At 43.6% G+C, this 55475-nt stretch overlaps 2 protein-coding genes, 1 long non-coding RNA gene and 2 other non-coding genes across 10 annotated transcripts; 3 read left to right on the top strand and 2 right to left on the bottom strand.

Moving 5' to 3' along the window:
• Positions 1-19704: 19704 nt before the first annotated feature.
• Positions 19705-39174, bottom strand: LOC120717816 (sphingosine kinase 1-like). Of its 2 annotated transcripts, none has more exons than XM_040006071.1 (5): positions 38503-39174; positions 30773-30922; positions 26378-26472; positions 25800-25915; positions 19705-24833 (listed from the first exon to the last, which is right to left on the bottom strand). In XM_040006071.1, the coding sequence occupies exons 1-5, from the start codon at positions 38927-38929 to the stop codon at positions 23933-23935; spliced, it is 1689 nt and encodes a 562-aa protein (XP_039862005.1). In that variant the 5' UTR covers positions 38930-39174; the 3' UTR covers positions 19705-23932. The 2 variants fall into 2 exon arrangements, with proteins under 2 accessions (XP_039862005.1, XP_039862006.1); XM_040006072.1 differs by having other exon boundaries at positions 36860-38614.
• Positions 39175-39975: 801 nt separating this feature from the next.
• Positions 39976-41621, top strand: LOC120717815. Its single transcript, XR_005692278.1, has 5 exons — positions 39976-40105; positions 40397-40464; positions 40642-40702; positions 40889-40955; positions 41158-41621. It is a non-coding gene; the product is annotated as an uncharacterized LOC120717815 (long non-coding RNA).
• LOC120717962 lies at positions 40744-40815 on the top strand. The gene has a single exon (XR_005692311.1). It is a non-coding gene; the product is annotated as a small nucleolar RNA SNORD49 (small nucleolar RNA).
• On the top strand, positions 40987-41056 carry LOC120717961. The gene has a single exon (XR_005692310.1). It is a non-coding gene; the product is annotated as a small nucleolar RNA R38 (small nucleolar RNA).
• Positions 41256-53548, bottom strand: LOC120717813 (fas-binding factor 1 homolog). Of its 5 annotated transcripts, XM_040006066.1 has the most exons (32): positions 53448-53541; positions 52972-53020; positions 52787-52817; positions 51755-51799; positions 51614-51659; positions 51462-51504; positions 51317-51367; positions 51104-51236; positions 50893-50973; positions 50713-50760; positions 49326-49451; positions 49102-49231; positions 48739-48893; positions 48553-48646; positions 48023-48466; positions 47865-47930; positions 47709-47779; positions 46952-47001; positions 46392-46439; positions 46169-46297; positions 45961-46061; positions 45644-45850; positions 45227-45334; positions 44939-45078; positions 44632-44750; positions 43837-43959; positions 43560-43736; positions 43304-43480; positions 43070-43207; positions 42900-42999; positions 42698-42813; positions 41256-41444 (listed from the first exon to the last, which is right to left on the bottom strand). In XM_040006066.1, the coding sequence occupies exons 2-32, from the start codon at positions 52972-52974 to the stop codon at positions 41364-41366; spliced, it is 3381 nt and encodes a 1126-aa protein (XP_039862000.1). In that variant the 5' UTR covers positions 52975-53020; positions 53448-53541; the 3' UTR covers positions 41256-41363. The 5 variants fall into 5 exon arrangements, with proteins under 5 accessions (XP_039862000.1, XP_039862003.1, XP_039862002.1 ...); XM_040006069.1 differs by lacking the exon at positions 52972-53020 and having other exon boundaries at positions 51614-51654; positions 53448-53548; XM_040006068.1 differs by having other exon boundaries at positions 51614-51654; positions 52972-53547.
• Between the last annotated feature and the right edge of the window lie 1927 nt (positions 53549-55475).

The following is a 55475-nucleotide window of genomic DNA, read 5'->3' as shown; positions in this document are numbered from 1 at the left end:
TGGTGCCACAGTGTTGTGGTTTGAAGCAGACTGTGGTTGTGGACCAGCAGTGTGGTTGTGGTGAGCAACTCTTTGTCGTTGTGGACGCAGCATTTGTTGTTGGTTGGTGCCACCGTGTTGTGGTTTGCGCAGTTGTTGTTGTGGTTGTGTTCTGCCGTGGTTAGTGGGTTGGAGCAGCTTTGGTTGTGGTTGGAGTAGCAGTTGTGGTTTGTGGTGCACCGTGTTGTTCTGTTGAGCAGTTGTTGTTGGGTTGGTGCTGCAGGGTGTTGGTTGGAGCAGCTGCTGGTTGTGGTTGGAGCAGCTTTGGTGTGGTTGGAGCAAAAGCCGTTGTTTTGTTGGTTGCCACGTTGTTGTGGTTGGACAGCTGTGGTTTGTGGTTGGAGCACGCTTTGTTTGTCGTCGGTTGGAAGTAAGTTGTTGTGTTGTTTGGCCACAGTGGTTGTTTTTGAGCAATGTTGTTGTGATTGGGTCAGCTGTTGTCGTTGTTAGCGTAGCAGTGTTGTGTGTTGGAGCAGCAGTGTTGTTGTTTTGCGCAGTTGTTGTTGTGTTGAGCCGCAGTGTTGTTGCGTCCTGCAAACTATGGTAGTTTTGGTGCTGCATGTGGTTGGAGCACCTGTGTGTTGTTGCGTAGCAGGCAGTAGTTGTTGTGGTTGTGCCACTCCGTTTGTTGTCGTTGCGCGCAGCTGTGGTTGTGGTTGGAGCCGCTGTGGTTGTGGTTGGTGCAACCAGTGGTTTGTGGTGGCAGCAGATGTGTGTGGTTGTGGATTGGTTTCGCTTGTTGTTGTGATGGACAGTGTTGTTTGGTTGGAGCAGATGTTTTGTTGTGGTTGGAGCAGCTGTTGTCGTGGTTGGAGCAGCAGTTGTGGTTTTGTTGGTGCCACCGTTGTTGTGGTTGGAGTAGCTGTTGTTGTGGTTGGAGCAGCTGTGGTTGTGGTTGGAGCAGCTGTTGTCGTGGTTGGAGTAGCAGTTGTGGTTGTTGGTGCCACAGTGGTTGTGGTTTGAGCAGATGTTGTTGTGATTGGTGCAGCTGTTGTCGTTGTTAGAGTAGCAGTTGTTGTGGTTGGAGCTGCAGTTGTTGTTGTTTGAGCAGTTGTTGTTGTTGTTGTGGAGCAGCAGTTGTTGTTGGTCCTGCAACTGTGGTTGTTGTTGGTGCTGCAGTGGTTGGAGCAGCTGTTGTTGTTGGAGCAGCAGTTGTTGTTGTTGGTGCCACCGTTGTTGTCGTTGGAGCAGCTGTGGTTGTGGTCGGAGCAGTTGTGGTTGTTGGTGCCACCGTTGTTGTGGTTGGAGTAGCTGTCGTTGTGGTTGTAGCAGCTGTGGTTGTGGTTGGAGCAGCTGTTGTGGTTGTTGGTGCCACCGTTGTTGTGGTTGGAACAGTTGTTGTTGTGGTTTGTGCTGCAGTGGTTGTGGTTGGAGCAGTTGTGGTTGTGGTTGGAGCAGCTGTTGTCGTGGTTGGAGCAGCTGTGGTTGTGGTTGGTGCAACAGTGGTTGTGGTTGGAGCAGATGTTGTTGTGGTTTGTGAGCTGTTGTGTGGGTTGGAGTAGCTGTCGTTGTGGTTGGAGCAGATGTGGTTGTTGTTGGAGCAGCTGTTGTGGTTGTTGGTGCCACCGTTGTTGTGGTTGGAACAGTTGTTGTCATTGTTGGAGCAGCAGTTTTTGTTGTTGGTGCCACAGTGGTTGTGGTTTTGAGCAGATGTGGTTGGAGCAGCTGTGGTTGTGGTTGGAGCAGCTTTGGTCGTGGTTGGAGCAGCAGTTGTTGTTGGTGCCACCGTTGTTGTGGTTGGAACAGCTGTGGTTGTGGTTTGTGCCGCTGTTGTCGTGGGTGGAGTAGCAGTTGTGGTTGTTAGTGCCAAAGTGCTTGTGGTTGGAGCAGATGTTGTTGTGATTGGTGCAGCTGTGGTTGTGGTTGGTGCAACAGTGGTTGTGGTTGGAGCAGATGTTGTTGTTGGTTGTGCAGCTGTTGTTGTGTGGTTTGGAGCAGCTGTTGTTGTGGTTGGAGCGTCTGTGTTGGCGTTTGGAGCAGCTCGTTGTCGTGGTTGGAGCAGCAGTTGTGGTGTGGTTGCCACAGTTTGTTGTGGTTGATTAGCTGTTGTTGTGGTTGGAGCAGCTTGGTTGTTGTGTTGGAGAGGTTGTGGTTGTTTGGGTGCACCTTGTGTGGTTGGAACAGTTTGGTTGTGGTTTGTGATGCAGTGGTTTGGTTGGAAAAGCAGTTTGTGGTTGTGGTTGGAGCAGCTGTTGTCGTGGTTGGAGTAGCAGTTGTGGTTGTTGGTGCCACAGTGGTTGTGGTTTGAGCAGATGTTGTTGTGATTGGTGGCAGCTGTTGTCGTTGTTAGAGTAGCAGTTGTTGTGGTTGGAGCAGCAGTTGTTGTTGTTTGAGCAGTTGTTGTTGTTGTTGGAGCAGCAGTTGTTGTTGGTCCTGCAACTGTGGTTGTTGGTTTGGTGCTGCAGTGGTTGGAGCAGCTGTTGTTGTTGGAGCAGCAGTTGTTGTTGTTGGTGCCACCGTTGTTGTCGTTGGAGCAGCTGTGGTTGTGGTCGGAGCAGCTGTGGTTGTGGTTGGTGCAACAGTGGTTGTGGTTGGAGCAGCTGTTGTTGTGGTTGGAGCAGCTGTTGTCGTGGTTGGAGCAGTTGTTGTTGTGGTTGGAGCAGCTGTTGTTGTGGTTGGAGCAGCTGTTGTTGTGGTTTGAGCAGATGTTGTTGTGGTTGGAGCAGCTGTTGTCGTGGTTGGAGCAGCAGTTGTGGTTGTTGGTGCCACCGTTGTTGTGGTTGGAGTAGCTGTTGTTGTGGTTGGAGCAGCTGTGGTTGTTGTGGTTGGAGCAGCAGTTGTGGTTGTTGGTGCCACCGTTGTTGTGGTTGGAGTAGCTGTCGTTGTGGTTGGAGCAGCTGTGGTTGTGGTTGGAGCAGCTGTTGTGGTTGTTGGTGCCACCGTTGTTGTGGTTGGAACAGTTGTTGTTGTGGTTTGTGCTGCAGTGGTTGTGGTTGGAGCAGTTGTGGTTGTGGTTGGAGCAGCTGTTGTCGTGGTTGGAGTAGCAGTTGTGGTTGTTGGTGCCACAGTGGTTGTGGTTTGAGCAGATGTTGTTGTGATTGGTGCAGCTGTTGTCGTTGTTAGAGTAGCAGTTGTTGTGGTTGGAGCAGCTGTTGTTGTTGTTTGAGCAGGTGTTGTTGTTGTTGGAGCAGCAGTTGTTGTTGGTCCTGCAACTGTGGTTGTTGTTGGTGCTGCAGTGGTTGGAGCAGCTGTTGTTGTTGGAGCAGCAGTTGTTGTTGTTGGTGCCACCGTTGTTGTCGTTGGAGCAGCTGTGGTTGTGGTTGGAGCAGCTGTGGTTGTGGTTGGTGCAACAGTGGTTGTGGTTGGAGCAGATGTTGTTGTGGTTGGAGCAGCTGTTGTCGTGGTTGGAGCAGCAGTTGTGGTTGTTGGTGCCACCGTTGTTGTGGTTGGAGTAGCTGTTGTTGTGGTTGGAGCAGCTGTGGTTGTTGTGGTTGGAGCAGCAGTTGTGGTTGTTGGTGCCACCGTTGTTGTGGTTGGAGTAGCTGTCGTTGTGGTTGGAGCAGCTGTGGTTGTGGTTGGAGCAGCTGTTGTGGTTGTTGGTGCCACCGTTGTTTGTGGTTGGAACAGTTGTTGTTGTGGTTTGTGCTGCAGTGGTTGTGGTTGGAGCAGTTGTGGTTGTGGTTGGAGCAGCTGTTGTCGTGGTTGGAGTAGCAGTTGTGGTTGTTGGTGCCACAGTGGTTGTGGTTGGAGCAGATGTTGTTGTGATTGGTGCAGCTGTTGTCGTTGTTAGAGTAGCAGTTGTTGTGGTTGGAGCAGCAGTTGTTGTTGTTTGAGCAGTTGTTGTTGTTGTTGGAGCAGCAGTTGTTGTTGGTCCTGCAACTGTGGTTGTTGTTGGTGCTGCAGTGGTTGGAGCAGCTGTTGTTGTTGGAGCAGCAGTTGTTGTTGTTGGTGCCACCGTTGTTGTCGTTGGAGCAGCTGTGGTTGTGGTTGGAGCAGCTGTGGTTGTGGTTGGTGCAACAGTGGTTGTGGTTGGAGCAGCTGTTGTTGTGGTTGGAGCAGCTGTTGTTGTGGTTGGAGCAGCTGTTGTTGTGGTTGGAGCAGCTGTTGTTGTGGTTGGAGCAGCTGTTGTTGTGGTTGGAGCAGCTGTTGTTGTGGTTGGAGCAGCAGTTGTGGTTGTTGGTGCCACAGTGGTTGTGGTTTGAGCAGATGTTGTTGTTGATTGGTGCAGCTGTTGTTGTTGTGGTTGGAGTAGCTGTTGTCGTGGTTGGAGCAGCAGTTGTGGTTGTTGGTGCCACCGTTGTTGTGGTTGGAGCCGCAGTTGTGGTGTGTTGTGCCCCGTTGTTGTGGTTGGCAGTAGTCTGCGTTGTGGTTTGGAGAAGCTGTGGTTTGTGGTTGCGAGTCTGTTGTGGTTGTTGCTTGCACCGTTGTTGTGGTTGGAACAGTTGTTGTGTGGTTTTGTGCTGATAGTGGTTGTGGTTGGCGCATTGGGTTTGTGTTGGAGCGCTTTGTTCGTTGTTGGAGTGCAGTTGTTGGTTGTTGGTGCCACAGTGGTGTGGTTTGAGCAGATGTTGTGTGATTTGTGCAGCTGTTGTCGTTGTTAGAGTAGCAGTTGTTGTGGTTGGAGCAGCAGTTGGTTGTTGTTTGAGCAGGTTGTTGTTGTTGTTGGAGCAGCACGTGTTGTTGGTCTGCCACTTGTTGTTGTTGTTGCTGCGTGGTTGGCAGCAGCTTGTTGTTGTTGGCAAGCAGTTGTCGTGTTGGTGCACCGTGTTGTCGTTGGAGCAGCTGTGGTTGTGGTCGGGCGCGTGGTTTGTTGGTGCAACAGTGGTTGTGGTTGGAGCAGATGTTGTTGTTGGTTGTGCAGCTATTGTTGTGGTTGGAGCAGCTGTTGTTGTGGTTGGAGCAGATGTTGTTGTGGTTGGAGCAGCTGTTGTCGTGGTTGGAGCAGCAGTTGTGGTTGTTGGTGCCACCGTGTTGTGGTTGGAGTAGCTGTTGTTTGTGGTTGGAGCAGCTGTGGTTGTAGCAGCAGTTGTGGTTGTTGGTGCCACCGTTGTTGTGGTTGGAGTAGCTGTTGTTGTGGTTGGAGCAGCTGTGGGTTGTGGTTGGAGCAGCTGTTGTTGTTGTTGGAGCAGCTGTTGTTGTGGTTGGAGCAGCTGTTGTCGTGGTTGGAGCAGCAGTTGTGGTTGTTGGTGCCACCGTTGTTGTTGTGGTTGGAAGCCAGATGTTGTTGTGATGGTGCAGCTGTTGTCGTTGTTAGAGTAGCTGTTGTTGTGGTTGGAGCAGCAGTTGTTGTGGTTGGAGCAGCTGTGGTTGTTGTGGTTGGAGCAGCAGTTGTGGTTGTTGGTGCCACCGTTGTTGTGGTTGGAGCAGCTGTTGTTGTGGTTGGAGCAGATGTTGTTGTGGTTGGAGCAGCTGTTGTCGTGGTTGGGGCAGCAGTTGTGGTTGTTGTTGCCACCGTTGTTGTGGTTGGAGTAGCTGTTGTTGTGGTTGGAGCAGCTGTGGTTGTTGTGGTTGGAGCAGCAGTTGTGGTTGTTGGTGCCACCGTTGTTGTGGTTGGAGTAGCTTGTGGTTGTGGTTGGAGCAGCTGTGGTTGTGGTTGGAGCAGCTGTTGTGGTTGTTGGTGCCACCGTTGTTGTGGTTGGAACAGTTGTTGTTGTGGTTTGTGCTGCAGTGGTTGTGGTTGGAGCAGCTGTGGTTGTGGTTGGAGCAGCTGTTGTCGTGGTTGGAGTAGCAGTTGTGGTTGTTGGTGCCACAGTGGTTGTGGTTTGAGCAGATGTTGTTGTGATTGGTGCAGCTGTTGTCGTTGTTAGAGTAGCAGTTGTTGTGGTTGGAGCAGCTGTTGTTGTTGTTTGAGCAGTTGTTGTTGTTGTTGTTGGAGCAGCAGTTGTTGTTGGTCCTGCAACTGTGGTTGTTGTTGGTGCTGCAGTGGTTGGAGCAGCTGTTGTTGTTGGAGCAGCAGTTGTTGTTGTTGGTGCCACCGTTGTTGTCGTTGGAGCAGCTGTGGTTGTGGTTGGAGCAGCTGTGGTTGTGGTTGGTGCAACAGTGGTTGTGGTTGGAGCAGATGTTGTTGTTGGTTGTGCAGCTGTTGTTGTGGTTGGAGCAGCTGTTGTTGTGGTTGGAGCAGCTGTTGTTGTGGTTGGAGCAGCTGTGGTCGTGGTTGGAGCAGCAGTTGTTGTTGTTGGTGCCACCGTTGTTGTGGTTGGAGCAGCTGTGGTTGTGGTTGGAGCAGCTGTTGTCGTGGTTGGAGTAGCAGTTGTGGTTGTTGGTGCCACAGTGGTTGTGGTTGGAGCAGATGTTGTTGTGATTGGTGCAGCTGTTGTCGTTGTTAGAGTAGCAGTTGTTGTGGTTGGAGCAGCAGTTGTTGTTGTTTGAGCAGTTGTTGTTGTTGTTGTTGGAGCAGCAGTTGTTGTTGGTCCTGCAACTGTGGTTGTTGTTGGTGCTGCAGTGGTTGGAGCAGCTGTTGTTGTTGGAGCAGCAGTTGTTGTTGTTGGTGCCACCGTTGTTGTGGTTGGAGCAGCTGTGGTTGTGGTTGGAGCAGCTGTTGTCGTGGTTGGAGCAGCAGTTGTTGTTGTTGGTGCCACCGTTGTTGTGGTTGGAGCAGCTGTGGTTGTGGTTGGAGCAGCTGTTGTCGTGGTTGGAGTAGCAGTTGTGGTTGTTGGTGCCACAGTGGTTGTGGTTGGAGCAGATGTTGTTGTGGTTGGTGCAGCTGTTGTTGTTGTTAGAGTAGCAGTTGTTGTGGTTGGAGCAGCAGTTGTTGTTGTTTGAGCAGTTGTTGTTGTTGTTGTTGGAACAGCAGTTGTTGGTCCTGCAACTGTGGTTGTTGTTGGTGCTGCAGTGGTCGGAGCAGCTGTTGTTGTTGGAGCAGCAGTTGTTGTTGTTGGTGCCACCGTTGTTGTGGTTGGAGCAGCTGTGGTTGTGGTTGGAGCAGCTGTTGTCGTGGTTGGAGGAGCAGTTGTGGTTGTTGGTGCCACAGTGGTTGTGGTTGGAGCAGATGTTGTTGTGATTGGTGCAGCTGTTGTCGTTGTTAGAGTAGCAGTTGTTGTGGTTGGAGCAGCAGTTGTTGTTGTTGGAGCAGTTGTTGTTGTTGTTGTTGGAACAGCAGTTGTTGTTGGTCCTGCAACTGTGGTTGTTGTTGGTGCTGCAGTGGTTGGAGCAGCTGTTGTTGTTGGAGCAGCAGTTGTTGTTGTTGGTGCCACCGTTGTTGTCGTTGGAGCAGCTGTGGTTGTGGTTGGAGCAGCTGTGGTTGTGGTTGGTGCAACAGTGGTTGTGGTTGGAGCAGCTGTTGTTGTGGTTGGAGCAGCTGTTGTTGTGGTTGGAGCAGCTGTTGTTGTGGTTGGAGCAGCTGTTGTTGTGGTTGGAGCAGCTGTTGTCGTGGTTGGAGCAGCAGTTGTGGTTGTTGGTGCCACCGTTGTTGTGGTTGGAGCAGCTGTTGTTGTGGTTGGTGCAGCTGTTGTCGTTGTTAGAGTAGCAGTTGTTGTGGTTGGAGCAGCTGTTGTTGTGGTTGGAGCAGCTGTGGTTGTTGTGGTTGGAGCAGCAGTTGTGGTTGTTGGTGCCACCGTTGTTGTGGTTGGAGTAGCTGTCGTTGTGGTTGGAGCAGCTGTGGTTGTGGTTGGAGCAGCTGTTGTGGTTGTTGGTGCCACCGTTGTTGTGGTTGGAACAGTTGTTGTTGTGGTTTGTGCTGCAGTGGTTGTGGTTGGAGCAGTTGTGGTTGTGGTTGGAGCAGCTGTTGTCGTGGTTGGAGTAGCAGTTGTGGTTGTTGGTGCCACAGTGGTTGTGGTTGGAGCAGATGTTGTTGTGATTGGTGCAGCTGTTGTCGTTGTTAGAGTAGCAGTTGTTGTGGTTGGAGCAGCAGTTGTTGTTGTTTGAGCAGTTGTTGTTGTTGTTGGAGCAGCAGTTGTTGTTGGTCCTGCAACTGTGGTTGTTGTTGGTGCTGCAGTGGTTGGAGCAGCTGTTGTTGTTGGAGCAGCAGTTGTTGTTGTTGGTGCCACCGTTGTTGTCGTTGGAGCAGCTGTGGTTGTGGTTGGAGCAGCTGTGGTTGTGGTTGGTGCAACAGTGGTTGTGGTTGGAGCAGATGTTGTTGTTGGTTGTGCAGCTGTTGTTGTGGTTGGAGCAGCTGTTGTTGTGGTTGGAGCAGCTGTTGTTGTGGTTGGAGCAGCTGTTGTCGTGGTTGGAGCAGCAGTTGTGGTTGTTGGTGCCACCGTTGTTGTGGTTGGAGTAGCTGTTGTTGTGGTTGGAGCAGCTGTGGTTGTAGCAGCAGTTGTGGTTGTTGGTGCCACCGTTGTTGTGGTTGGAGCAGCTGTGGTTGTGGTTGGAGCAGCTGTGGTTGTGGTTGGAGCAGCTGTTGTTGTGGTTGGAGCAGCTGTTGTTGTGGTTGGAGCAGCTGTTGTTGTGGTTGGAGCAGCAGTTGTGGTTGTTGGTGCCACCGTTGTTGTGGTTGGAGCAGATGTTGTTGTGGTTGGTGCAGCTGTTGTCGTTGTTAGAGTAGCAGTTGTTGTGGTTGGAGCAGCTGTTGTTGTGGTTGGAGCAGCTGTGGTTGTTGTGGTTGGAGCAGCAGTTGTGGTTGTTGGTGCCACCGTTGTTGTGGTTGGAGCAGCTGTGGTTGTGGTTGGAGCAGCTGTGGTTGTGGTTGGAGCAGCTGTTGTGGTTGTTGGTGCCACCGTTGTTGTGGTTGGAACAGTTGTTGTTGTGGTTTGTGCTGCAGTGGTTGTGGTTGGAGCAGTTGTGGTTGTGGTTGGAGCAGCTGTTGTCGTGGTTGGAGTAGCAGTTGTGGTTGTTGGTGCCACAGTGGTTGTGGTTTGAGCAGATGTTGTTGTGATTGGTGCAGCTGTTGTCGTTGTTAGAGTAGCAGTTGTTGTGGTTGGAGCAGCTGTTGTTGTTGTTTGAGCAGTTGTTGTTGTTGTTGGAGCAGCAGTTGTTGTTGGTCCTGCAACTGTGGTTGTTGTTGGTGCTGCAGTGGTTGGAGCAGCTGTTGTTGTTGGAGCAGCAGTTGTTGTTGTTGGTGCCACCGTTGTTGTCGTTGGAGCAGCTGTGGTTGTGGTTGGAGCAGCTGTGGTTGTGGTTGGTGCAACAGTGGTTGTGGTTGGAGCAGATGTTGTTGTTGGTTGTGCAGCTGTTGTTGTGGTTGGAGCAGCTGTTGTTGTGGTTGGAGCAGATGTTGTTGTGGTTGGAGCAGCTGTTGTCGTGGTTGGAGCAGCAGTTGTGGTTGTTGGTGCCACCGTTGTTGTGGTTGGAGTAGCTGTTGTTGTGGTTGGAGCAGCTGTGGTTGGAGCAGCAGTTGTGGTTGTTGGTGCCACCGTTGTTGTGGTTGGAGTAGCTGTCGTTGTGGTTGGAGCAGCTGTGGTTGTGGTTGGAGCAGCTGTTGTGGTTGTTGGTGCCACCGTTGTTGTGGTTGGAGCAGTTGTTGTTGTGGTTTGTGCTGCAGTGGTTGTGGTTGGAGCAGCTGTGGTTGTGGTTGGAGCAGCTGTGGTTGTGGTTGGAGCAGCTGTTGTCGTGGTTGGAGCAGCTGTGGTTGTGGTTGGTGCAACAGTGGTTGTGGTTGGAGCAGATGTTGTTGTGGGTTGTGCAGCTGTTGTTGTGGTTGGAGTAGCTGTCGTTGTGGTTGGAGCAGATGTGGTTGTGGTTGGAGCAGCTGTTGTGGTTGTTGGTGCCACCGTTGTTGTGGTTGGAACAGTTGTGGTTGTGGTTTGTTCTGCAGTGGTTGTGGTTGGAGCAGCTGTTGTCGTTATTTGAGCAGCAGTTGTTGTTGTTGGTGCCACAGTGGTTGTGGTTTGAGCAGATGTGGTTGGAGCAGCTGTGGTTGTGGTTGGAGCAGCTGTTGTTGTGGTTGGAGCAGCAGTTGTTGTTGGTGCCACCGTTGTTGTGGTTGGAACAGCTGTGGTTGTGGTTTGTGCCGCTGTTGTCGTGGGTGGAGTAGCAGTTGTGGTTGTTAGTGCCACAGTGGTTGTGGTTGGAGCAGATGTTGTTGTGATTGGTGCAGCTGTTGTCGTTGTTAGAGTAGTAGTTGTTGTGGTTGGAGCAGCTGTTGTTGTTGTTTGAGCAGTTGTTGTTGGCCCTGCAACTGTGGTTGTTGTTGGTGCAGCAGTGGTTGGAGCAGCTGTTGTTGTTGGAGCAGCAGTTGTTGTTGTTGGTGCCACCGTTGTTTTCGTTGGAGCAGCTGTGGTTGTGGTTGGTGCAACAGTGGTTGTGGTTGGAGCAGATGTTGTTGTTGGTTGTGCAGCTGTTGTTGTGGTTGGAGCAGCTGTTGTTGTTGGAGCAGCAGTTGTTGTTGTTGGTGCCACCGTTGTTGTGGTTGGAGCAGCTGTGGTTGTGGTTGGAGCAGCTGTGGTTGTGGTTGGTGCAACAGTGGTTGTGGTTGGAGCAGATGTTTGTTGTTGGTTGTGCAGCTGTGGTTGTGGTTGGAGCAGCTGTTGTCGTTTGGTTGGAGCAGTTGTTGTTGTGGTTGGTGCTGCAGTGGTTGTGGTTGGAGCAGCTGTGGTTGTGGTTGGAGCAGCTTTGGTCGTGGTTGGAGCAGCAGTTGTTGTTGGTGCCACCGTTGTTGTGGTTGGAACAGCTGTGGTTGTGGTTTGTGCCGCGGTTGTCGTGGTTGGAGTAGCAGTTGTGGTTGTTAGTGCCACAGTGGTTGTGGTTGGAGCAGATGTTGTTGTGATTGGTGCAGCTGTTGTCGTTGTTAGAGTAGCAGTTGTTGTGGTTGGAGCAGCTGTTGTTGTGGTTGGTGCCACAGTGGTTGTGGTTGGAGCAGCTGTTGTTGTGGTTGTTGCCACAGTGGTTGTGGTTGGAGAAGCTGTTGTTGTTGGTTGCACATCTGTTGTCGTTGTTGGAGTAGCTGTTGTTGTGGTTGGAGCAGCTGTTGTGGTTGTTGGTTCCACCGTTGCTGTCGTTGGAGCTGCTGTGGTTGGAGGAGCTGTGGTTGTGGTTGGAGCAGCTGTTGTCGTTGTTGGAGCAGCAGTTGTGGTTGTTGGTGCCACCGTTGTTGTGGTTGGAGCAGCTGTTGTTGTGGTTGGTGCTGCAGTGATTGTGGTTGGAGCAGCTGTGGTTGTGGTTGGAGCAGTTGTTGTCGTGGTTGGAGCAGCAGTTGTTGTTGTTGTTGCCACCGTTGTTGTGGTTGGAGCAGCTGTGGTTGTGGTTGGAGCAGCTGTTGTCGTTGTTGGAGCAGCTGTTGTTGTTGTTGGTGCCACCGTGGTTGTGGTTTGAGCAGATGTGGTTGGAGCAGCTGTGGTTGTGGTTGGAGTAGCTGTTGTTGTGGTTGGAGCAGCAGTTGTTGTTGTTGGTGCCACCGTTGTTGTGGTTGGAGCAGCTGTGGTTGTGGTTGGAGCAGCTGTTGTCGTGGTTGGAGCAGCAGTTGTGGTTGTTGGTGCCACCGTTGTTGTGGTTTGAGCAGTTGTTGTTGTGGTTGGTGCTGCAGTGGTTGTGGTTGGAGCAGCTGTGGTTGTGGTTGGAGCAGCTGTTGTCGTTGCTGGAGCAGCAGTTGTTGTTGTTGGTGCCACCGTTGTTGTGGTTGGAGCAGTTGTTGTTGTGGTTGGTGCTGCAGTGGTTGTGGTTGGAGCAGCTGTGGTTGTGGTTGGAGCAGCTGTTGTCGTGGTTGGAGCAGCAGTTGTGGTTGTTGTTGCCACTGTTGTTGTGGTTGGAGCAGCTGTGGTTGTGGTTGGAGCAGCTGTTGTTGTGGTTGGAGCAGCTGTTGTTGTGGTTGGAGCAGCAGTTGTTGTTGTTGGTGCCACCGTTTCTGTGGTTGGAGCAGCTGTGGTTGTGGTTGGAGCAGCTGTTGTCGTTGTTGGAGCAGCAGTTGTTGTTGTTGGTGCAACCGTTTCTGAGGTTGGAGCAGCATTGGTTGTGGTTGGAGCAGCTGTTGTTGTGGTTGGAGCAGTTGTTGTTGTTGGTTGCACAGCTGTTGTTGTGGTTGGAGCAGCTGTTGTTGTGGTTGGAGCAGCTGTTGTTGTGGTTGGAGCAGCTGTTGTTGTTGCTGGAGCAGCTTTTGTCGTGTTTGGTGCACCTGTTGTCGTTGTTGGAGTAGCAGTTTTTGTGGTTAGAGCAGCAGTTGTTGTTGTTGGTTCCACCATTGCTGCCGTTGGAGCAGCTGTGGTTGGAGCACCAGAAACCTCGAGGCACAGGCCGAGGGGGCGGTGTGGCAGCAATTTTCCACACCAGCTTATTAATCAACCAAAGACCCAGGCAGACTTTAAATTATTTGAAAGCCTGATGCTTAGCCTTGTCCACTCCAGCTGTAAAACTCAAAAAACAGTCTTATTCGTTATCATCTATCGTCCACCTGGGCCTTACACAGAGTTTCTGTCTGATTTCTCAGAGTTTTTATCTAATTTAGTTCTGAGCTCAGATAAAATAATTATTGTGGGTGATTTTAACATCCATGTAGATGCTACAAATGACAGCCTCAACACAGCATTTAATCTGTTATTAGACTCAATTGGTTTCTATCAAAATATAAATGAACACACCCACCACTTTAATCACACTCAAGATCTTGTTTTAACATATGGCATAGAAACTGAACATTTAACAGTGTTTCCTGAAAACCCTCTCCTGTCTGATCATTTCCTGATAACATTTAAATGTACAATAATTGATTACACAACAATGGGGAGTAGATTTCATCACAGTAGATGTCTTTCTGAAAGCGCTGTAACTAAATTTAAGAATATCATCCACCCACTGTTATCATCTTCAATGCCCTGTACCAACACAGAGAAGAGCAGCTACCTGGCTGCTACTCCAACAGAGGTCGATTATCTTGTTAATAATTTTGCCTCCTCACTTTGTATGACTCTGGATACTGTGGCTCCTGTGAAAAATAAGGCCTCAAATCAGAAGTAATTGACTCCCTCGTATAATTGTCAAACACATAGCCTAAAGCAGATAACGCATAAGCTGGAGAGGAAATGGCGTGTCACAAATTTAGAAGACCATCATTTAGCCTGGAGAAATAGTTGGCTGCTTTATAAGAAAGCCCTCCGTAAAGCTAGAACATCTTACTGATCATCACTGGTTGAAGAAAATAAGAATAAGAAAATAAGAACAACCCTCTTTTCAGCACTGTAGCCAGGCTGACAAAAAGTCAGAGCACTGTTGATGTTACAGGCCCCACTATGGTGGGCGCGCAGCCAGATTACGATCCTGTAAAACAGGAGACAAAGTGAACACAGGAGACACGCTGCCGTTCGCCTGGTTAATCTTAGCAGAATGGAAAGCTTACGGCAACTATGCACCCGACTCAGTTTCCAAAGCACGCTGCTGCCCCCTACTGTCCAAAGTGTTATACACTCTCCTGCAACAGGGAATTTACATGACGTTGTGGATTTAAATTACGCCAGTAAACCAGCGAAATAAAACATGCATAATAATCTCCATATATCACGGCACTTAACAATTGTGACCACATATCTGTGTGGATCACATTGAGCCAACCATTTATTTAACGTAATGACATGAAATTATTCACAAATAAAATTTTAACCATTAGAGAAAAAATTACTCATAATCATCTCACAGATTTAGCATTATCTACAGCTTTCTTCAGCACCATTGATATTCATTTAGACTCTTTTTCTCCAATTGATCTTTCTGAGTTAACTTCAGTTATTACTTCCTCCAAACCATCAATGTGTCTTTTACACCCCATTCCTACAAGACTCCTCAAAGAAGTCCTATGGTTAATTAATGCTTCAATGTTAAATATGATCAACCTGTCTCTAATAACCAGCTATGAACCGCAGGCCTTCAAGCTGGCAGTAGTTAAACTGATACTTAATACAGAGTCCATTGTGAGTGTGCGACCAGTATAATAGCAATCCTTTAAATAAATAGTTATATTAACACACTGCTGAAACAGAGGATATAAATAAAGGTTGATAAACTCTCAGTAAACTATACAATTTCTCAACTCTAACATACAGTTTAGGTCAAGTTTCACCTGCTTTGACTTTTGACAACAATAAATTTGATTATTTTAGCCGCAAATTTGATGGGTATTTTTCCTAAATTGAGGCAAAATACAAAAAAAACCCGTACAGATTTGACCTGTATGTATTGAGACGGACAGCGTGGGTCAAATCAAGGGAAAATAGTTTGTTTTTGGCAATTTTGAAACTGCACATATCCTGTCTATGTGTATTTTTTATGGGACAGCAGTCGCAGAGATCAAGGCAGGAGTTTGAGTCTATGTTCCCACTATAGTCTCCCAGGTTCCCACAGAGACAGACACTCGCTGGTCTTTGAAGGATTGTGGGAGGAATTTTCAAAGAGTTTAACACTAAAAGGACATAAAAGTGATCATGTATGGTGCAGATAAGGAAGAGAGGTCACACAGAAGTCAGAGGGTGCCTTAACATTAACAGTGCATAGAATGAAGTGCTGTATGAACTTGGACTTAGTGGGACTTGTAGTTAAATACACTTTGAGTGATCAGTAATCCTAGAAAAGTGCTGTATAAATGTGAGCAGATTACATGCCTATCTGTTACTGCATCAAACAAAACCAAATCCATTTACTCTGAGCTGGGATTAAAAGAGAGATCAAAGAGGAATTGGAGGATTCATAAGATTACAATCTGCCAATCTGCAAGGTTTTTTTAAATGACCATACTAGTTTCCAATAAGCAGGTTTTATGCTTTAAATGTTAATTAATGTTCATTTAATATTGATGAATATAAATGGCAGATATGAGTAGTTTCTTTTATTTAGTTGCATAAGGTGTTATCATGAATAACAGCAGTTGCAGAAAGTTATTGGCATTGTCACTTTCAACAGAATATCATTAAATGATTACTGTTGATATTTTTGCATGTCTTAAGATAAGCAGGACATGATAGTTTTGCTAGTTATTTTTCATCACCAGCTCTCTTCCACAGTGTGTCTTTTGTTTCGGCCAGTGGCCGCCCCTCCCTGAGCCTGGTTTTGTTGGAGGTTTCTTCCTGTTAAAAGGGAGTTTTTCCTTCCCACAGTCGCCAAGTGTTTGCTGAGAATGTTTTGTCTGATTATTGGAGTTTTCTCTGTATCACTGTAGGGTCTTTACCTTGAAATATAAAGCACCCTGAGCCCTTTTAGCCCTTCCCCAGCTCTAATTTGCGGCTACGCGTCTTCTCTGTCCTCTAGCCTGAGACTCAGAAGTTCATCTTGGTGCATCACAATGAAGGCCATCTCAAATCTTATAATGCATTTAGAGGACAAAGGAGAGGAGCTGTGGTTGAAGATGCACAGGTGTACCCTTTACAGAACATTTTTCCTTCAAGTATAACGTAGACATGGCTCACAACCAAGGCGGAGCAGGACTCTTCAAAACACTCATCGATTTCATTCATATGCTGTTTCAGTTGAGATGATCAGCAGCTTTCTGCCCTTCACTGTGTGTGTGTTTGATTAAAAAAGTATGACATCTTGTGACTTTGCATCATGTGTTTAAATGTAATTCAAAGTAGCCCAATATGTAAGGCGAGTCATCAACACTATTACATCTGACATAAAATGCAGCTGTGACACAGTTGTGCTCCCGGCTGTGTTGGATTGACATCGCTTTAAAATGAGGCTCCGTGCTGAGGATGTCTCACTTGTTTAAATGTTTTCCTCTCTCCTTGTGTCTGTTCCTCGCCACCTCTGCTGACATCCTTGGCAGGAGGTACACATGAGAAGAGGAATTAGAGATGTGAGAAGAGGGATTCACTACTCTTATGCAACAGAATTTGGAGTGCAAACATCTGCATTTTATAAAAGGATGTAGGAGATAAATCCCGTCATAGTGCAAATTCAAAGAAATGGAGGGTGACTTTTTTGCTGCAAAGAGAAGTGTCGAGGAAACAATACTCCCCATTAGTTCGGAGTCACCCTCCATTTCTTTGAATTTTCTCCCAATGAGCCACATATATAAACATAAAAATCAAGGAAATTAGTGTGGGTTTTTTTATTATTATTCTCTTGTAACAATACTTCTTGGTGATACAAATTTTACTGTTTGAAAGCCTGTTTATTTCCCCTTAAGTAGTGCCACATTTATACGGAAAATGCATTTGTGAGAGTCAGTTCCACACATGAAAAACTTGCCAAATCTTCTCTGCCAGTGCCAGCGTAGAGAGAACATTGGTTGGTTTTTGAGAAGCCGTATTTTAAACAATGAAAAGACAGAGAAAAATCTGAGGTATGCCAAATTACACAAGGACTGGGCTGAAAATCAGCAGCAACATGTCTTATTCAATTCAATTTAATTTTATCTATATAGCGCCAAGGAGTTGTAGTGAGTGACCTAATAATAATAATTAATTACAATAGTTTAGTTTAAAAGTAATAAATGCAGGAACTAGCTTTTCAGCATCAGTGAAAGACAATATGTTTCTAACTTTAGTGATAATGCAAAAATAAATGAAAGCTGTCCTACATAATTGCTCAATGTGCACGCTGGCAGACGCTAAAGGTTTAGGGCTATGTTTCAGACAGTTGTATTGGGGATACTGTCAAAATTAGTAAGTTATGAGCACAGAAAAGTAGCAGAAAAAATAATATTGCTTGAAAAGTGCCTGAATAGCAAAGGTGTCGAGGTTGGAAGCGTGACAGGCAGGAGTTGGGCCCAAAATGCAGGACTCAGAAGAGGAGAGGTAAAGTTAAAAGCAGCCTTAATGCTGACCTGAAATAAAGGATAATGCAGCTTAAAACCTGCAACTAGGAGGATGACAGCAATGAGGGAGTACAGAGAAAAACAGAGAAAGAGACTAAGAAAATATACACACAAGTTAATGAGGGAAGAGGCAACAGGTGGAAATGCAGGTGAGAGAAATTATAGATGACAAGCCAGGAAGTAATACTTTACAAAACACAAGAGACTAAAGACCACCAAAGTAAAACAGGAAGTAACAAACGGCAGGCTCACAACACACAAATCTGACAGAGACAAAAGATAAACAGGCACAAACACAACACCAAAGAAACTCATACCAACCATGAGGAAATTATAGACATGCAAACACTAAGAAATAACAGAGCTAAATATAACCAATTTTGGATACAAAAAACAAAGTTAATCAAAAATACAAAACCACAGAATGTGGCGGGATGCGGTCTGTGGCTCAGCTGCAGAGGAGGGGTGGTGCAGTGGGTTGCGGGTCAGTGTCAGGGGAGGCTGGCGGTGATTGTCTAATCTTGGCTCCTTTTATTTTAGTAGCGTGCCGGGACCCGGGGAAATATTCCTGAAGTCTTCTTAAAGACATGACATGAAAACTGCCTAAGAGAGTTCAAATTAAAGAATAAAGGTGGTACAAATTCTGTTTTGCCTCATACACTGTATTTTTATGTATATTTGTACATTTCAATAAATCACTGCATCTATTTCCCCATTGTCTTTGCCAAATATAAAGAAATGATGGATGTACTATTTTAGAGTGCTATACAAATCTTTGTAAATTATTTTCTAGATTTATAGGCATCATCCACATTTTTGTTTCTTGATGTCCCTAAAAGCCTTATGTATATACCCATACGTGTGTGTGTGTTCGTGTATAAATGTATATAGTCTGTCTCTGGGCTTAAACAGTAAGAAATAAATGAAGGAAAAACTCCTTTTTAACAGGAAGAAACCTCCAACAGAACCAGGCTCAGTGAAGGGGAGTGACCTGTCAAGGCCAGTTGAGGTGAGGAGAAAGAGAAGAGTGACTGTGGGGGAAATCTTTATTGTCAGGGGACGCTGCAAAACCTATGAAAATACTGTTAAAAGTCCAAAATGTATGCTGTCCTTCACATTTTCCAATGCCGCTCATAAGGCCAGATTGGAGCTTTTGCAGGGTCAATTCTGGCCTGCGGGCCTTATGTTTGACATCCCTGACAGAAATCTTTGCGTTGTAGTTTATAAAAATAAGCATTTACTTACTTTTTCATTCACATGGCTGGTCTGTTTTTGGATTTATTTAAATTATGAAAGTGATCACCTGTACCTGCACGCACCGTTTCAAATACTGTTCCAATAAGCAAAAGATATCCATGTGATGAACTGAATATGTTTATGTGAATATAGTAGCAGCCCGATTATTCCTAATCCATGAGGTGTACAATCAATCATGGCCAGTGTGTGAATTTGTCAGTTTAGGAACACATTAGTTTAGGACACATATTAATAACTTTCAACAGAGGGTTAGGGAGGTGACCCAGCATTTTGAGTTTATCTTCTAGTTTTGATTTCTTATGTTAAATTGAAAATATGTTACGTTCTTGTGTTATTATTTAGTTAGGGTTTAGTTGAAGTTTAGTCTAGTTTATGTTATTGTCCATGTCTCCTTGTTAATGAGTCTTTTTCTCTTTGTCATGTGTTATCTCCTTGTCTATCTAGGTTCCCCTGGTGTTTCGCTCCCTCTCATTCTCTTGCGTCAAGCTTGCATGTCCCAGTTTCTATGTTTCCTGTTTTATTTTGAAAGTCTAGTGTTTCCATGTTCAGTTTGTTTAATTTTGCTTCCCCTGTGGCGTCTTGTTCATTTGTGTCAGCTGTGTTTCCCCAGGTGTTTCCACTTCCCTCATTACCCTTCTGCATATTTAAGTCCTCTGTCTTCGGCTGTGTCTCAATTCAGGGGCTGCATCCTTCGGAGGCTGCATTTGATGGCCAATTACATCACAGCGACGTAAAGAAGGCTGTCCCAATTCGAAGGCTGCTCCAAATGCGGCCAATACCAGTTTCCAACAATGGCAGCAGCTACTTAATTTTAATATTACTCTTTTTACTCTTTGCAATACTTTATTATTTAAATTAGTATTTATAATATTTTTATAATAATATAAAAATACTTGTCGAACGCGGCAATGGCAGAGGAGCACGGCTAAAGAGTTTTAATATGACTCTTTCTCGCCTGAAAATAAACTTTTAAGATATTTTGAGGTGAGAATGTAGCTGTGTAAACTTCAAATATCTTCTCGATTTATCAAGACATCACATATTTGCAAAAGTGCTCTGCCGTTTTCGGAGACGTCTGTTACCCACCAGCTCGATCAGTGACTGGGAGGTCAAGGCTCACTAAAGCTGGCGAGAACAACGAATTCTCGGCACATCATTTTCAGGCCCCGCGCGGTCGTTCACTACTCAGGTTAAACATGATATATAAGTCACTTTAAATGATGTGAGAAGTGTGAGATGGTAGAGAATTTACTCCAATCTCCTGTTATATTTTAGATAGCAAGGAGCAGACGGCTGAGTTTATTAAACTCCACCGAGACAGTGGTAACGCAAATCTGAAGGCTGGACCGTCCCATTTTACAGCCTCGCACTTCCGGCCTTCTCTGTCTTTGGAGGACCCGGCCCAGACGTAGACACAAAGGCCGGGTCCTCTGAAGGATGCAGCTCCTGAATTGAGACACAGCTTTCCTTTGTTCAGTGTCAGTGCGTCTGTTTTAAAGTATTTCATAATTCTGTTCAGGTCATGGTCATGTTCATGTTTTTCTCATCATAGTTTCTCACATGCTCCTGCTCAGAATCATGTTCATGTGACTTTGTCACAGTTGTGATAGTCTAGGTTTTGCCAGTTTGGGTTCTAGTTTTAGTTTACACCCCTGTATGCTTTACCTTGTTTTGTGCTCATGTTTTTTCAGCCAAATAAACGGCTCGGCTTTCAAACTTCTGTTCCATCGCTCTCCTGTCTGCTTTTTGGGTCCACACCGCAAACACACCGGCTGCTCAGCCCTGACACCTTTTCAATGAATCAGAGAACAACACATAAAGCATTTTTTGTATATGAATGTGTTTATTGGTCTTTTTTTTTTTTTTAAAGAAGTTCATAACAAAATAAAAGGAGATGATAAATGCCTGGTTGTCATCAGCCAGTTGAATAGACGTAATAACACCCTTATATGTCATTATTAAACATTTACAGTCAGTCAAAGCGCTTCACTTGCACTCTTTGTGATTGTATTGTAACCTGTGCAGATCAGAGCCTCAGTATAACACTGACATATGTGAAAAGAAAGAAAAAATCTGTTTTTCATAAAGCTAAACTGTGATTTCACATGGTAAACAGTTTGTTTTCTCATGTATTTATTTATTTTTTCAGTGCACCACCTAACTGCTGTCTTGGCTTAAGACTAAGGCACTTTCTAGAGAAACGTCTTTCCTTTTACTTAATTTTACATAAAAAGCTCTTTAATTGGCACAATTTACAAAACTGTGCCACATGTATAGATATTTTTTTCATTTTTTATTTATAGACACAAATAGTATAACACATTCAAATGCACTAAACCATTGATGTTCTGCACTAAAAGCTTATTTAGCACTTTATAACATCACATAAAACAAATAACACATGTACCAGATGTTTTCTTGTGAGTGTATCACTCCAGCCATGACACGAATGCTTCCTTGGACCAGACCTGTCTTTACAAATGTCCTGACTTCTTGAATGGTGACACAATCTGTCCACAGAGAGACAAACACCTACTCAAATCTATCTGCGTAGTAGTTCCTGCTGTGAGTCTCTCTAGGACCACGTTTTGGCAGGATGACGCACTGACAGAAACACAAACTGACAATTTCTTAAGTACAGTGTACATGATACAGAAAGGATAACATATTCAGATTCTTACAGGAACAGAAAAAAAACATCATTGGTTTGTATAATATCAGTTCATAGTCTCACTTTTCATAAATCATTTGTAAAATGCTGTAACATTGTTGACATAGAGAAAAAAAACGTTGCTGTTACATTCAAGCAGCCAACGGAGAACAACAAGTCAACAGTATAGTACCGTAGATTAACAGCAGTGTGCCAAAACCCTACACTGAGATGAGCTATTATTTGCAGCTGTGCTTCAATGGAAGTATCAAAAAGTTTCCCCAATATTTCATTACAATAAGCTGGATGTTCGGTTTTAATAACAACAAAGAATGCAATATCTTCTGCAGCTGAGCTCCGCCTACGATAATCATCACTGTACGGTAAATCTAAAAAAGCAGGAAGCAGGTGGTAGTTTCAGTAGATTGCATTGAATAATGTAAGAAGAAACTATCACAGATAAAACCTTCACTCGATGTTCAGTGATGGTCCAGCAGAGGGAACCCTCACTCCAACTATCTGCAGCCATGACAAGGCATTTGCATAGGTCATCTCTACCCTTATGAGATGTACATTTAATAATGAACAGTGCAGGCGGGCGACAGCAATGTCAGGAGTGCACCCTTGAGAGCGTGACAATGCATTCAAAGCACCTGAATAGCATCGCTGAGGACACAGCAAGGGTAGAAGGTACAGCATGTCAGGTATGAGTTGGAACGCACGGAAAATCAAGTATTAGGAAAAAAATCGGCACTGCAGTGAAGATGGAAACCAAAAATATGCATATTGAGTCAGGTCAACTTCAAGTATATTGCAGTTCATTAAAGGACTGTAAAAGTATTATTAGGGAGAGAGGTTTGTCTCCTTTTCTGCAGTGTCCTATAATTCTCATATATTATCTTCCTCACCCGCTATATTTTAAACTGTTATTTACTTATAGGATTTATCATAAAACAGATAACAGCAGCAATAAATTAATAATTCATTTGTTTTTGTGTTTTGTTTCAAATGTCTAGGTTGTTTTTAAAGATACATTTAACTTGTATTTAAACATTATTCAGTTGGATTTTGATGTCCTAAATAATCCATCTAAACTATATAAATAAATCAGCCATCCTCTGTGTTTATCACGTGATGTACACAGAGGATGGCTGGACTAAAGAATTGTTTTTACCCTCTTCATAAGCAATCATTAAAATACGATCCAATATAAACATCTCATGAGCTGATTTTGTTTTCTGGATTTGATGTGCTCAATTTAATACGATTTAGGAAATTTTGAAGAGCTGTATGTTTTTATGAGGTATGGAGCATGTGCAGAGCACCTGAGTCCCTCGTGCAATTATTTATTTCATTTTTCCCAGTGTAATTACCACTGTGCAGCTTTCATCCAAACATATGAGGCACCATTTTGTCTGGTATCCAGCCTATGATATACTGCAGGGGTGGAGCCAAGTGGTGGCCAGGGGTGGCCTATTTAGGAACTATATGTGTCTACTATTACTGTGTCTATTACTGAACAGAGTGAACTAAAAAAAAATATGCTTTTTCTTTTTGAAGCATTTCTCAGCAGCTGTTGTTTCCTGGTGGTGCACTTCTGCATGTGTGTTATCAGAAAAATAAATGGAGACGTAAGTTTCTGGGCCACCCCAGTGTAACTAATAGTAGCAGTCTCAGCCAGTGTCCAGGTGGCCGGCTGCCATTGCCCAATAATTTTCATTACGACTCTAAGAAAGAAAAAGGGTCCATCACTCATGGAACCCCCAGAAGCAGCAGAAACTGGTGTGCGAATTCAGCTCATCACACTGACTGTATTTCACTGATGACAGTGATGTATTCATCAAAACCTTGAAGCAGCTGATCTTCAGAATTTTGATCTCTACCTGCCTGTCGACATTACATATTTTCACCTTCAGCATTACATGTGATTTTCTTTTTAGCAGATGCATCTGCATTTATCTTTTCTTTTGCTCTGTTAACACGATTATTTTTTATAATTTAAACTAGTGTGTGTGTGTGGAGAGGGCACGGATAATAATGCTAACATTTGCAGTTGTCCAGCACACTAATGCTCATCACAGCTGCGTTGACAGCCAGAGGAAAGGCCACACAGCTGAGCAGAGCTTTTGCTCACATTGATTGCACGCCTCTCAATATTCAATGCTGACAGACTCTAAATGAAATCCTACTTCCTCCATTTAAGTGTGTTTCAACCAGTCTAATATGTGTTTGAAGCCCACCTAAAAGCTTTCATATGATTAAAAAAAAGAGAGGCTCTCTATTGAGCATGGTTTTACAGATGTAAAGCCTCATATTAAGGACACATTAGGTGCTGATGGCTCGTTAACAGAGGGAGGGAGAGAATGAGTACAATCTTAAGACGGCAAGAGGAGTAGGGATCATATGCACAGCGGCAGACCATGCACCTCCCCCTCGCTAAGTGCTGCAGAGATGTAAGGGTACGTGTGTATCTGTGTGTGTGTGTGTGTGTGTGTGTGTGTGCATAGGAGGAGGGGGAAGGGGGAAAGAAAGTGAGAGTGTGTATCTGCGTGCGAGCAGAGGCAGATCCATGGTGGTTGTAGATGGAACAGGAGGAGAGGAAAAGGAGCGGCCAGCAGTGGAGGTGTAACCTCAGGTGGCCGGTTTTCTGTCTACCTTGCCAGCACTTCATGCATTGTCAGCTGATGAATGCTTCCACGCTCAAGAAAATGGAGTGGGCATCATAGAGTGATAAAGCTTAATGTGACAAGATCTCGTTGTTGCTTTTTTTTAACATACATTAATCAAAGATTAAAGCTCCGTTAATGCGAAATCCTTGGTAGATTTACATTTCCTCTTTAAGAAATCTCCTCTCTATGAAGCTGAGAGGGAGGCGATGCCCAGGAGTTAGATTATTGGTCTGGTGTGGTACACTGGGTACAAGCGGTGTGTTTGATTTTTTTTTTTCCAGGAGTCTCCCAGGAAGGGGAAATGTGCTTCTCTTCACGTGTTCCATGCTTATGAGGTCTGACAGCAGAGAGCACAATGCACTCCTCCGCCAGCGCACCGCTAAAGCTTCTCATGCACGATCTCACACACAAACATACATAAAGATTTCTCTCTCTTATGCACTCACACACACATACTCACACAGACACATAATCCCTCCGTATTTCCCTAAGCCTGGACCAGCCAGCAGCAAGACCAACCATCCATGGCTTTGACCCTGAATCAAACATTTGGAGAAAGAGGGGACGGAGATCCATAAAAATAGGACAAGTTGTTTCAGTAGAAAAATAGAGAAATTTACAGAGGCTGATAAAATGTCTTTGGCACTTCTGAAAAAACATAAAATAATTAAAAACAAAAAACCCAGCAGAGATCAAGAAATTGACACTGAGTATAAAAGGCCAATCTAGAAAGCTCTACAGCCAGGAAAAGGTTGTGATGCTCCAAATTCATCCACGCATGAGTCTAGCTATTCCGGGGTGGATCTGAGCCTGCACCGGCCCGTACTCCACCACCTCTCCGTCCACGGTGATCATGCCTTGTGGAGTTATGGGCTCTAGTCGCAGAGCCTTCACCTTCTCATACACCAGGTGGGGGCAGCCACATGCCAAGTGGCCACCTTTCTCCATGGCAAGGAAGAGACGCAAAAGGGCAGGCCGGGAGATTCCTGCTGTCACGTAGAACAGATGGATCAGACCATCATCTGCCATTGCACCAGGGACTGTCCACAGGTCCTCAGCCAGGTGGGACTGGTAAATAGCCAGCACCAAGACAAAGTCTTCCTCCTTGACTACTGTCCACGTGTCTGGGACAGGTTGCTCCAGGTCAGGGAGCAGAGAGTCTACAGGGGCTCTTGTCTTGGTGTCACTCTCGATCTGAGGCCTCTTGGTGGTGATGGCGTTGTTGGAAGAGTTGGTTCTAGTGTTGTGGTTTGAGTTCGTGCCATGGCGAGAGCTCGGGTTTGGCGAAGTGTTGGGGATAAACTGACAAGGAAGTGAAGAACAGAGTGAGGGGTGCTGAGGTGTGGAGGGTGGGTGGTTTGTTGTGAAGCTCCCTTTTGAAAGTTTTGGTGCTTCCTTCACAGGAAGGTATGCTAATCTGCCCTGATACACTCGGAGTGAGGCCAGACGTACCAGGGTGCCCATAAGGAACCGGATAGCTCCGACGTGGCGGTACTTCTCGCTCTCAATATCGACATCTGCCACAAAGCCCCAGGCCAGTGAGAGGAACGAGAAGAGGCGCTGTTTAGAGGCTAGGTGGACAGACACCAGGTCCAGAGGGCCAACCAGGCCTTTGCACAGCATGAAACCACAGCTCAACAGAAGCTCCTCATTCCATGCTGGAGGTGACCTGAAAAGTTGTTTAAGAGATCATGAGGTAAGCCTCAATTTCACAACTACTACATGGGACTACAGTGGGGTGAAAAATTATTTGAACCCCTGTTAAATTTGTAAGTTTACTCACTGCCAAAGAAATGAAAAGTCTCTAACTTTTATGGTAGTTTCATTTTAATAGAAAGAGACAGAATATCAACCACCATGTCCTCAGGCAAGGTTGATATTCTCTTTCTCTCCATTAAAAATAAACTAACATTAAAAACACAGAACCCCAAAAACTGGGGTGACAAATGTGTGAATGAGCTAAAGCACTACAAATGCTCACAAATAGACACATAATGAATTAAATGAACTCACTGCTGCACATAATGCTGGTATTACTGTAGCAACAGCATGCTACTGAACAACATTTAACTACTGAACTGGCAGTTTGGTCTTGGAGGGTGTCATTGATCAAGTCTGATCTCAAAACTTTGGATCTTCAAAGATTCAGTGCTACACCTACAGACCTTCAGATCTTGTTATAAGTCCATGACTCAGCAGGTCAGAGCTGCACTGAAGGCCCAACAGCTTGTTAGTCAGAGGTGGCCATAATGTTTTGACTCATTAGTGTATATTTCTGTTCGCCCCTTTGATGTTGTGCTAACAACCAACCAGCAGATGGAGATGACACCTTGAACATGTGCTGGGTCAACATGTTCCCCAGCTGCACTCTGGACTATAATCACTCATAATGTGCCAGTTTTTAAACCCATTACATCATTCCTTTGAGAGTTGGAGGAACCTGAAATGACCTTGCCGCACAGCAAAGCAGTTGAAAGTCTCGTTTCTCTCCTGAGGAAATGATGTGCCCAGTCAGCCTTTGGCATAATTACACAAGCATGAGATAAATCGTCTTTTTTTTTCCAAAGCTAAGGAAGGTTTATCTTTTGGACTGTTAGCCCATGCATTTAAATGACTCATTAATGGATCAACTCACTGTGAGTAGTGGTGGACGGATGCAGCCAGGGCATTGCCGGAGCCACCTGGTAGAATACCCAGAGGGATCTGAATGGCCTCTTGCCAGTCCTCTCGGTCCATAAGACCATTTATCACCTGAATAAGCAAGAAAAATAGAAGAACAGAATCAGACTGTGGTTCTAAATAGAAAGTAGTGACTGTGGAAGACTGCAAGTTCTGATAAAAAGTGTTTCTCTCATAGTTACAGCTGTTCTGTGTTAAGTGTAGTGCTTCCAGGAAACATGAAGGTACCACGGTGGAAGATTTATAGAATCAGAGAATCAAAAGCAAAAAAGAAAAAAGAAAGAAAAACCTTGACATTACTTATATTCTACATCATAGCTTGAAAAACATCCACAGAAAAAAATTAAGGCTTTTATTTATCTGGTGCCAGACTCACATCACCTGAGCTCTTTTGTCAAGATTGAGAACAAATTAAATTTTTATAGTCCTATTCTAAGAAGTTCCTGAGAATAGAGCAGGGTTGTAAGAGTTTGTATGATTTTCATCCGCAGCTGATTAGCACTTGTTTGTGCTTGCCAAGTAAAGTTAAAGCACCTCAAACAGCAGCCCATCTCCAGACATGATGACCAGTGCATCCCACTGCGACAGGTCCGCCTTTCTCACCAGCTCCCGAGCGTGGTTCTGATGCTCTGGAAGACACGAGAGGAGATCGAGAAGTAAAACACGAAGCAGAAAGTGCGGTGAAATGCAGGACGTAGCAAAGACATAAAAACAAGGGCAAGGTCAGTGAAAGAAATATGCTCCCCTTTATCGCCAGCCTTTGGGGTAGGATCAGGGAGATTAGGCAGAAAAGAGATTCAATTTCCCCTTATCAGGGCAGACATATCACATTAGCCCATCCAGTGGCTATTCAACAGCTCCAAGGCAGCTTTAGCCAGCCAGCAAACATCTGTGACTGACAAATATCTGAATGTGTGTGTGTGTGTGTGTGTGTGTGTGTGTGTGTGTGTGCGCGCGCGCATGCATGAATGTTGGTTAATGCGCTGGAGGAGCAGTGAGCTATTTGTTAAGCCTAGTTTTATTGGCAGCATCGTTGAGTAGGTCCCTCTGCAGGGGGCTCATCCTGTCAGCATCAAATTCTACCGTCCCGCCGGCCGACACTCCGCAGTGAAGTCGTGCATGGTAAAAGAGGACGGCAGATATGAAATTAACAAACACTGATACGCTCACATCATGGTTGAAATACTGTTTTCTGATCTATTGAAATAAAAACAGTGGCATCGTCTTTTCTTTTCACTTTGCTCAATTTTTACCTGTCTTCCCCACAACCCCCATGCCTGGAAAGTCTCTTGGGTCTCCCTTTCCCCAGCGGTGCTCCCCATGTTGCTGCTGTTTGTTTGCTGTTTGCTGGGGAGGCTCGAGGCACTGATGCAGCGCTGTGTTGACAGACCGAAGCAGAGGGAGTAACTGCACTGCACAGCTGACTCAGCAACTTGAGCCCGCCGAGGGAGTTGATGCTTTACTTCCTAGCCACTTCCTTATTCAAGAGGTCGCTGTCACGCATACAGCCTTAAACCTGATGGCAGAGGTGCCACAAAGTTTTCACCTGGCACGCTGGCTGTTGATTTTTCCACCATCTGCACACGACTAACAAAGATTTTGCTCTGTTTAAAATGTTTAAAATCCTCAGTAAATTCCACTTTAAATACAGCTGTTCCCAAGTTGTGTCACCTTCGTGTGCCTCCTTCTGAGGTTAAGCTGGGTAAAGATTAAACTTGGTGCACTTCATACAGTATGTAAAAGGTACATGCTGACACAAGAGGTGCCTCCACTGGTACTTGTCCTTCCTCAGGCTAAGGCAGTGTGATACAGTCATCAAGGACCTGTCCCAGTAAATGGTTTATGCCAGTTAATCTGTATCAGACCAAAGAAGCCCTTTAGTGTTCCCTACCCCCACCTTATTTCTGTTTAACATTAGTTATTGTTGTTTGTCTGTTTACATCACCACCCAGCTGCCAGCCTTCCTTTGAATCCCAGAGGTCTGTATAATGAGTACACATCAGCAGCCTCTCTCAAATAAACAAACACAGAGCCTGTCCTGTTATTTTTTGAATTTGCTGTTGTGGTTCATCTCACATTGAGCTACACGCTACCAAGCTGATGCTAGAAGCAACAGCTGCTTCTGTTGATTCTGTCAAGCAGGGTTTGGCTGGAGGCAAGTGGTAACCTCCAGGACTGAATAAGAAGACAGTGCTTTTACAGTTGTGGTGAGAAGTTCACACACACTAATCATGGGCACGAATGTAATGATAATTTGGGGCTTTTAATGATTTCTTTGAACTGTTCTTTTTCCAGCGTGGAATGATTTTACAGCATATCCCAAAAGGTTCATTCTGTTCATCTGGACGTAGCGTTTTCAATGGGAGAAACATTTCGTCACTCATCCAAGTGACTTCTTCAGTCTCAGCTGACTGCAGGTTGCCCCAACCTTATAAACAGTACATTTGCACAATAACTGAAACCTACATACATCTTTGGCGAGTTTAAAAAGCATGAATTAGGAGCAAAAGTTGGAAGTTATTTAGGATTTTCTTGTATCTATACAGGGTCAAAAGTATGCATTCTTGCCCAGATGTATACATACATCCCCACTATTTGGTTAAATGTCCCTTAGCAAATTACACCTCTACCAAATGATTTGTTAGCCAGCAACAAACGTCAGGCATAATTCTGGCAGGACATTTGACCACTCTTCTTGGTAGAACTGGTTGAGTTCATTTAAATTGGTTGGTTACCTGGCATGGACTCAGCTTTTGCGTAGTTCACAAGCCTGAAGATGTTAGCCTCCTTTATCCATTCCAAAACCAGTTTGTGTGTTTGGGATCATTGTCTTGCTGGAACACACAGCTGTGTCCAATTTTCACACATCTAGCTGCTGATCTGAGGTGAAGTTGAAGAATTTGGAGGTAGCCCTCCTTCTTCATGTTTCCATCCACGCTGTGAAATGTACTGGTACCACTGGCAGCAAATCAGCCCCAAAACCTGATGCTAAAATTACCACTGTTCTTAGCTTTGAAATCCTTGTCTTTATTTCTCCTAACACGCCTCTTGTTGTGGCCAAACAGCTCAATTTTTTGCCTCATCTGACCATAAAACTTTTCTCCTGAAGCCATTAGGCTTGTCCATGTAAACAGCTGCAGGTTTCATCGGAACTTGAACATGTCAACTTTGGAGCAGGGGCTTCATTCTTAGTTGGCACTCTCTCAGTCCATGGCAATGTGGACAGTGACACTGGTGTTCCAGCAGTTCCCAGTTCATGGCAGATTTAATCCTAGGTGGTTACTGGGTTGTTCCTATCCATTTGTTTGAAATTAGGATCTTGAAATCTGCAGTCGTTTAGAAATGGCTCCAAGAGACCTTCCCAACTTTTTAAAATCTACAGTCTTCTTTCTTAGTTCTTCAATGAGTTCAATGGACTTTTCAGGGTTGTTCTGAGATTTGATCAATCCAATTAGTGTTATCAAACACATAATTGTAGTCAATCACGATCGCTAATGAGAAGTTCACTTCTAGCGCAGGGGTGTCGAACTCCAGGCCTCGAGTGCCGGTGTCCTGCAGGTTTTAGATATCACCCTGGGTCAGCACACCTGAATCAGATGATTAGTTCATTACCAGGCCTCTGGAGAACTTCAAGACATGTTGAAGAGGTCATTTAGACATCAAATTAGCAGTGTCGATCAAGGACTCATCTAAAACCTGCAGGCCACTGGCACTCGAGTTGCCTACCCCTGTTCAAGAGGCTGGCACAAGTGGTAGACTCCCATTAAATTGGCCAATGTTATGACTGAAGTAAAGACAAGCTGGTATAAAAAATATTTTTCTCTCTATAACTTTGTGTAAAGTGGTACAGGAGATGACTTCTTCTTTTCCTTAACCAAAATTTGATGAAGGCTTAAATTATGCATTATTAGGTACATGAAATATCGGTTCTGACACAGTTGTAGCCAGTAGCTCTCTGCTGAGCTTCAACTCAGTTAATTCAAGGCACTGAAATAGCAGTCCGTATAAACACTGACATACATATGAAAAAGGAGAGTCTGTAGTAAGGAACAACATTATTGCCACTGGGAGCTTTCTGCTGAAATCAAAGAATGAATGTAATTTATAAAATGCAGTCTTAACTGTATATGCTGATGATTTATTTGATCTTCAATGTAAAGGATTAATGGATGGAGTGGGTAGGATTGTCCCACATATCCACTGGCTGCAATGAAAGCCCTGAAAAACAGTTTTTTGTTGAGTCATCTATGCAACGTACAAACGAAATATATGAATGCAGGTTGCTGCCAAGGTTGCTAGCTTGGCTGGTAAACACATGATAGCGACTTGAGGCTTTAGAACATGATTTTATAAACCAGTGGTTGACATAGGCTTATAAAGGCTTTATCAAACTTTGTATAGTTAAAGTTAAAGGCAGGAGGGTAAATGAGTCTATGTGCTTATATTTTATTCCATATGTTTGGGTATTAAAGCCTTTTTATATTTCTTTATCAGCTTATTGGTATCCCGAGGGAGGTCACTTTGAGCTTAAAGCCTCTGATGACAGCAACCAACGCAACACTGTTTGAATTCACAAAAAGCATAAGCAATTCATATGGAATATGGAGCAGCTTGAGAGAGATATTAAATGCGTATCACTGCACATGTGCCTGAGTGCCTGCTCATACTCGTGTTTGAACATGTGGTTTGTAAATTTGTGATCACACAGGCAATGCATAATTCCTGCAGAGATTAAAAGTTGTTTTAGAGTGCAGTTATGTCAACTTATGTGCGTGTGTGTGTAATTGGCAGGATGACCTAGTTCTTTAAATGATCGTCCACGGTGGGGTTAGACTTCAATCTGATATTTTCATATGGAGGTGACCTTGAGAACATTGCCAGCCGACCGCACAGGGAAAACATATTTACGAGTGCGTGAACTCCACTGACCTGTGATGACAAGTGTGTAGGGAACAGAGGCCTCCGTGAGCATGCCCTGTATGTGGCCGGTGAAAAGCTGGAGAGCCTGTCCGCGCCCGCTTTGAGGATTCACCAGTATCATGATTCTGCAAGGCCGACGCACCTCCATATACGCCACACCTGAGAGAGGCAGAGGAAGGTGGATGTGAGTGAAGGCGAGGACAGAGATGAAGGAGTAGGATTTTTAAAGAATGTATAAGGGCAGCCTTTTCCCTCAGGGTCTCTTTGGCACAAAAAAAAAAGAAGGATGAGGCAGTAAAGGCACGGGCCGTGAGAGCATTCAGGCTGACAACGCTTCATTTTAATGTGACATGCTACTTTCTTCAAAGAGAGAGGGCTTACAGATGCTTCTCATTCGGGATCTCACCATGTATTATTAGCAACTCGTGACATGTTGTCGTCCCCATGAGGGAAATCCTCCTGTTGCTTGTGTCTTTCAAGAGAAGACAGATTAATGGAATGAGAATATCCATTTTCCTGAGGTTTTTAGGGACTCTGCCTTTTTACTCAAGGGCACATGTGCACTGTGGATGCTAGCTGTCAAATACCAGTATCAGCATTGGTATACTTGGTCAGATTTGGCACATTGATGTTGATTAAATCGTGACACAGTGCTCTCCCCTACATAAGCTGCCTTTACAAATTAAAAGTATCAGCACCTGTATTGGTATTGGCAACACTTGCCCTGTATTTACTTGGTAAAAAAAAAACTGCACACCACTGCTTATTGGTAAAAAAAGAAAAAGAAAAAAACAATATAGCTGTACCACTTCACATCAAATGTGTACATTTAACCTTCACAAGATTGTGATTGGATCACTTCCAACCTTGTCCCGCCTCTAGTTCTGATTGAAAAAAGTCCCTGACAATAACTATAATTAAAAATTAACGCTGCTTGCTTGGCAGCTCCATCTTCAACATCCTTTTCCCCAAAATAACCACTGTCAGAAGTAGAATAATGATGAAGTTATAGTAGATTGTCCACATGACAGTGCATCCTGTAGACAGACAATGATTCCCCACATTGCTCCTGATGCCAAAAACCAACTGCGAAATGTAAAGTAATGATCGTAGTAAGGGTTACTACAGGACTTTGCAATATCTTAACTACAACTTTTCATCATATTCTAATCTGAAAGTTCTGAGAGGGAACTAGACTTCTGCAAGCTTATTAAAGGAACAATATAAAGTTGCAGAAAAACTGAAAGTGAAATGTAGAGAAAGAGCGCAGGAGATGTGGTAGCGTAATGGGTTAAGTAAATGACATTCACCAGTGAGAGTGGGGTTTAAATCCCAGGGCAGCTAATTATTTTTAGCCCATGCTCGTTTGTTTGGGGGGCTTAAAACAGAGAGCTGCGGGAGGAGAGCTGTCTAATTTTAAATCTGCAGTAGGCAGAAATCTGGAAAAGATTTCTGCTTACTGCAGATTTAATTGTAAAATACTTGTTGGTTGCAACTAAAAGGATTTGCAGCTTTTACAGAGTAGTTTCCCCCACTGGAGTTGGATTTTGCAGCAGACGCTCTTGACCTATAGAGCACACACAGACTCGCCAGAGACCATATCAAATGAATCAGAAAGGACAAAAACATCATCCCATTTTGGGGCACGGAGAGCAGAACCGGTATTGATTTCTGCCATAAATACATGGCTGCAGATGATGCTGCCTTAGGTATCGGACAAGCAAAGTTGCGCAGAATCATAAAATGTGACAGATGTAAAAAAAAAAAGAAAAAAAAAAGATCCTCATCATTTAGTAATTTCAGCTGTCGTTTTTAACCTTAGAACTGACAGAGCAAATGCTTTTGCCGTCTTTGTTTTGACTCACTATCTGTCGGCTCTGGCTGAGCTGTCAGGGTATTTGTCCTCTTGATAGTTTATAACCTCAATTTCCAGGTCTGTGACCTGTCTGTGCTACTGCCATCCTCTACTTTATATGGCCTGTGATGACAGGAAACAGTGACGGTACGAAAATATCTCAGAGAAAGAGGTGTGAACCCGCCAAAAAGAATAAGGTGAGAGGGCAAAAACACAGGTGCATGCCAAACTGTGCCTCCATTCAGTCACACAGGGTTAGCATTGTTGTTTACTTGAATCTGAGCACAATGTGGCATCCAGACACAAAGGTCCTATCTATACTCCCAGAATACAGTGGAAAATGGCTGCTGATAGTGAAAGGGCTTTCAAATTGGGTTTTTGCCCTCAAGTCTGCAGGGCTGAAAACCATCCCATTTAATACCTACAGACACCCTTGAAAAGGGTCAAACCCAACACAGGCATTCTTGTTTGTTAAAGCAAACACCTTTAGCATTTTTCACACTGGGATATATGACACATAAAGCAGAAGATGTGCTCATCCTGAACTATGCTTATTACACCTGTGAGTTTTTGTCAGTGATTCAAATAGAATAATGCAACAAAAAAAAGAAACAGTGTTCAGTCCCCCACCTAACTCATTCTAGCCTGTGTAGCTTTACTTTGAAACAAATCCACTTGTCGTGCAAGGGAATACTTATCAACTATGCTGCATTAATTTACAGCAGGGATTTTCTCAGATCTTCATGAATGCGTTCTAATTGAGAATCACTGCAAGCATTGAGATAACATAACCTAATGTAGCTAATAAAGAGCCAAGCTGGAGGTTTTTTAAGCTAAATGTTATCATCAGCACATTAATACATCTGCAATAATAATGCCAAAGTGTTTAGCATCTACAATGATGCGTGCAAGATGCATATGTGGTTCTTGCATATGTGACAGTGATATGACAGAATTGCAATTTTGAGAGTCACAGGCTGCTAACGTGGCTGAAATGTGGTGGGCATGTTTAGGTAGACTGTGGTATTTTAAACAATTCTCAATAAGTACTAAGGTGCCCAAAGTGTGCCAAGAAAATATCCCCAACACCATCACACCACCAGCACCAGCCTGAACGGTTGATACAAGCCAGGATGGATCCATGCTTTCACCATATTCAAACCCTACCATCTGAATATCGCAAATCAAAATCAAGATTCATCAGACCAGGCGAAAATTGTTCCAATCTTCTCTTTTCCAATTTTAGTGAGCCCATGCAAACTGTAGCCTCAGTTTTCTCTCAGCTAATAATAGTGGCACCTGATCTGGTCTTCTGTTTTGCTGTAGCCCTTCTGCTTGAAGGTTCAGTTCTGCATTCAGAGATGCTCTTGTGCATATTCTGGTTGTAAAAAATGCTAATTTGAGGCACGGGTGCCTCCCTCAGACCTCAAAGCAGTCTGACCATTCTCCTTCGACATCTGGCATCAACAAAATTTTCACCCAGAAAACTGCTGCTCCACTTTTTCAGACTAAAGAAATATGCACATGCAGCTTATCATATTAAAATGAAAAAAAAAATAGATTTTTTTTCTCTTTCTGTGTTTTGATGTTATCTCATTGAACCCATGTTGCACAGCAGCACTTATAAGCAGTATTATCAGCAGTAATGGTAACTACTCCTACTCCTGTTTTGTAGAATAGCTCATTAATTTTGTAATCTTCTTCTTTCCTTAAAAACTGCATATCAGTAATCATGTGCTCTGCTGTTTTCATATTTTAGTAAGTACTGCTGGTGAAATTTATACTCTAAATTCAGAAGATTTGCATGGTATACGTTGGGAAATTGCTCATAAAATGAGGCTGATTTAAGTAGGCATACCCAAACAGTACATACAGGCCACATTGAAGAAGATTTCTGAAAACGACAACTTCCCAGACATTTCTACTTCCCTGACCTCTGTGTCACCTGTGCATATGACAGGGACTTATAGGGGTTACATGAATGTGAATGTGAAGTCTGTCTGGGATGTGAAGTCAGATACCTGCAGGCATCATCCTGCCACAAAATCTTCAGGGTGTGCATTTCACAGATACGAGTGGGTAAACACACACCGGCAGCGAGGTAACAGGCAGACGGGAAATGACAGTGTGTCAGAACTAACAAGTGTCGAGCTGACAGAGAGAATCTGCCACCTCATTTCCAAAAAGGTGTACGTCTATACAGGAAAAAAAAAATCTAAATAAAGACGAAATGTGCTTCTAAGTTTCACAAGCGGCAGCACAGGTGGGATTTGTTAAAACATGAAAACATTGAATGAAAACTCCTGGAACAGAAACAAATATGTGGGTTATTTACTGAGAGCATTCCTGTTCAGGAGCAGCACTAAATTCAGGCAGCAAAGAAGCATCTGCCAACACACACACACATACACACACTGCATTCCAAGGTTGGGCGAGTGTTTGCTGGAGAGGAGGAGAAGACGTCCGGAGAGTACAAACACCAGAGCCCGCTGTGGCAGCGGCTGACAGCCCATCACAGCCATGTGTCACAGAGCAGAAGACAGAAGCTCCAGGGGGACCGAGATGCCGGCCGGGGTGAGAGGTCTTCTCGTGACGCATTTTTAGCTCTCGACTCCTTCAATGAGGAAGACATGACTGCTTCAGTGGAGGGCCCCATGGGAGATCACACAATGACAGGCACACCTGACCCCAAAGCTTCTAGTAAACAGTTGCTTTTGAGGGAGCAGAGCACTAGAGGTGGGCGGATCAATCCAAATACTGATACTAGTGTGCTGGTATCGATATTGGAACAATACTAGTGCAACAGAGTCGATACGTCATTTCTAAGCTGACTGAATTGTGTTAAATAGTCTTGTTTTTTTTAATTAAATAATATACCTACTTTGAAAAATACCTGAACCTTTTTCTGCTGACTGTCACGCCTATTTTATTTCTAGTCCATAGCACATTTAAACCACAGAGGCTGACCCAAAGTAAATTCAATATTAGGTCATTAGGTCAAATTAGGTCATTAAAATCAGTTCAGAATCTGCAAAGTGATGATGATCTTAAAAGTCATGACACACCTACATAAGCTGCCTTTATACGGTGAAAGTATTGTATCGGTATCAGCAGTCCCTGTATTTATTTGGTATAGGGTTGATACCAACATTTGCAGTATGGCACACCACTACTCGTAGCTCCTACCCTCTTCTCCTTCTCTTTTGCACTCTTCATCTTAAATAGCAGACACAGTGGGTGCCAGGATCACACTCACATCACCACTGGAGAAGCTTATTTGCAGATTTTAAAAAGTGCGGCCCCACTTTTTTCTGGAGTAACTCAAGACAAATCCTCATTGATGATGTACCAGTGTAGCAGGAAGGAAAGAAGGAAACATGTCATGTAAAAAGAAATGTGGAATTTACAATCTGCCTTCTATCAGATATCCGAAGAGCCAAAAAAGGATACGGCTAGTAGCCAACAAAAAAGCAGGCGCTTGTAAGATAAGTCAAATCAAGTAACTATCATCTCATTCTTTCGCATGCAATCTCCCAGCGGATCTTCTAAGCAGCAGGACTGTATCATAGTGTGTGCTCTTCATTATTTACAGCGCATTCATTCCAGTGAACCCACAGTGAGGATAAAATCCCTGCGACGCTACCACTGTGATAGACATCAGAACACTAGCTAAATTAGCAGAGTTCCAGCCTCACTGTAAACTACACCTTCATAGATTAGATTACACGTTTAAATCACTTTATATCTGAGTGTAAGTGTGTCACCGTGATAACTCCCTGCCTAAATACCAATCTTGTGCAGTGGTTGCACTTTTAATCCAACCTTTCCATCTGCAATCCCAGATGAGATGGCATGCAATTAACTCAGGGGGTAAATACACTATTGGGGATTAGTGAGTCACTCTGACTTCCCCTGCTTCCTCTGTGACAAGCAGCAATTCTGCAACATCATTAGTACAACATTACTCACTTAAAGCACATAATATATTCCGTTAAATGCTCTTTTATTAGCTCGACCGGACCTGGAACGCTAAAACAAGCTTAAGAATTAATGATATGATCACATCATCGCGTGAGATGCTGCGTTCAAAAGAAGGAGACAAGTGAAAGAAAGCTAGGAATAAAAGGCTACAAACTGTTAGAGGCCTGAGCCGGTTCATTAGTATGTCTAACTGAAATGCTCCCAGGCTGGAGCACTTTGATGCGGAGTCCAGTGAGCAACCAAGTTACCTCTGAGCTTACCATCTGTCTGCCTGCCGCAAATAAACAGTTCAGAAGCAGAGGGAGGCTGGATGTTCCTCATCACACAGTAGAAGTGGGTGGAACGATCCAAATATGGAGAGTGTCGATACCAATGCTGGTATCAGTATTAGTTTGATACTAGTGTAATAGGATCGATATTTAGTTTCCATCCTCTAAATTGAGTATACAGCCCATTGAACTGAACAGGGGAATAAAAACTTTTTTTCTGTTGACTGCCAAGTCAGTTTTATTTATAGCCTAAAGAACATTTAACCAACAAAAGCTGACCAAAAGTGCTTTAAAGACAGTCACATATACATCTTAGGTTTAAAAAAAAAACAGTTTCAAAATACATGAAAAGCTAAAAGGTGTATTGTATTGTCTTAACTCACAATAATGGGGGGTAAAAATCATAAATGTTTTCAGAATTTGCAAATTGATGATGATTCATCTCATGAATCATGACACACTGCTCTGCCCAACACAAACGGCCTTTATGGGTCAAAAATATTGGTATCAGTATTGTATGATAATACCAGGCCTGTATTTATATTGGTATCAGATCATGTCACAATTTGTAGTATCACAGCTTCCAGTCTCTCTCTCTCTCTGTGTGTGTGTGTGTGTGTGTGTGTGTGTGTGTGTGTGTGTGTGCTGTGTACACCTGGAGGCTGCTATTGCAGGAGGGCAATCTCATTACATATCCTAACACTTCAACATTCCAAATTAGTCACCGCTCACTCAAATATCCGCTTCTTCTTTTCATATTTCTGGTGTGAAGAGATATTGCCGGACCGACAAAGAGGATTCAGAATCACAGTTTTGAGACCAAAACTGTTCTGCCCTGCATCCTCAGCAAGTATCACCAATCAGTTCCCAAATGAGTGATAGTGATAATTAGGCGCATAAACTCTTCTCATACAGTATTCACGTTAATTATCCTGTTGTTGTATACCAGATTGGAGCACAGAGGAGATAATGAGATCGGAAGACAAAAGGAACTTGAGGACAGTCTGCATTTTAAACAGAGCGAGACATGACGAGGCCTAATTAGACGAGGCTGCTGCAAAGCTGGGTGAAAAACAGACGCTGTTTTGATGTGATTTTTTTCCTCCACCCATCAACAATAAACTCTCAGTGGGAATTTACTGAGCGCGAATATGGAAGGATGAACAGCAGCTACAGCCTCTGCTGACAGAAGATCAGTTGAAAATCCAATTACTTAAGTGATCATTTTTATGCGTGTGTGTTTTTCAAAAGAAGCTTCATATCCAACAAAAATCACCACCATGGGCTACATGCATGAATGGGACAGCAGTTAACTGCTAACCGTTCACAGCAGGTAGAACAGGTTACAGTAGCAAGTGGAATGTGTTTCCTCTATGCCAAACCTGTTTGTTTGTTTTTTCTTTTTCCGGGGACTTGGAGATCTCTGCTTTGGATATCTGTGCACGAGGCTCTTTCTGAGAGCCAGAAAGGCCTTCTCACACCCCTGACCTCACTGAATACTTTAACATCTGCACATAAAATTTGTCAGCGTTCGCCTTTTTTTCTTTTTTTTTGCTACATATAGTTTATTTATTTATTTTACAATATAAAGTTGAATCTCAGGCTTCACACGTGTGACCCGCGCGTTTACTCACCGTCTCTCCGGGGCGCCTGGCGCGCCGAAGCATCTCTGATGGCATGAGCCCACCTCTCAGCCTCCTGGAGGTTGGCGAGCGGGTCCTGGACCAGTGCGACCCGAAAGCACTGCTCCACTCTCTGCCGGGTCACTCCGGCGCTCATCCAGCGCCTCTTGAACGGGTAGAAATAGGCTGTAAAGTAAGCGCCGACGTCCGCGCTGTCCGGCCCTCTGTACGCCCGACAGCCAACACAGTCGGTCAAGTTAAAAACCACCTTAGTCCGGCCGGGTGAAGAGGAGATTCTTTGAATGGTCAGGGCGCTCTCCGTCAAGCTCACCGAGTAGCGGACCCTGTCGTTGAGCATGTCGGTGAACTCCCCGTACAGCACGCCCACGAACCCATTCCGCTGGCGGGATGGGTCCGGATCACAGGCGTCTTTCTCCATCCCGGACGGAGAGTGCGATGCGTCCCGGAGGCCGGTGAGCGGATGGCGGTGCGGTGCAGATTCTGATTCTACCAGCCTGCTGTGGGACCCTTTAAGCGTAATAACAGCAGCTTGCTTAGTTCAGAGTCTCTCCCTAGTGACTGGGAAGGGGAATGGCAGTGATGGAGCTGGAGGAGAGCGCAGAACGAACCGTCCCAACCGCGTCTCCTTCTCAGACTTTATGAAACACTTTGCACCTTATCTGTGCAGCAGATTTTATCTAGTCACACCAAGTCTTACACAATGTTTTAAAACTAGTAGGTCCATTTTAAGACGCTAACTGCGTGTCATTTGACTCACAAACTCCAGTCTAAAATTCAACAGGCGATGTCTCCTATTTTGTTTTATTTTATTTTTTTCCTGCTTGAATGAAGTCACAGATGTTTGGATGACACACCAGAAGTAAACAGACTTGTCAGGATCCTGTGCTCTGATAGTTTATTACATGAAAATTGCCCCTGCACAAGCGTATATGTGTAAAAGAAGTGTTTAAGTAAAATTAAAAAATAAGTAAACATATACTACAGTCCATAGAAATACTCTATTACAAGTAAAAGTCCAGCATTTAAAACGAAAAAGTATAGCATCCAGTAAACTATTTATGACGAGTAACTCGCTCATTTAACCAGCTTTATACTGCTGGTCATCTAAATCTATAACCAAACATCATTTATTACTTTATTTCTATTAGTATTATTGATAAGAATCTGCGACAATAAATAGCAACTAAATGTTTTAAAGTTCAAAATTATAGAACATTAGACAATGTGATCACATGACCTCGTTTTACACAGTAACCGTAGGGGACCACAATATCACCAGCTAGTTTTTAGCTTTATTAATATTATTGTTGTTGTTATTATTATTAATAACCATGGATGGTAATTGGGTTGTTACACATTTTTAGCGTGAAACAATGAAAAAAAAACACAACTTTTCAACCACACCCAATCACGGTCACGTGGCACGTGACGCGTACGACACATAAAAGCGTTATCACGCGAGATTTCCGGTCTTCTTCTCCAGGCCGTAGATAAGCGTTAGCAGCTTTCTTGACTCTCGCCATGCAGTTCATTTTTGTTAAATTATATTCATGTATACATGTTGAGGTTGCTGCTGGTGACCCACCGTGAGCAGGTGAGACTTTGAGGAGCTTTTAATGAGACCTCAATATGTGGAAGTTTTAATTGTGCGCGTGTGCTAGCTGTTAGCTGCTCTTTATCCGGGTGAACACGTGCAGTGAGTCCACGCAGTCGAGGACTCAGAAAGTGGTAGAATGAGCGTTTCGTTTAAGTAAGGAAACATGAATCATGTTTACTGGCACGCAGAATAGAAGCACGATAAGTTTGATTATTTACGTTTTTGACGAACCATGTTATGTTGCTTGTGTCACGTTACAGCCAATCACTGATTTAACTTCTCATACAGGTTTGGATGATGCAGAGGGACTCATTTGTCTGCCTGCAACAGGGCGAAGTTTCATTTCCTGATTAAAGGTAAAACTGGTTAACAGTTACATGCATTTGTGTCAGTGCAGTACACATGATGAACTTGTTATCCCTGTCCGAGAGAACAAAACCTTGTGGAAAGCCATGGTATCTGAGCTGCTGTGTTTATTTGTGAAACCCACATGCTGCTGATGGATCCTCACTGATGACCTGTGTTTTTTGCAGATTCGTGGCTCATCTGTTCTCCTTTCCACTGAGTGCCTAAGGAAGGAACCACAGTCAAAAGGTTTGTATTGCACTGGATCTTGTGATCTCTGTTGCCACTTTTTCAGTGATGAAAACTGCTGCATAGGAAGTGCCGTCTGATGCGATAACTGACGATAGAAAGCTGTTCTGAGAATCTGTAAAGCTCTTTGCTTTCAGCTTGTGCGATCTGAGCACTCTGTCATCCACGTGCTGTTTCCTGGTACAGGTGCTGTAGCAGCAGAAGAAAGGATGGAGATGATTTTCTGGCCTTGAAGACAGCAGGTCCTGAGCAGGTAAATCATGCAAGAGTTGTGATTTTTAAAGTCAAGCCAGTGATGATACAAGTTATCCCTGTCTGAACTCAAGTGTGGAGTCATGGTAACCTGAGGCTTGACTGCTGATGTTTTTATAGCAAAGTTTTGCTTGAATATTGTATTGATCATGTTGTAATTTAGTGTTACGGTCTTATTCATTATTTTATTTTCTAACTTGCAGATTGAGCTGCTGTGGAAGGACTGAATACCAACCTCAAGTCTGATGCCAGAGGAGACTATTAAATTCAGTATTTGTCTTTATGAAAGATGAAAACCATGTTGGATCAGAAACGTGTTTTTTAATAAAACTACAATGAGTTATAAAATTGAAGTATAGAAAGTAACGTGATTCCATATGTGCTGGGAGGAAAGCCCAGCATGTGTTGGTCAATCTGTGCTGAAAGATCTGTAAGATTTCTTTTTCAGATTTTCTAGAAAGAACTGCTCCTCTTGTAGGTATTCACGGTCCTGTTGGGGGCAGAAAAACAAAATCCAGTCAGTCAAAAATCTGAACACTTGAATTCTTGACAAATTATTTCAAGCACTGCTGGCCAAATAGTGATTGTATTAAAAAGCTGTGTGCACTGTGATGCCTCATGTTGACTGAGTTTCCAAAGCGCAATAAAAGCCTGTACTGGATCATAACACTTGTGTTTATCTGAAGTCATTTCTTTTGGATTGTTTGCTGTGGTTCCATTTTTCCCACCAACAGTTTAGCAACAGTTACCAAAATAAAAGATATGAACAAACCTCAATGCAATGAATAACTGAAGACTTGTTATTAAAATCTTAAACAGACTGTACTGGTTTATATATTCTTTCAGTTTGTCTAGGATAAATTTAAAACTAAACGGATTAATAGGTTTCTTAAATGTGAAAATTGCTGTCTTTACTACTGAGGCCTGTACTATCCTGGTGACTCCAGGGTTCTGTTGGTCAGATGCTCAATGCCACCCTTTCCATGTGAAACCCTGGGTTGATAACCAGCTTTGCATGACTATTTATCCCAATTGCACATGTTGGGGTAAGGGGACCCAGATAATGGAGAGATACGCTGAACTCTCCTTACAGAACAGTCCCAGTTTTTTGAAGGTTTCTTAATTTTAGGTCAGTAAATTGATAAATATGGAAATAGGAAAGCATTGGGCTGGTTTTAACCTTCCAAACGTCGCTGCCCATTCTGATTTTGTTTGGCCAGAGCAGACGTTTGTGTTCAAAAGAGTGGTAAACAGACCGGTTTTCTACTCTACCTGAGCCCCAAGGGTACTTTGTCATGCTGCCTGGAGCAGTCAGGGATCAACCCAACAACCTTCCAATTAAAAGACAACCTGCTCTACCCTGCTGAGCCACAGCCACCCCAAGGAACATTAAAAATGTAAGTATAGCACGCTACTGTACAGAAATAAACAGAGGCCATGAAGTCTATGATGTGCAATTTCTTTGGGCAGGTTTTGAGCCAATTACTCCGTCACACACATTGGCTGCTACTTCTGCACGGAGATGAATGTGGAATTGGAGCCAGGGTGGTGGGAAGAAGATGTGTTTGGCTTCACTGAAATAGACTTCATCCAAAAACATCCACAAACAATCAGACCTGTGTCTTAATTTAGGATCAAATAAGGGTAGAAATTTCACATGTAAGGAAAAATAGAGCATGTGAGCTGCTGTTTGTCAATTCTGTTTTAGTGATATTTGACATTTGCAACTAAAAATGTGCTCACCTTTTCTGCAGTATATCTCCACAGAGCCAGATTGGCCTGAAGTGCCATAGACTGAGAGCTGGTAAATGAAACTGGAGGAGGAACATTTAGGGTTGCAGGCAGCTCTGAAACTGAGTCTGTAGGGACAGCAACAAAGGCCAATTAGAGATCACAGAAAATGTGTTACTTTAAGCTAGTAGAGAAGACCAACATTCAGCCTCACCTGGTAAAACGGGGGCAATAATTTGTGGTAGAGGTGTAAGAGGAGGGTTTTGCCCCAGCCTCTCTGTATCCTTATGCAGGTGACTTAATCGTATTTGCTCCTGTAACAACAAGTGTTAAGATAACCACCACATTCATTCATTTATGTGCTTCATAAAGTGACACACATACCTTTAAAATCCGTTGCTCCTGCTGCCTCAGGTGCTCTGTTTGGGTGTGAATATTTCTCAGTCGCGCCTCGTGCTCCGCCTCCAATCGTTTCGCCTCCTGCAACGCTCGTTCCCCCTCCTCATACTTCTCTGCCGCGAGCTGTGAAGAACACGGTGTAGGGAAAATATGAACACACGCTGGACAAAAAACATGTCCAACACACTACACACAGGGATCGGTGTAGTGTGAAATTACCTTGCTGAATGCCTCGACCTCCTGGGCTCGTGTTTTGAGTCTCAGGGCCGTGCTGCTTAGTCTTTCTTTCTCTCTGTCCAGCTCTTCTCTAAGTTCTTCCAGAGCCTCTCGCTCCCGTGCCACAGCAAGTTCCTTCTGTTTCAGCTCGGCCGTGCGAAGCTTCAAGTCAGCTTGCTCCTACAAAAGGTTTTTACATTTTTTGGGCCTTTTCACGACTTGTGTGGGGCTAAAGAGATGACCTAAAGCTCAAGCTCACCTGTGCCAGACTTATGATGGAGCCCTCCCTCTTCTCCAACAGACTGCTGACCTCACGCTCAGCCCTCTCATGCCTCTGCTTCTCCTGGGCGTGGAAGAGTGCCCACTCGGCCGTCAGCTTCCTCCTCTCATCCGCGCAGTGCTGCATCACTGACTTCTGCTCCTCCAGTAACGTGCTCTGAAAACACAGAAAAGGCCAAAGAAGCAAGTGGCGGTCAAGCTGCACCAAGTTGGTGCAAAACACCTGCGCTGCTGCTGCAGATGTTCGTTGGCCTCACCTTGGCTCTCTCCAGCTCCTCTCGCTCCACGCTGATCTGCGTGGTGAGGACACACCGCTCTTCCTCCAGGCTTCTTTGGGTCGACTCGGCTTTGGCCTGCTCTGCTGTCATCTTCCAGCGCTCCTAAAGCACGCAAAATTAAATGGCATCTTCAGTCTTTAATGAGAAGAAGGTCAGTTTATATTATAGGTGGGTTTTTTTAGCTGTTTTCCTCACACTTATAAAATATAGTTTAAAAATGAATAAGTAGGATGCTCTGAGCATCTTAGAGAACCTGCCAAAGGACAGAAGACCACTGTTTATGACTGTGGTTGCATGTTTTTTGTCAACATTGTACATCAAAATGAGCTTTGGGCTTTATTTCTTCAGCATTAAAAGCAGTTTTTTTTGGATGTGAGGCTTCTGGCAGTTCGGAGATCAGCTCAGTGCGGTTGGGAAGCACGTCTGGTGCATACTTTCTGTCTGTGTGAGGCTCTGCAGACGCAGGACGACCATCTTCTGTCTTTTTGTTCTTCTCAGTCTGCGCAGCTACTTCTATTGTTATGATTTCAATTAAACATGAACCACGCTTTTGTTCGTTCGCCCATGTTTAGTCTTATTGGTTCATCAAGCGCTCGGCCATAATTCTACAAATTCCAAATACTTAGTTGTCTCTTGGTGTGAGGTAAAAATGATTCTGCAATATTTCTTAATATGCAAAGACAATGTTTAGAAATCTAAAGTATGACATTTTTCGTTGATGCAGCAGGTCGCGGTGTATAATCTTGGTCTGTTACTGTTATTTCTCATAATCACCTTCTCAAGCTGTCTCTGCTGCTCTTTAAGCTGAGTGTCCATCCTGGAAATAATGTCCTTCAGGTACGCTTTCTCCTCTGCCATGGCTTTCTGCTGCTGGGCCAGATGACCCTGCATTGCTAAAACGCACACACACGCGCACACACACACACACACACACACACACACACACACACACACACACACACACACACACACACACACACACACACACAGAATGACATTAAGCCATCGTGTTCTCGGACAATCTGCATCTTGACCCATTTTGTACAAAGTACACACGCGTGTGTGTGTGTGTGTAAAATACTTCGAAGCTGCTCGTCTCTGTGCCGTGCCTCCTGCTCCAGGCCGTGAGCGGTGTGTTCGTGCGTGCTCTCCACCCGAGAGGAAAGCTCTCCAAGCCGTGAGGAGAACTGCTCCATCCTTTCAATCACCCCTGCCACGGACCTGGACAAAGGCGGTGGAATTAAAACTTTTTATACACGAAAAGCTTGCTACATGTATCAGCACTGGCGCTGATATCGTGCACAAAAGAAAAAGAAGCAAAAACATTAAATGTGTGACTGTCAATTAGACTTTTTGGGAATTTTCTTACCTGGTCTGAGATGTTGCGCTTGTAACAGCATCGATCTCTTCTTCCTTTAGCCTCTTCAGCCTGTGGATCTGATCCTCATAGTCTCTCTTCATCTCCAAGATAGATTTTCTGAGCAGCAATGCAACAAATATACACTAAACCTTAAAGTCATCTATTTGCGATAAAAAACTAAATATTTGGAGACTTATTGAGTTATTTCACTGAGTTATCTGGATAATTTAGTTGAGTAAATCCCAAAACCCAAACCAATTTCAATAAAGCAAAGAAGGCTGGTTTTCTTTTCTTTCTTTCCTATGGTGTTGTCTTTTGAACCTACAACTTCACAGCCAGTAAATTTGTCGCTAACTGTAGAAAATTTGTTCTTGCTTTCATTTCATAGTCAACCTGCTGCCATAAAACAGGTTTTCCTACGTTTACCTCTGAAGGTCTCTGAGTCTCTCCACCTCACAGTCTCTTTCCTGCTGGGCCTGGGCCATTTTCCGCTGGTACTGAGCCTGAAGCTCTGAGCGTTCCTTCTCAGCCGCTCGCGTTACCGTTGCCAGGCGTTCCATCAGGTCTTCGCACTCATGTCGCGCTTGAGTCTCCCGCTGGGCAACCGAATCCTCGAGCAGTTTCACACGAGCTCTGAAAATACACAGAGAGACTTGGGTTACAGACACATGTATGTAGAAGACTTCCACAGTTTCATGTGCTAAACTGAATTGATAAATTGATGTGGTCTAGGAATGGACTACTTGTGTGCGTTCTCCAGGAGCTCCATATCCTGTTTGTGCCGCTGCTGCATGCTCTCCAGTATCATTTGGCTTTGGTCTCGCTCCAGCTGCAAAGTCTTGACCTGAATGATGACATGATAAACTTTAAAGATAAAAAAAAAAAAAAATACAGTAACAATGCTCCCCCCATCACACCTCACATCCTTCTTGTCACCACATGAGGACATACCTGTCCCTCCAACTGGATGACGCGGGCCTGTAAAGCTTGATAGTCTGCAGGTTGTTCTTTTTCTTTAAGTCGCCGCAGGAGTCCCGCATCAACCACACCGCCTAGGCCCAGCAACTGAGTCTGCATCAGCTTTGAAAGAAAGTAGCCAAATTAAAAACAAACCAAAGGATGAATCTGGTGATTACATCCATTAGTAGGTCTTTGGAAGTGAGGAGGTCCTTACCTGGTTTTGGAGAAGCAGCTGCTGCAGACTGTCGGCTGAAAATGATGCCTGTTCCAAAGAAGAAAGCATTAAAAACGACAACAAGAAAAACTCAGAGACTACAAACCTGTCTTTGGGTGGTATTTACTTCAAAGGGAACGGTGTTGTAGTTCCTCTGCGCTCATTTTGTTTTCTTTGTTCTTTTAAACGTACTTAAAGAGGTTTGCACTTGTTTTTACTGCTCTACAAACTGCAGGCTTTTGTTATGTAGGAGTAGGTAATGGATAATAGGTATTGATTTGCAGTTAACTGGACATGAATAATTTGAGATTATGACGTAAAGGTCAACAGTGACTTATTTTAAATCTTTATACAGCATTTTCTATATGCTGACAATACACACTGCACTTTTAGGAATCATAGATTCTAAGTTATAAGACTTTTTCTCCATTTTTCCGTGTTCACAGACAGGCAGAAGGACCAGTACACACAGAAGCAGTGCCAAAAACATCACCTCCTTGGTGGAGGTAAAACATATCTATTACAATTATGATAGCCTTGATGCATGAAGGTAACAGTACCTGTTGTGGGAAAGCAGCTGATGTGTTTAGCGTTGCATTTTGCTGCGGATCTGCAGGAAAAAAAAAACAAAAAAACATGAGTAACAACCACACCGAGGCGTTACATCTGATATTAAGGCACTGGAGAGAAATCTGATGGTATTTTAGTGAGAACTGAGTCGTTTCCCTGAGATTACCTACACCACATCGTGCCGGGCAGTGCAGCAGACAGGGGGCTGGGCAAAGGCAGTTGTTGCAAGGTTTCATTTGAAGCCTGAGTGGGCTCTGTTAGCACCTTGGATCTTGTACTGGATGGAAAGTGGTGGGGTTTGGACTGAAGCTGAGGCTGGCTAATGCTAACAGCAGAGGCTAACAAGGGATCAGTATCGCTAGCAGAGTAAACTGAATGATAAGGCGAACTAAGAGCTGATGGATGGAGTGGGTTTGGTGGGGATGATGCTAAGGTGGAGGGGAGGTAACACTCGCCTGTGGGTGTATACTCGTTAACTACAGAAGGAGAGTGTATGAGAAAAGGAAGACACGGTTTAGAAAAAATATGAGCTCATGACTTATTTCTATTTTAAAATGATGTGATACAAGGTAGGATTAGGTATTAGATGGCTTTTTTAAGTATACGGGAAGCAGCCTAATGATTAACATTAACTAGTATGATTGTGTGAGAGGAGTGGTCAAAAGGGTTTCTGCTGTAAATGTGCAAATTGGGCAAATTTGCTGGCAATCTGAATCAGTGACTTTAATAAGATGGAAGGATAGCTACCATGATTAGACCTTTCTTCTCTGACAGGCGTGGAATGAGCAGCAGGACCGAGGCGTCCGGGAAAAGTGTCACTACATAAAATATAAGGAACATTTTTTTTAAAAAGGGCCAAAACGTTAACATGGATTTAATGGACTTACACAACAAACCCCTTACCTCGTTTCTTTGATTGAAGGAAGCGTGTCTTCTCTGCTTTTGGGAGTTTGTGACGTTACTTGTTTACTAAAAATGAGATCAGGTTATCAATCATTACTGAGAACATGCTCTTTCTGTCTCTGTAGCATTTCTGTTATTGTCTTCAAATTGCACCGTACCTAACACTGAAGTCAGTGAAAGACTCTTCCTGCTTGGATGGTTTTGCCTCTGTGTTTAACGCGGACAGAGCTTTCCTCCTGCTCAGTGCCCCAGCTAACCAGTCATCCTCATCATCCCCTTCTTTCCTCTGGGTCTTAGAAACCTCAGGCTTGGCCTGTTTAATGGTATTGTCAGCTGGGGCTGAGCTCTCTTCTGTTGTTTTTGCAACAGATGTGGAATGGCTACCAGTGAATGAGGGCTTTCTCTCCAGTAAAGGAGACGAGGGGCTCTTTGAAGCCTCTGCTGGATTCTTTGTCTTATCGATGCCCTCCTCTAGATAGACCGGCTCATCTTCTGTCTTGAGGCCCAGCCAGTCAGCTGAGTTGCGTTGTCGAGAAGATGTGGGAGTGGTGGGCTTTGGCTTCTTTTCTGGCGTAGATACACTCATGTCCTCAGTAGAAAATCTGGTCGTGAGAAAAAAAAGATTACTTCTGTCCTGCTGAAAGCTGTAGGCATGAAGCAAACTGTAAATAACAAAACCTGGGCACACCTGACAGACTGTCTACGAGACTGACGCCCTTCAGAAGTGGATCCCAGTGTGGGCTGATAGGATCCAAATGTGAGGTCATCATCTAAACGAGGCTCTGATAGTTGGGAAAACGATTAGCTACTTCATCTTTTTAAGATAGTATTTAATTACAGCCAAGTTAAGGACAAAACTATGGTGCTCTATCACCTTTCCCAGCAGACGTCTTCTCCTGTTGCGGCTTTTCTTGAGACTGAAGCTCGTCCTTCCTCTCGCCCGTTGGTGGTCGCTCCAGAAGACGCGGTGACGTGAAACTCTCCAGAATCTCATCAATTCTGGTACGAGGTCTCTGAGGGGCGTCGGCTCTGAGAGCAACAGGGAACAGAGGTGACGCACAAAAGCAGCTAGGCTAACAAACCAGACTGAGGCTAGTTTGTAAAGTCAGAGTTTGGTTATGCTTTTAGCTGCAGCCCAAAGCAATACCACAGTAATTATTCATCATTTGAGTGCTATAAATAAGGACAACAACGAGAGTGAGATGGAAAAAAAAAAAAGTGAAAACAGAGTTGTTACCTTTCCTTGGGAGACCAAAGCGGTGTCTCTTTTTTCTTGGGATTGTTTTTATTGCCGTCAAATCCGAGTGCATCCATTAGGTCATCCTTATCATCCTCAAACGTGAGCTCGCCTTTCTTTGTTGCCTTAGCTGATCAACAAAGAATAAAACACAAGCCTTCAGCATTTGGCGATTATTTAAAAAAGAAAGGAAACTAAAGGATCCTGGTAAGTTTAAGGCTTACTTGTTTCATTCTTTAGAATGGGAGATGCTGAAGGAGATGGCACAGATTTTTCAGGTTTGGAGAAGCTAGATTTCAAGTCAGGCTTTGAGTCACCTGGAAGAAAATCATCCAGGGGGTCGTCTAGATCTGCAAAAAATAAGAGTCTTTATATCATGAATAATGGATTTGGGCCCCAGAGTGTAAAAGGGTAATAAAACACTTAAATACTTACTTTATTATTATTATTTTTATCTGCTATACCAATACAATAACTTGAAACTGTACCTTGTTGAACTGGATTCATTAAGTGACACATTTCCCAGTTGTGAAACATACACTTAGTGGCCACTTTGTTAGGCACACGTTTCAATTGCTCATTAACACACATATTTAATCAGCCAATCACATGGCAGTGCATTGAGGTAGGCAGATGTTGTCAAGATGGCCTGTTGAAGTTCAAACTTTGTATCCGAATGGGAAAGAAAGCTGATTTAAGTGACTTTGAATCTAGAGTAGTTAATGCTAGAGATCAGATGAGAGCACACGGATTTACTTTGAGCTGATAAGAAGGCAACACTAACTCAAATAACTTGAAAAACCCAGTTTTGCAGAAAGCATCTCTGAGTGAACCTGTCAAACCTTGAAGCACATGGGCTACAGCAGAAGACAATACTGGGTGCGATTTCGGTCAGCTAAGAACAGGAAATTGAGGCTACAGTTCACACGAACTCACAGTCAACCTGAGTAATATTTCTGATCATGTCCATTTACCATTTATTGAACAAAATACAAATATAAATAGTCTGTTGTGAAAAAAGTAAGTGTACACAAGCTAGATCACACAGAATCTAGTTTTTTCTTTGCAGAAATCAGTTGTTTTAGGTGTTTTGCATGTCTGTCAACAATCTCTGACGATTGCTCACTCAAAGTTTTTGAACATTGTTGAGCAAAATCTCTTTAATTGTAATATGTTTGACATTTTTTCCCCCCTCTATGCTTTAGTTCATAGTCACCGTCAAAAACAACATTTTACTTCTGACGACACCACAAACTTCACTGGCAGAGAGAATTGAAGAGTGCAGATGAACTTGTGACATTAAGTTTGGATATATGAGCTTCATCCATAGGCACAAGTTCAAATTATTATTTATACTTGCCCCTTTACATGTATAGATATAATATTGGAATAACTGAAGGGCAATTCCATCTGCTAGTTGGATCATTGTTCTTGGGTGTCAGCGTATGCAAATCTAATTCCTTCCGTATACTTCCAGATTTGTTGATTCGATTTGGAATAGCAAACATTTTACAGTGTACACCTCCACTGTTAAATACTACCCACAAGCACCCACTGATGTGACTTAGCTGCAAGTACAGGACTAAACACGTATTAACCACACTAATGTACCTTTAGCGTAAGAAGTCTGAGCAACACCTTCATCCTCACCACCACTGTCTGAGTTAAAGCAACATTTTGAGAGAAACAAAGCAAAGCTGCAAGTCAACAACACATCTGCACCATGTTCATTTATACAAAGCTCAGTCAAGGAAGCGGATGTCACGATAGAGAGGGGGGAGACTCGCTTACCAGAGAAGGTGAACTTCTTATAACTCCGTGCTGAGGATAAAGGTGCAGAGTTCGGCTTCTTCCCCTCTTTGGTGGGTTCATCTGAGGGAAGCAAAGGCAGACAAAAGCCTTTTTCTGATCGCTGCTATTAATGTAAAACTTCAAAGCTGGTAATAATGTGGAGCTAATAATGAGAAAGTAATTTATGCGAGAACACTCTGCACTGAATTACCTGCTCCCTCTGGTTTTGCATTGCTCTCGAGCACAGCAGAGTCTTTCTTTGGTCCTTCGCTAACAAGTGGCGCAGGAGCCGAACTGGGCTTCTTCTTTGATGCAAAGAGGTCAGCGTCCATGTCGTCCATGTCCTGCACGAGGACAGAGAGGAAAAGTGAAACGTGCAGTGTGAACTTTATCTTTGCCGCCGCAACCTCAATTAAAGACCCACCTTCATGCTCTTGAGTATGTCGCTGGGATCAGCCGCTGACACATCCGAGTCCTTGGACAACAGAAAATATAAAAATACAAAATAAACACAAAAGGAAAAAAAAACCGGGGTGAATATGACCCAGTTTGCATATTATCCTACATACCTCAGTGTCCGCGCCATCCATTTTTATCTCCTGTGCTAGCGTGCTGAAGATATAATCAGTAGCAGATGAGCAGGAAAAGAAAACAGAACATGAAGAGGAGTAATAATTTACAGCTGGCACATTGCAATTCACAAATCTTCCTTCTAACTTACCTATACATAGGTCCATCGCGTGATGCTTTCGTCCTTACTGGCTGCTCTAGTTGGAAAATTAATTCAAGAAAATATTATGACACACTTTAACATAAAGATAGACACTAATTCTGATAAAACTGCACAACTGCGCTCACTTACTGTCATCATCAAGCAAGCTGTCAAGCAAATCATCCCTGAATGAACCTTAGAAAAGCAACAGAGGTATACAGTCAACTTCAGCATGGTGCAGGAGAGGCATACTACTGCTGCCGCCTATATCTGTATTTGTCGTGGTACGACATCTCCTGATCCAATGATTTTGGATCAGGAGGACAGACACACACTGGGTTATATTTTAATGTAGAAATAGGCTTTTATCATTTTACAGTCAATGTTTTGCTGAGGTACAATCACGAGGGACAAGGATGTAATTGTGTGCCAGATACAACATACTTTAATATAAAGTGGACCAGACCAGTGAAACTCCCCTAACTGTCACTGTACAAAAGTTTAACTTTTCTGCCATTTAATTGTCTATATATTACTTAATTACTTTGGTGTAGTATGAATGGCCGTGGGAGAGCTCTTTATCAAGCTGTAAATCAGTTAAAAGTCTAATTTTATGCCGTGCTTTAGATTGTTCAAAGCTACCCAGCGGGTCAGTGTTGTACCAAAAGAGATTCATCATTTTTAAACTCTTGTAAATGACTTGTTGTCTGTCAAACATATCTTTCATGATTGCTATCAAGTCGTTTGGAGCCACAAACAACATTCCTGTCACAAGGTAGAAGCTGCAATCAGTTTTGGGCAAACTAATTTATATAGAAGCCTTTATTTATCCAGCTAAGTCTCACTGACATTAAAAGTGTCTTTTTAAAGAGTAATCTGGCCAAGAAAGGAGCAGAAATTGCAACAAATACAAAATAATAGTTATATAAAGACACTGTGTTTTTATTTATTTTATATACATAACCCCTTAATAAATCATGTTAGCTACACTCAATATAAGCAAATACATTACACATTAAAACAAATACACAGAAACATCGGAAATCACTACTTGGTACAAGACCGTTTAGAAGTTTTTGTCGAATTGATTCTGGGCCCCAGGCCTTATTTTTGATACTCCTGAAAGTTTATTTTAAAAAAGAAGGAAAGTTTGTAGGATTCAAATAGCACACGTTTACTTACTTTTCGAGGCTTTCCCCTTCGGCTTTGTAGCCTGAAAATAGCAGTGAAAATAAGTTTATTAATTTAGCAGATAATCATGAAAAAAGTGAATGATAATGAAATGATCCTCAAAGATAATGAAACCCCGTTACATCGTCAATGAATAAATACAAATAAATGTCGAGGGAGAGCACAGTTTGACTTACCATGTTCAATCTGTGCTGGTGGGTTTACAGTGTAAGAGTAGTCATCAAGCTAACAGTGCAACAGAACCGAGTAGAATACATTTTTACTGCCATTTTTTATTTATTTATCATTTCATCGTCACTGTTAGCAGCTCTGGGTTTAAGAGCAGCAAAAAATGAACACACATAAGCGCCTCCTGTCTCTATTGGCAACCGCTCAGCTACTCTAGCTAGCATTTGTCAAGAACATAGCACGACTGGAGCCTTTCGTCTTAATTACTGTGATTTAAATAGTCACGTATTCATACAGCTCGTTATGTTTAGCGTTTAGCATCTTAAAGAAGGCCAGCAGACTAACGGTAAAAAAAACAAAAACAAATCACACCGCCCCCAAACAACACATTTCACAGAGGGTTGCACCTTAGCCACACTGCAAACAAAAGCTAACTAGTGTTCCAGCGCTAGGCTTGTGATTAGCATTAAATGTAGCTATATACAAAATAAGCAGTAAACCACCAGCTTCGGTGTTTGGGCCACTCAGTGCTGGAGTAGCGGGTGCCACAACCGTGCCGACCGGCAAAACATACGTTTCCTGTTTACTGTTTGAGGTGCATTATGGGTAGAGTAGTTTCAAGGAAGCCTTCGGGGAAAGGCGTTTGAAAAAAAGCTTTTGATTTGTGCTGTCTAAAAACACTGAAGTTAGTCGTTTTGAACATGAGCTGGTATTTTTAACCAAAGTGCTTAGGCCTGCTTAGTGAGGTCTGCCAAAGTGGTTTACCAGCAGGTGGCATCAAAGCTTAGAAAATGACTCAAGGCAAATCAGAGCTGAGTAATATTTTAAAATCAGTTTACTACTACTGCTACTACTACAGCAGCTATTAGGACTAAACTAATACTATTAATATTCTAAAGCCTTTTCTGTTGTCAGAAACAGCTTGCAAATTGACTAGAAGAGTACCTTTAACCTAAACTTGAAATTTTATAAAAGTCATTATAAAAAAAATGAAAAAAAGAGTAATCATCTTTAAAAGTTTACAAGTAGATTTTTAAAAGCCTTTTAAACTGAGCTTTTTGTGCCTTTCTGATGGCAAAGGGAAGTTTGTCCCACAGTGTTGAAGCTATACATGCATATGTGCTTATACAACACTAATTTTCATGTAGGGTGGAACAGAGGTGCAGTGGTTAGCGCTGGGTTCGAATTCAGTCCGCTTCTCTCCCTCCCATGAGCTCTGAAATGGATAAATAAAAGAAAATGGCTGAATGTGAGCTTTATATCTTAATGGCACTTTCCAATATTGATCTAATGTTTAACATTTACTTGAACTGTAAAGTTTATTTTCTGTGATGATTTGTGTGGACTGTGTTTGAAGGTGCAGGAGGACTGTCGTCTTACAGTAAGCACATTCCTCAAAGCCATCATTCATCATGTTACAGAGTTACATACAACTAGACCTGATTTTGTTTCCTATTCATTGTAGTATCAAAACAGTTTTAGCACATGAGGTCTGTACATGCTCGATATTGTTTCATTTTTGCTGAATTGGTGAGTCAGACAGAAGCTGTTAACAGACACGTTTCCTTTCTCTGCTGGCAAATGTGGACAGGCCTCATTTTGACTCTGCAGTTTTGTCGAGACTGTCGGACTAATGCACGCAAGTGATAATCTATGGCAATTTGCCTTTGATAAAGTAAATATCAAATAACAAGTGTGCAAATAACATTTTATTTATTTTCCAAATTATCTGCTGTGCATATCATGTGATCGGTATACTTTACAGGAGTGTTTTGTTTACTGTAATGTCAGCTGACATTTTAAATGTTGATAGGAGGCAAAAAAAAAAGCACTTTGACCAAGTGGAAAATAAATACTTGTATGATATGAAAACCATTTTAATAAATCACCTAAGTATGAAACAGTTATTATTAGTGCATATGACAGAGAAGCCTCCCTGATGTTCAGTGGCACACAGCAGAGCATAAATGCCTTTTAATGCTATATTTAGTTGCTGGGGTTCCTCTGGGAGAACAGCATAAAGCTTTAATGTTTACATGCCACATACAGTGCAACATATGACGTAAACTCAATACTTCAGAAGAAATGAGGCCACTTGTGAAATGCTGAGATGCATCCTGCCAAAGGTCTAGCCCTCTGCGTGCAACAATTTAACACAAACCATATGGAAAAGAAGCAGGAAAAAAATGTATGTGTCATGCTATGATTTACCCATGAAAGTGTTACATTTGCAGTCTTCTCCTGGAGAAAAACCCCCACAAGAACTGACTGCAAATAAAGTAAAAAATCAGTTTAATTAAAATATGTGAAAGGATTAATTTCCTGAGAAAATCACAAGCAGCAGTCTAGGGGGTGAAAAATAATGCCAACGCAGAAGTGCTGAGCACAGCATTTCCTTGGTTGAGCCAATAGAGCCTGACTCCAAAAGTGAGTCGATCTGCAGATACACCATGTTAAAATGCTCAGTTTTACCACCGATATAAATATGTTTACAGCCTTTTGCAAAAACCAT

Source organism: Simochromis diagramma, unplaced genomic scaffold (genome assembly GCF_900408965.1).
Source record: "Simochromis diagramma unplaced genomic scaffold, fSimDia1.1 OVJJ01000510.1, whole genome shotgun sequence".
NCBI lineage: Eukaryota > Metazoa > Chordata > Actinopteri > Cichliformes > Cichlidae > Simochromis > Simochromis diagramma.
The sequence above is the reverse complement of the archived record's forward strand: the minus strand, read 5'-3'. Positions and strand labels throughout refer to the sequence as shown.

Excerpts from the sequence above, each read along its gene's own strand:
- LOC120717816 (XM_040006071.1), bottom strand. The coding sequence starts at position 38,929 with ATGGAGAAAGACGCCTGTGATCCGGACCCATCCCGCCAGCGGAATGGG. Across the intron at positions 25,916-26,377 it reads GAGATGGGCTGCTGTTTGAG|GTGATAAATGGTCTTATGGA; the intron begins GTGCTTTAACTT and ends TTGCTTATTCAG. Across the intron at positions 24,834-25,799 it reads TCCGTCCACCACTACTCACA|GTCACCTCCAGCATGGAATG; the intron begins GTGAGTTGATCC and ends ACAACTTTTCAG.
- LOC120717813 (XM_040006065.1), bottom strand. Across the intron at positions 48,647-48,738 it reads GAAGACGTCTGCTGGGAAAG|AGCCTCGTTTAGATGATGAC; the intron begins GTGATAGAGCAC and ends CCCAACTATCAG. Across the intron at positions 45,079-45,226 it reads AGCGCAACATCTCAGACCAG|GTCCGTGGCAGGGGTGATTG; the intron begins GTAAGAAAATTC and ends GCCTTTGTCCAG.